This window comes from Protopterus annectens, chromosome 4.part0 (assembly GCF_019279795.1).
Source record: "Protopterus annectens isolate FY-2018-M chromosome 4.part0, PAN1.0, whole genome shotgun sequence".
Lineage (NCBI taxonomy): Eukaryota > Metazoa > Chordata > Ceratodontiformes > Protopteridae > Protopterus > Protopterus annectens.
This window is the reverse complement of record NC_056733.1, coordinates 1,787,711,176-1,787,783,264: the sequence shown is the minus strand read 5'-3', so window position 1 is coordinate 1,787,783,264 and position 72,089 is coordinate 1,787,711,176. Positions and strand designations below refer to the sequence as shown.

Genomic DNA, 72,089 nt, shown 5'->3' with positions numbered 1-72,089 from the left:
CAAGTGTATCAGGTGTGTTGTTTAGCCTTAAGGGCTGTGACTGTTTGGCACACTGACTCCCTGATATGTGCATCATCAGTGGCTTCCCTTGTTACTGCACTCCTATGTCAACTATCAATTTAAAAGGCAAGAGTTCAAATCCATTGGCATTTATCCTTCTTCTTCAAACACTGCCTTCCTACTCAAAAATTATTTCCTCACATTCGGTTGTACCCTCTCCCCACTGCCCTTTCTCATCTCTGTCCTATACCCATTCAAACCTTTAATCTTGTCTAAAATACATTACCACACCACACTGTCCCAAACAGGGATATAAAAGAACAAAATAAAATGTATGTGGCCATGCATAAAAGAAAGGTCATACAGAGCAATGGAGATGCCCATACATAAACAAAGAGACATAACACTTCTTGTCTAATGGCAAAAATTAAAAAAGAAAGATCCATATCATGGACTGATTACTTACTATGCAAATATGAAATGCCTAGTACTTGTATGTAACATCTTCTAGGCACAGTGGACTCATATGCAGTAATGCATACATTGTCAGTACAATGAGGGGAAGATTTTACTCCCCTAATTGTGGCACATTGTTTTGCAATGATCAATTTTAACTTTTGACACTGTTCCAACATTTCTTGAAATGTGTATTTTCTGAAAGCTTCATTGTAAGTTTTACTATGGTTTGATTTGCTGATGCACTGCTATAGCAAATATCAGTTTGAAGTATAGGAGTACAAATCCATTGGCATAGCTGTGCTAATAACTTATCATTGCTCCTGTAAATGAGCTGATAGTCAATGAGCATTACCATGCAAATATGAATTAACTTAAACTTAATTTGTATATTCTAGCAACCTTCCTAGCTCAGTGTACTCATGCAGTGAAGTTAACATTGTCAACATGCTAGTTAGAGCATTATAATCTCCTAATATGTTGTTTTACAGTGTTCAGTTTTTAATCAATATGTTTTTTAGCAAATGTCCTTATGAATATATCTGTGGCATGCCATGCTAATGCAGTGGTGTAGAGAATTTCAATGATGAAGGCAAGGGTTCAAATCCATTCAGCTTAATTTCTCTTGTTCTTGCAATTATGAATTCCTGTCACCTAAAATGTGTTTTCCAGCAAGCTATCCTGTGAGTGCATCCATAGTATGATTTGATTCTACACTAGTCTAGAGACAAAGGTAGGGGTCCAAATGCATTGCTATCATGAGTTCTATTCCTCTGAAATGTGTTTTTAGCAAACGTTCTTATGAGCACTTACATGTCTTGCCTTGAGAACGTACTGGTCTAAAGAATATCAATGACAATGAAGTCATAGGTTCAAATGCATTCAGGCGTATTTCTCTTTTCTTGCTATAGCATTCCGTTTCTATGAAATTAAACATTTCCTTCATCAAACTGTGGAACTTTCTTAGCAAATTTATTCATGGATGTGTCTATCATTGTAGATCTAAGATGTTGAGAAATATATTCCTACCCCACCTCCACCTTGCTCATTTGCTCAGCTTGTGTTGCACACTTTGCTTACTTTCCATTTCATACCTGTCTTCTACTTAATTTCCAACATATAATATCATCAGGAGTACATAGACACAACATAAATGTGTCCAGAAACAGCTTACAAAAATTTGTAAAAAATTATTTCTGTGGTCCTACATTATGTGACAATAGGAGAGAGCAACATCAATGGCCATATCCAATCCAGGGGAATGCAGTCCTTCTCCTTTAGCAAAAATGAAGACAGATCCTTGCATTAATGAGTTACACAGATGAGCTAAGCTTTATTGTGAATATAAATGTTTATTAAAAAAAGTACAGTTAATGCCTTTGTCCTAACCCTTTTTTGGCACAATGCATTGTTTGGAGAGGTTTAAATCTCATGGGGGTTGTATGTCATTTTGCAATGTTTGGCTTCTACCCTGCACATGTGCTACATTTCCCAGATATGCATGTGTTATGAGTGCTTTTACTCTGGCAGCTTCAGTGTCTCCCCTTGCTGATGCACAGGTATGGAGAATTTCAGTAGGAAAGTCACAGGCTCAGTTCCATTAGGGCTTGCCTTTCTTTTCTTTGCATCATTCTGCACATGTGCTTCATTTCCCTGATATACTTGCTTTATCACCAGATTTACTCTGAATTCCGCAGTGGTTCCCCTTTGTAAAAAAACTGTGGATACACTGGTATATGGTCTAAAGTATAGGTTCACTCCCCAGAGGGTATAATATTCCTCTGATGTTGTCAAGCCTGGAGCAAGTGAGAGCATTCTGTTACTATATTAAATCTGACCTGTCTTGTCAAGATTTCACATTATCCTACATTCAAATGACGTCATACCACCTTATCCATTCCGCTTGCTCAACTTCCCTTGCAATTTTTATGTCCATTTCTGTGGATTCTTTTGCTATAATATAACAAGTACTCCACCCTCAGCTATCGGTGCTAGTCTCCCTTTCATTGGACATTTCACCTATAAACATACACACACACACACACACACACACACACACACATACATACATCTCTCTCTCTCTCTCTCTATATATATATATATATATATATATATATATATATATGTGTGTGTGTGTGTGTGTGTGCAAAACCATACAGTAAATGAACACTGACAAACTGAGCAGATGGAATTGCATTTGACTACAGAAGTGCTGGTGCACCTGTATACCTGTGCTGCTCATATTTAACTCTGCCTGTGAGGTGATCTAACACTATGTGCCCAAGGGGACGTGCTGCAAGCATGAAGACAAGATGTTTCCCATGCAGAATAGACTGGTCACATGCATTATGGCTCATCACACACGTACTGTAAATAGCGCTGGCTTGGCCATAGTCATGGACACAGAATTTCTAAATTCCTGAGTTAGACTTGTTTGATGCCACAGTATTTCATTCTTCACTTGTAGAAGTTCTTTTAAAGGATGAATGGCATCAGTCCATATACCCACTGCCTTGAATTAAGTTGGTATTTTATACATTAAAATCAGTTTATTCCAGAGTGTTGGATTCTTGTACCCTAAGAAAGAAAGTGGTGTTCTGTCTGGCTAGTGTGTATTTTCTTGTTTGTGTCTGCATGTATGAAAAGTGTAAGGCAAGTTCACCAATGTCATAGCTAAATGTCATGTGGTATAAACAATATGACATGAGGTCTCTCCTGAAAAGAGACCACTAGCAAATTGAGACTACCTCAGTCAAAAGAGATAATTAAAATAAAAAATATGTGCATGTATGCATGTTTCAACAAATATAATAGTTCTTTTGTGTTTATCGAGTTAATAAATAACTATAATGGTGATTTTAATTGACTCAAAGAGCCAAAGATGACTTGTTTGTTTTACGCCTAGCAACAGCAAGTATTTAATAAACTCCCAAACATATTTTCTCGTGAAAAAAAAACTAAGACCTTCTAAGTATTTATATGGAGACATTCTATACATTGCCATAAGTGCAGAATATAACACACACACACACACACACACACACACACACACACACACACACACACACACACACACACACACACACACACACACACACACACACACACACACACACACACACACACACACACACACACACATGCATGTAAGCAAGTTTATATCAATAATGTTGATGCTGATAACCACTAAAGCACTTAAAAAACAAAAGGTGTACATCACAATTAATGGATATTGAAAACAAACAAAATCACAAACCTGCAATGATTCAATAATGAAAACAAATACTTTCCATTTCTAAAACCCAGCAGGACCATTCGGCATAGTCTGTATGAATAGTGTTACTATTAGGGAAAAGGTTTTTCATACTGTACTGTATAGCATCGGGATTAGGGTCAGTGGCAGTGCTGGGCTTAAGGATTGCACACCTGAGTAAGGTGAGATAGTACACACACTCTACCTCACCTTACTCTTATGCTAATCCAAACCCAAACCATGCCACTACTACTAACTTCAAACCTACACAGTACATTATGAAGGACTCTTTCCTTAACAGTAACATTGCACTAGATGAAAGGACCCAATACTTTGAAATAACATCACCTTACCTGGCCTTGTCTCTAATCTTTACCAGCAAACACTCACTCACATACCCACTCCTATCACTAATGTTGAAACTTTCAAAAAGTTTTGGCATTGGTTAACAGCCCCACTTACCTGCAGTCAAGCAAACCCTATGTACAGCATTGTTGACATTACGTGATTTGGCAAAGTAAACCGTAACGATATGCACACACACACACACACACACACACACACACACACACACACACACACACACACACACACACACACACACACAGATAACACACCTTACAGCACTGTCGGTTTCTACAGACAATATGAGATTACATCCTGCTGTTTTAATCAGGAGCAACAGTGCAGAAATGTCTGACTCCAAGTATGCTGTTGATATTCACTTTATCACATGCAGATTTAGTATAACTTCAGATACCAAAGTATTTCTCTCTGGACTGACACAGGACCCCCGTTTATGAAAGAAATGACTGCATAAACTAACACACATATCATTATTCCCTGAGCACTAGTGCTGAGTGCTACACGAGTTCAGTAAAGCCAGATGAAATCCATAACTACTGGCTAAACACAGGCCAGAAACCTGATTGGAGCTATTGATTTACTTTCCAGGCCATTTTGATCCTAATGGCAGTGAAAAACTGAAGTGCTGTTTACTTTTCTGCCAGAATCGACCAAACAACCAGTTCATCTTTAACAGGCCTTTGATTGATTTTGCTTTAAGGAATTAAAGGTGATTTATTTTTTAAGCTAAAAAGTGACTCGTAAATATATTCAGCAGTTTGGACTCAATACTTAACTTTAAGCAGAAGAAGCAAGAGATGAGTAGCGGCTTCAGATTAGCTTTGTGCCTTGTCTGCAGCACCTGTGAACTTTATTTTAGCTTATTTTATCTTTTAGCGAATGGCAGTATTCAGATGTCATTGTTGATTACTGACAGCAAGTTTTCAACCTTTACTTGTCACCTAAGTGTTGCTGAACCTGCAGTGAATGAAATATATTCCATTTGCTTGGGATGCTTATGTGAAAAGATATAATCAGGCTCTGCTGATTACTTTTTACACATTACACAGTGAAATTAAACATGATGGTAATTTCAAGTTAATGGTATTGAAGTATACATATGACAAGTCTTTGTGTGGGGATGCGTGTATATAGTTAGTGCACGCACAAGGCTATTTTTGTGCACATAATTTCAAAGCAGAGCCTTAAAAGTCTCACCACAGGCTTAAGTTTTCTGACTTTGTACAATATGTAACCTCCTCCCATAAATGTATGTCTTCTCCAAAACAGCGCATCTCTCTGGACTGTATGAATTTTCAGTACTGAAAAAGAAATGTATTAAGTCTAAAAAAAAAAAAAAAAAAAAAAAATCTATTTAACAAAATATATGACTATAAACTGTAGGAAATATGCCAGGACTTTTTAAATGTAATTCCTATCATGTCTTATTGTCTTATTGCACAAAATTAAAGCATGCATAATGTAGCATACATTGTTTATGTCTGGCTATAGGCTTTTTTGCAATGTGAAAATCAAAACAGATGAAATACATAAAATATTCTGGTAAGAACTTTCTTGTTCCCCTTCATAGTCCCAAATTTCAGCAATCCAAAGCAACAAGTAGTTGATCACAACTGGTTGACTGGTCAGATTTGGCAAAAACACAGATATGATATATTTACATGGGTTGGAGCATATGTGTGTGTGGGGGAGGCAGGACTTCACCTTCTACAACTCCACTTACATATGTACATGAATTCTGCTGTAGTGCGACCACAAATAAAATGTAGGCACCCAAAAAGGTTAACAACACTTTTGACAGCAATATCATTGTCTCTGCCCTATTAAAATTTTAAGAAACTTTGTTGAAATGTTAATTGAGACATGTTTAGAGGTGATAAACAGGAAACAAGCCCAGGGGCTTTTTAGCTATGCTTCCCTAGTGTAAGAATCAAACCCTGTAATGTGTGTCTACAAAGTGTACAATGTAACCATCACTCCAATAAGCTTTTATGTCAATGAGCTGCTTCTTAAGGCCATTTTAGGAATCATAAAACTGGCAAGTTGTACCCCCATGAGTTCTTGATAATTAGGTTACATTTTATAGGCCTGTAGGAAAATGGCTCCTTTTTTAGCAGTATACATCTAAAATATTCGCCTGCATATTGTGTACTCGCCTGAATAAAAAGATAAAATGTGTTAATCATTTGATTTTCTTTGTTGTGAAATCTGTTGACATGAATATTGAGGACACCTATTAAGGATTTAAATTCACTGTAAATTTTCCTAGGTTGCAAACTGGTAAAAGGGCTTCTTCGTCCTTGTGAAATTTAACCATGTTCGACTCAATTTTATATCTTATGCCTTCAGGTTTAGCAAAACTTTTCTTTTTTTAAATTTAATAATCTATTAACATGGTATATGCTCTCATAAGTTTGAGCATTTTTCAGACCTAGCCCTTACCAGTTGAGGAAAGGTCATAACATGGGTTTTTTACAGTAGCCAATCATCCAAAGCAGCATATCCTAAGCAGGCAGGATAAAACAGTACTCTGACTTATGATAACAGCATACAAATTCCACAGATTTAGAAAATAAAACTTTGTAGTCATTAGAAGGTAGGCAAGTGCCTAACAGTGAAAGACAGAGGTAGAGAGATCAAGGCTCACTTTAACATTTTCAGTGCTAGTGGAGGTAGAGGGCCAGACTGACAATACACCAATTTCATTTTTTCTAGTTACTATGCCATTTTCAAAACATATCAGGCAAAAGTGGGCATTTAACTACATGTTTCACAGCCTTAGTGGATTTTATGTTTTTGTCAGAGAAAGACAAGTGGGCATTTAACTGTAGGTTTCACAGCCTTAGTGGATTATATGTTTTTGTCAGAGAAAGATGTGCTTCACCCATATATATAAACTATGAAGTAACATCACTTAAATTTAAATTACACTGGGCTTAGTGTCGATGCATGAAGCACATTTTTCATCAGTGCCTAAAATCTGTGATGGAATGTAGAAACCAGTTTTAAGAAGTCTGGCTATTAATATCATTACACATTTTTGTAATAAATGCAGTTATTTTAGACATTAGGGCCAGTATTCGTAATCAAGTTATGGAAATGCATTAAGGCATACATGATGATGCAAGGTGACGTCAAATGTATTTATGCAAATGTGAAAATAATGAGATGAAAATTAGAAGTGATGTCAATCTTCATATGCTAATGAAGTATGTTATACACCTTTTGAAATTTAAATCAATTTTTCCCACTTTTCCTTACTGGCTGCAGTTGCACGATATAAAAAGAAGCATAGCCAAATCTATCAGAGTTGCAATCAGCAAATGCTATATGGACCTCTCAGGACCAAGCCAGGACTATACATGCCTTTAGATTGCAACCATGTTGCAATTTAGAAAGGACTACCATTCCATGAACTGCCAGGTAGTGTGTGATATGTTGCAGTGCATCACCGTCTCTTCCAGGCATCCTGGCAGTGCACATGATTCCCACATCTGGCACACAAGCTCACTCTCCTGCCTCTTCCTGCATGGTAGGATGCCCAGTAGTCATCTTCTTTGTAAGTGGAAAAATCATTTTTATATGGTATTTAAGTAGTTTTTCATGGTAAAATATATCACTATGTAGTAGTATCTCTTTTCATGTTTTGTTCACCCCCCTTTTTTTTTCTCACTCTCTATTTGATATCCACTGGAGTCATGGCTCATGACTCCAGTGAGAAATCCTTCTGGATCTACAGAGGAGACATGTAACACATCCCTATCCCAGGCCAGTATTGTCATTGAGAGGGTCTTTTGCTTCCTGAAGTGCCATTTCAGGTAGCTGGATGAGTCTGTGGGTTACCTTTTCATTATGACCTAGCTACTGCATATAGGATGTTTACTGCCTGTTGTATTCTGCATAATATAATCATGTGCCAGTCTGGTGGTATAGTGACCCATGCTGTCACTGCAGCTCCCCTGTCCTGTCCCACTCTAACTAATGATGATTAGCTGGCAGTAATAGTGAGTGATCCCATGCAGAAGGCTCATACATGGCATACAGCTGCACAGGTAGAGAGGTGGTGTCTAGTCCAGAACTACAGACCATAACATTCAAGTTAGGGTTTCTTTTATGTAAAAAACACATGGAGTATAATCAATGTATGAGGAGATATCTGTGGGCTATGCTGTGTGTTGCATGGTCTGCTGTCATTGTTCATCTGACATTATCTTTCATCTTAATTTTTTTATTATTACCTGTTTGAACAATATTGTTGACATGCCTGACTGCTCACTGATTCTTGTTCATTGATGTTGAAAGACATCAGATAAAAAAGTAACTCATAATTTTATCTGCTGTAATGAATAACTTTTGTTTTAACATTTTTTAACTATGCAATGCACCTAATACTATCAACAATGAAATACTTCATGAGGTAATGCACTGCAAATCTATATAATTCTTTTAGTTATTTATGCCATTTCTTTTTACTTAACTATGTTGTACTGCATATCACATTGTGCTTATAGTATTATACAAAATAAATGCTGACTTCAGAAACTGTCAACACTTGTGCAAGGAGGAGGGTATAGTGGCAGCACATAAGTTTACATGGCAGGATGCTTATTTTAATGTGGAATTTACTTATGATATATTTTGCCTGAAAACGTGTGTTCATTCTGTTTTAAAGTTTTAGGTGAAGAAACAGTAACCCGTGTAGCATTGCTTTTTGTCCATTGTTCATACATGGTGTATATAACATCTTTATAGGGATGAAGTGAATATATAAATATAAATATAATAAAAAATAAATAAAATATATATATATATATATATATATATATATATATATATATATATATATTTACAAACTTCCCCCACTCAAACCCCATTCCAACTAAACAGAAAACTCTGTCAATTAATCTAATTTACAATAGTTCAAGATGAAATGAGGCTTACACATCACCTATTGATGGGCCTGGTGATGGTGTAACTGACTTGGAGGATAGTCTACTATGAGAACTGTAAGGTGTGTTAGTCTGATGTTGTAACCTACTTAATAAGGCGATCCTGCTGCCACTGACCTGACACTGGTGCATGACTGTGATCATGCCTTGTCACATGAGGATCTTCTAGGTGTAGATGACCAATGACATGGCCTGTGTGAAATGAGTTGTGACTGTTCACTGTGATTACAAAAATTACTGTCTTGAGAAGTGTAGGTAGTATCATGTGATTTTCCCTCACATGTCAAGACAGTACCCCTGTCCCTTGTCTCTCATAAGACTGAGTCCAACGTGACTCTGGTTTGTCCTAACTAGTGTATGAATGAAGATGGCAAATGATGCTTGGTGTGCCACCATACTATAAATCAGTGTTACCATGGTATTATCCCTGGTCTCTGCCATTTCAAAGTAGTGCTGGAAATCATCACACATCCCTGGAGGATTCTAACCATTTCCAGCTGCCTCTCTCTATCAATGCTCTTAGCCCTAAAAATGTCATGGCACATTTCTTGTTGGGCAGCCATTGCTTTACATGTTTCCTGTGGTAGTTGCAAATAATCCCTGCATCTGGCTCCTCTTTTTAACAGTGTCAGTATGGACACTGTGGCCTCAGAATGTTGGCCATTCATACTCTTCTTCTGTGTTCTTCTGTGTGTGGAGATACTGGTGTACAGGTGCAGGGGTGTTCATCTGCTACAGTTGTGAATGCTATGTCAAGTTCAGTTTGACTTTTACTTGTGCTGTCACTTTCTGCAGAGTTACTAATTTGTTGTAAGGTGAGAGAACCTGCCACTGAGTTTGGGGACTCCCTGTGACTTTCCTCAAGCTACCTCATAAATATAACTATGTTATCATCATTAGCAGTAGCAGCAGCACCCATTCTGCTGCTGACATCATCCATATTCAATGGTATAGTTGAATTGTTTGTTTCTAATGATGATTTAGTTGTTTGTTTCTAATGCAGACTCTGTGAAAAGAAAGTATTACAAAATGTACTTATGTATTATCGCAACCACTTTCCAAACAAGTCAATAATAATCAAGTGCCAATGTTTTTTACTGTATATTTTCCCGACAGAGGAGTGGAACAGTACAGTACAGTACAGAATAGCCTACTTTAAGTTGCTCTTCCATTTTTCTAACAAACCTTGTCAGGTATTTGCCAGCAGCTTCACAGAGTAAAAATATCTAAATGCCAGAATCATAGCATAAAAAGACACACCACAGCTGCAGTCATTTTTTAGCATTCATTTACCCAAACAGTAAAAGGATCTGGAAATGTTTTAAAAGAAGAAAATAAAAAATGTATCCCTTTATGATCATGTACACTGCATAAGGATGGTACTGTTCTTTTCACAACTACAATATACAAAAGATAGTGGATGCTCTGACCTTTTTTACTGTTTCAGCAACTGCAGAATGTTTTGCCTTATTTTGATCAGACTGTTTGCACTGTAAGAGCTTAATTGTGGATGATATATTATTATTTGAATGTGTCCATACTGCACAGTTTAGGATGCAGAATGCTTAAATCGTTACTGTTTCAGCCCAATGCTGTACAAGCATAAGTAAGGCTACTTAGGTATTATCGGCTTGGAAAGTGGTTGCGATGATACGTAAGTACCTTACAAAACATTAATAACAAGTGAGTGGGACACTTACCATGTACACTGCCTTCATTTTCATTATTTCCTGATGTAATAAATAATTGTGATGTGTTTAATGACATCATTCTTTGTCAGGATATAATTCTGTCCATAAAATGTATACATTTTAAACCAACCTTCATAAGCAGATTAATGTAATTGCTGCTACAGACATTGGTTAGATGGAACAGTGTCCATGCCACCTCTAATTATATTGTTGTGCCCTCTTCTATATCATAGTCTTCCCTATGGATCGACAGAAGGTCTTCATTATCTGGCGTTTCAGAGCCCCCCCCCGTAGTGGTAGATGAAGTTGTATTCGGCCTGGTCTTGTTTCTACCATGTGCTACCATATTATTTGCCCTTTTCTTACACTGTGCTAGCGCTCTGTTTCTGCCTCCAGCTACACTACTTAACACTAGGCCTTGTTCTTCTGAGCCTGTCTGGGCCTCTCTTTATCAAAAAGAAGTTTCCCTTATGTCTTAAGTGCTGCCATGAGGACACAATTTTCCAAATGGCTGAAGTATTACTTTCTGTGGTTCGATCTTTTGTTCTTCATCAGTACGCTGTGAAAAAAAAAAAAAAGAAAAACTAGGGGCTACAGTCAGACATTGTGAAAGTAATGCTTGGATTTCATCAGTGGTTAGAGTACAAACCACTGGCTCGCTATTCATGCTACCCACAGTAACTGTTAGTTAAGGCAAACAAATATGAATAACTAAAGATACCTCAATATGTCCATACAAACTTAATCTTAAATGCAGCTCATTCAATCACAGTAGCCAACCAAGAAACATCTTGCCATATCCTTTGCCATAGTCATGCATGCTCCTCACTTTCAGTATCAAAACATCAGATTCATCACACATGCCTACGCCTGTCCTTTGCACTCTGAAATCTCTGTAATACTTATTCCATGTATGCACAATCAGTAGACTACACTTCTATACTGTTCATTTGGTATAACCACTACTGAATTCCACAGCTGATTTGAAATGTGACTTCAGAATGACAAAGAAAATTAACACTTAGGCAATGGTATCAACACATTCACAGTATACATCAAAAATCATTGCAGGTCACTTTTAAAGCAATATTAAAAGTTTACAAATGTCTCTTATAAAATAATAATTTTTAAGTATTTTCTTGCTTTACGGTATCTGTCGTATCCTAATACATTTGCAGCCTATCTTGGCTATTCAAGAATTAGTATGGCAATGCTCAACCTAATGGCAAAAATTCAGGGCCATTTACTCATGTTATATCCAAATTAGGCTAATTTATATGCATGTTTATGAATCATAGCTTTATGCAAACATGTCCCAAGGTATACTGGCGAAATTCGGCATTTCACCAATTGTGAATACAAGCTCATTGCTACATAAGCTTATTTCAAATAGCCATGGATGCACTGCAGACATTTCTACAATCTACAACATTCTGCAGCTATCCCAAGCTTTCCATGGAAATGTGCAGGTGACCCTAGACTAGCCAAAATTAGAATGTACTTTAATAAATGCTCTGAGGTGTGGCAAGCTCTTCAACAGGATATTAAATGTATAACAGCTACGAATAAATTAATTAAAGAACTTAAATTTCAAGGTAAAGTTTTGTTATCAAATTATTGGGAAGAGAAAATATTATTGATAGATGAAAGTAATATGCTAAAGTAAATTGAATTGACTATTAAATCAACTTCTCTTCAAAAACTGTTATATACACAGCTGATGATTTGGAATAATGCATATTATACACACCTTGCCCTGCATAAATTTAATTCAAAAAACTCTGCAACATGTCCATACTGCAACACTCAACCGGCTGATCTTCTTCATATGTTCTGGAGCTGTAAGTGTGTATACAAACTGTGGAATTCCCTTAAAATTCAACTTCAGAAAGTGGGCTACGAAAGTACAACATTGTCTTGGAAATTTATGATTTTGCATATTCCCCCGAAGGAACTTACCAGATCACAGAGTATAGTTCATATTAATATTTTCTTACTAATGAAGCTTTATATAGCTTCAAATTGGCTAGACCCAACTAAAACATCATGGCAAAATTTCTGAGTGTTGGCAACAAAACATATACTAGCTCATAAATTACTTTTAAATTCACATAGTAAGGGTATTAATAATCCAAAAATTTGGAAACAGATATTTAATATTATATTAGCATAAAACGTTTGAATTGAAGATAGTAATAATCATTGCTATATTTGGAGAGAAATGTCTAATCAAACTGTTCAATATTGGAAACTTACTAATTATTCCTGTGTTTTCTTATATTTCTAATGTCTTATATAGAAGCATTCTTGTAAATATTGTATATTGTTTGGTGTGATTGTTACAGTGTTAGTTAGTAGTTTGTATTTTATAATTTTGTATGAAAAGTATATAACAATAAAGATTTATTATAGAAAAAAAAGAATGTACTTTAAAAAATCAAAATGGAGTCACTTGAATATCAGCCTTACAGTAATCTGAAGATTAATCCCTGCCTATCCAGCATTGTCTGTCACACCCTAGCAACTCAAACATATCATAAAGTCACAAAAGTAAAAAAAATCACATTCACATTTACTTTTAACACCCCAACCCCAAAAAAACAAAGTAACATTTCTACTGTACTGTATGACACATGTTGATGTTAGGGTATAAAACAAATAACTTTTATCAATAAGCATTAATTATGCAAGCCATTAATCATATATTTTAAAAAGTTATGATACATGGAAAGGACATGAAAGTGCTTTTCCTTTAAGAAAAATCAATATGTGACAAAGCAGTTTTGATTACACGAAATGGGCCAGTAGTATCAAAACCTGCTATAATGAGCATGCTAACAAAAAGTACTTCACCAAGGTGATGTCACACCATACAAGGAGTGCTTTTAACCCTACTTAATACATATCTCACCATACTTTTTAGTTGTTGTTCTGGCTCATTCAAATATGACAACTCTTGTGAAAGCATGAGTCTGTACTCCTAGCAGGTCTGATAAAGAGACCTTGAACATGTTTTACCTTTTTGCATGATTCATACCCGGAGAAAACTGAGATGTGCACAAGACATAGTATGTGGATAAAGATCAATATTTGGCAAGAGTTGAGTGACCACCTGACAAGTATAACCCACTCTGGTCAACAAACAAATCATGAGCATGAAGACTTGCAAAAGCGTAAGGCTGAGCAGCTGAGCAGCTAGCCAAGTGAGTAGAGGTTATGGCAAATAGGTCAGAGTAAAATGTGTGTGTGTGTGTGTGTGTGTGTGTGTGTGTGTGTGTGTGTGTGTGTGTGTGTGTGTATATGTGTGTGTGTGTGTGTGTGTGTGTGTGTGTGTGTGTGTGTGTGTGTGTGTGTGTGTGTGTGTATGTGTGTGTGTGTGTGTGTGTGTATGTGTGTATGTGTGTGTGTGTGTATTAATATACATTTTCTAAAATAAAATAAAACTCCTTTCTGGTTCTGTCACTCTCCTTGTCAGACAGCTGAAAAAAAATGTGAGCTTCTCATTGGCATTTTTCCCAGCTGATTGCCTTCTTACTATGTTTGTGAAGGAACATGACAAAACCACAAAGGGATGCATATTTTAATTTAAAACTAAAAAGGAATAAAGTAAAATAGAAATAAAATAGATTGTTTTAATGCTTTTTACCGAGTCGATCTAAAAAGTAAAAAATAAGGAAGAAGAAGAGTGAAAACTATGTGAAAGAAACAGAGACAAGCTGACTTCAGAAAAGCATTTGAGGTTTTGTTTTGATGATTCCTGGTACCTCTTTTGCTACCTCATTTACACAATCAGCAAAACCAACCTTGAATGCTTTTCTGAAATCAGCCAGTTTGTGTTTCTTTCACAAAGTTTTTATTCTTCTTCCTTTTTTTTTTACTCTTTAGAGTGGCTTAATAAAACAGCATACTATTAACTAACATTTCTAGTTATTATTATAATATTTTAAAACAGTACAAATATTCCTCTTTGTTCATAAGATGCACAAATGATTTAAACATGCTCCTGATTTCCAATGCATTTTTTTAATAGCAGTACAGCTAATATTATCAGGTGCAGATATCTGTCTTTGCAAATACAGGTATTTATGCAAATTTGTATATATCTCTACCTATATATATATATATATATATATATATATATATATATATATATACATATATATATATATATATATATGTATATATATGGATCCCTATCACATGGTCGACAGGCCATATGATCGACTTTCATTTGGTTGACAGTTCATTTGGTCGACAAGCAGTTTTCGCTTCCCACACCCCCCAATGTGGGGGGCTGTGCCCCCCACACTCCCCCTAACTATATATATCAACTCCAGGGTTGCACAACATAGGGGAGGGGGGAAAATCTGCCTGTTGACCAAATGAACTGTCGACCAAATGAAAGTCGATCAAATGGCTTGTCGATCATCTCAGGTAGACCCATTTATATATATATATATATATATATATATATATATATATATATATATATATATATATATACATACATATATGTCATTTTCTGAAATCAGTAATATTTTACAAGTGTCCCTGATCGGCAATTCACATTATAAAAGTTCTTTAAAATCCTGTACAAAATCACAACAAAATAATTCAGCATAGGAAAGGAAATCAGTTGTAAACCCTTGCTTGAAAAATATATATTTTGAGCTGGCTCATGTATTCCTTTAAAAATTGCATAGATTCTTAATTATTGCTAGTGGTTTTATTATTCTTATCAGATAATTAACATGATCTGACTACAACAAGCACCAGCTTATTGATGAAGCTTTAATACTTATGAGTTATAAAACGAATACATAAGATGAAACAGGAATACGCATTCCTGTTTTAAAGGCAGTAAAGACAGTAAGTACATATCACTTGAAGCACTGAAGTATCTGTCTGCTGTAGTACTGTGATGTCTAAGGCATTGTTCTTCCTTTAGAAGAAAGCCAACAAGTTCATATGATTAGTTTTATTCTGTCATGATTAAATATATGTTCCAGTTGTTAATCGTGAAAGATGGCATTCAGTTGGGCACCCATAATTCTTTCATGGTGGGAATGACCATCATAGGACTTGATATTCTCTATGGGGATTTCACAGTGGGGTGCAACGGCAGAGAAGAGTGACTCATAACTCTGATCTTCCACAAGACTGGCTGCAGGAGAATGCATGGTAAAGGCATCATTCTTATCATATTCAGTGGAAGGCTCATGTTTAAAGAAAGTTCCCACTGATAATCAAAGGTGGGCTTAAGAGTCCATCAAAGGAAGGGCTAGTGCAGTCACTAAGAGCACTTTCAAAGAATGGCTCCAATGCTCTTGAGTACGAGTGTGGTTTGATGTGAAATATGTGGGAGCTGTCCATAGTACCATACGGTTGGCTAGGAAGACCAGGAGACTGATAAGAATAGTGATGGATTGGGAAGGAAGTGCTGGCTTGCATATGTGGTGACATATACATGTTCTGCACTAGAAGGAAAGTTATAAGGTTTAAGTAAAGTCAGCTTGCCATAAAGTTGGTGGTAGTTTGGAATAAACCCTTGCAAAGTGTTTGTACAAAAGATTCCAAATCAGGGCTTTTGCCAGATTGCAAAATCTCAGAAAGAGCCCAGATGTAATTTTTTGCAAATCTCAATGTTTCTATTTTTTGATAGCGTTTGAGTCTTACAGTAACATGGCACAACTTTTCACAAATTGTCCAGAGCTACATAAAATCAATGCATTCTGTTTTCAGTGGTGCATTTTGGACGAGCCTTGCTACTGTGCATCCAGGGGATACTATAGTACAATATAATACTGTGTATGTGTTTGTGTGTGTGTGTGTGTGTATGTGTGTGTGTGTGTGTGTGTGTGTGTGTGTGTGTGTGTGTGTGTGTGTGTAAGAAATGATGCAGGGAAATGTAAGAGAGAGTGTGTGTACGTGTTGTAGGAAATGATGCAGGGAGATGCGAGAGAGAGTGTGTGTTTGTGTGTGTGTGTGTGTGTGTGTGTGTGTGTGTGTGTGTGTGTGTGTGTGTGTGTGCGTGCGTGCGTGCGTGCGTGCGTGTGTGTGTGTGTGTGTGTGTGTGTGTGTGTGTGTGTAAAGCCCACTCATAGTACAGAGCATCCCACTCTCTTCCTTTGTTGTTCTGTCAAATCTTTGTGAGTGTGTCCCTTACTGACTCAGCATTTTTTCAGCTATTTTGAGAGAGTGTGACATAACCACACAAAGCCATTTTCAATAAAAAGCATTCTAATAATAGAAATCTGTGCATGTAACTGTCTAAATTATGTACTTATTTATAGATATCAGTAATGGTGACTGGATATATAAAGTTATGAAATAAGAATTGCATTTACAGATTCTTATCTCATTATTGCAGGGAAAAAGATTTTGGCCACCTAACCTGGACCGAAGCACTAAAGGCGGAGGCGTGTCCATATTCATTAAGGATATCCACACATCCAGGCTAGTTGCTCAGCATAATGCATCTGAGATTATCCAAGTGCAACTAACTCTGGGCAAGACAGCAATGCAAATTGTAGCTTGCTACAGATCCCCCACCATGCCCCAGGATTCCCACTCCTCATTTCTTGATACACTGGAAAATATTAGGGTACAACCTAACACCCTAATAATGTGCAATTTCAACTATCCCACCATTAACTGGGAAAACTACTCATGTACCAACTCTTGTGCTCAACGTTTTCTGGAATTCATAAATTCCAATGCCTTGGATCAACTTATCCACACCCCCACCAGGGGCAGCAATATCCTAGATCTGGTCATTACCAACGTGAACAACCGGTGTTCCACACCAGAGGTCAATTCCTCATTGGTCAGATCCAAACACAAGCAAATCAGCCTACACATCCACATACCACCCCCACCCCCCATTAGGGAAACCACTGTAAAAAATTTCTCCAAAGCCAACTTCACGGTCCTTAAGACAGAAGTGGCAAACTTCATGACACCAATGCTGATGGACAATAGAGATATAACTGCAGAATCCTATAAAATTGCACTTTACAAGCACTTACACGAGTGCATGGATTGTGCAATCCCTAAAAGAACCAAGATGCTATCCTCCAAAAAAAGGAAGCCAATCTGGTGGTCCCCTGCTATAAACAAACTCTACAACAGAAGAAAGAAACTGTTGCAAAAAAGAGTAAAATCCCATGATTGGAGGATCTCCATGGTCAGCCTCAGTAAGAAGCTGAGATCCCTCATAAAATCCTCCAAAGCTAGTTACAAAAACAAAATTGCCACTGATTCTAAAAACAACCACAAAGCATTCTATAGCTATGTCAAGAATCTCAATGGCAACACTCATATCTGCTCTGAGTTACAGCACAATGGCACTAAATATACAGAACCAACTGATATTGCCAACATCCTGGCAGATAGGTTCAGTGATAACTTTACCCCTCTCTCACCCCCTAAAGGGCCCATCTCTATACCGGAAGAATGCAAAGTTCCTGTAATCACGGCTGCACTGGTAAAAAACACACTATCTAAAGCCAAGAACACAGCATCCATGGGACTTGACAACATCCCAGGCTGCGTTCTACATGAACTTTACAAGCACTTACACGAGTGCATGGATTGTGCAATCCCTAAAAGAAACAAGATGCTATCCTCCAAAAAAGGAAGCCAATCTGGTGGTCCCCTGCTATAAACAAACTCTACAACAGAAGAAAGAAACTGTTGCAAAAAAGAGTAAAATCCCATGATTGGAGGATCTCCATGGTCAGCCTCAGTAAGAAGCTGAGATCCCTCATAAAATCCTCCAAAGCTAGTTACAAAACAAAATTGCCACTGATTCTAAAACAACCACAAAGCATTCTATAGCTATGTCAAGAATCTCAATGGCAACACTCATATCTGCTCTGAGTTACAGCACAATGGCACTAAATATACAGAACCAACTGATATTGCCAACATCCTGGCAGATAGGTTCAGTGATAACTTTACCCTCTCTCACCCCTAAAGGGCCCATCTCTATACGGAAGAATGCAAAGTTCCTGTAATCACGGCTGCACTGGTAAAAACACACTATCTAAAGCCAAGAACACAGCATCCATGGGACCTGACAACATCCCAGGCTGCGTTCTACATGAACTTTACAAGCACTTACACGAAAGTGCATGGATTGTGCAATCCCTAACAGAACCAAGATGCTATTCCCCCAAAAAAGGATGCCAATCTGGTGGTTCCCTGCCATAAACAAACTCTACAACAGAAGAAAGAAACTGTTGCAAAAAGAGTAAAATTCCATGATTGGAGTAACTCCCTGGTCAGCCTCAGTAAGAAGCTGAGATCCCTCATAAAATCCTCCAAAGCTAGTTACAAAAACAAAATTACTACTGATTCTAAAACAACCACAAAGCATTCTATGGCCATGTCAAGAATCTCAATGGCAAGCACTCAGATCTGCTCTGAGTTACTGCATAATGGCACTAAATATACAGAACCAAGTGATATTGCCAACATCCTGGCAGATAGGTTCAGTGCTAACTTTATCCCCCTCTCACCCCGTAAAGGGCCCATCTCTATACCGGAAGAATGCAAAGTTCCTGTAATCACAGCTGCACTGGTAAAAAACACACTATCTAAAGCCAAGAACACAGCATCCATGGGACCTGACAACATCCCAGGCTGCGTTCTACATGAACTTTACAAGCACTTACACGAGTGCATGGATTGTGCAATCCCTAAAAGAAACAAGATGCTATCCTCCAAAAAAGGAAGCCAATCTGGTGGTCCCCTGCTATAAACAAACTCTACAACAGAAGAAAGAAACTGTTGCAAAAAAGAGTAAAATCCCATGATTGGAGGATCTCCATGGTCAGCCTCAGTAAGAAGCTGAGATCCCTCATAAAATCCTCCAAAGCTAGTTACAAAAACAAAATTGCCACTGATTCTAAAAACAACCACAAAGCATTCTATAGCTATGTCAAGAATCTCAATGGCAACACTCATATCTGCTCTGAGTTACAGCACAATGGCACTAAATATACAGAACCAACTGATATTGCCAACATCCTGGCAGATAGGTTCAGTGATAACTTTACCCCTCTCTCACCCCCTAAAGGGCCCATCTCTATACCGGAAGAATGCAAAGTTCCTGTAATCACGGCTGCACTGGTAAAAAACACACTATCTAAAGCCAAGAACACAGCATCCATGGGACCTGACAACATCCCAGGCTGCGTTCTACATGAACTTTACAAGCACTTACACGAGTGCATGGATTGTGCAATCCCTAAAAGAAACAAGATGCTATCCTCCAAAAAAGGAAGCCAATCTGGTGGTCCCCTGCTATAAACAAACTCTACAACAGAAGAAAGAAACTGTTGCAAAAAAGAGTAAAATCCCATGATTGGAGGATCTCCATGGTCAGCCTCAGTAAGAAGCTGAGATCCCTCATAAAATCCTCCAAAGCTAGTTACAAAAACAAAATTGCCACTGATTCTAAAAACAACCACAAAGCATTCTATAGCTATGTCAAGAATCTCAATGGCAACACTCATATCTGCTCTGAGTTACAGCACAATGGCACTAAATATACAGAACCAACTGATATTGCCAACATCCTGGCAGATAGGTTCAGTGATAATCTCTCACCCCCTAAAGGGCCCATCTCTATACCGGAAGAATGCAAAGTTCCTGTAATCACGGCTGCACTGGTAAAAAACACACTATCTAAAGCCAAGAACACAGCATCCATGGGACCTGACAACATCCCAGGCTGCGTTCTACATGAACTTTACAAGCACTTACACGAGTGCATGGATTGTGCAATCCCTAAAAGAAACAAGATGCTATCCTCCAAAAAAGGAAGCCAATCTGGTGGTCCCCTGCTATAAACAAACTCTACAACAGAAGAAAGAAACTGTTGCAAAAAAGAGTAAAATCCCATGATTGGAGGATCTCCATGGTCAGCCTCAGTAAGAAGCTGAGATCCCTCATAAAATCCTCCAAAGCTAGTTACAAAAACAAAATTGCCACTGATTCTAAAAACAACCACAAAGCATTCTATAGCTATGTCAAGAATCTCAATGGCAACACTCATATCTGCTCTGAGTTACAGCACAATGGCACTAAATATACAGAACCAACTGATATTGCCAACATCCTGGCAGATAGGTTCAGTGATAACTTTACCCCTCTCTCACCCCCTAAAGGGCCCATCTCTATACCGGAAGAATGCAAAGTTCCTGTAATCACGGCTGCACTGGTAAAAAACACACTATCTAAAGCCAAGAACACAGCATCCATGGGACCTGACAACATCCCAGGCTGCGTTCTACATGAACTTTACAAGCACTTACGAGTGCATGGATTGTGCAATCCCTAAAGAAACAAGATGCTATCCTCCAAAAAGAAGCCAATCTGGTGGTCCCCTGCTATTAACCAACTCTACATCAGTAGAAAGTAACTGTTGCAACAAAGAGTAATAATCCACGATTGGTGGATCTCCATGGTCAGCCTCAGTAAGAAGCTGAGATCCCTCATAAAATCCTCCAAAGCTAGTTACAAAAACAAAATTACTACTGATTCTAAAACAACCACAAAGCATTCTATGGCCATGTCAAGAATCTCAATGGCAACACTCATATCTGCTCTGAGTTACAGCACAATGGCACTAAATATACAGAACCAACTGATATTGCCAACATCCTGGCAGATAGGTTCAGTGATAACTTTACCCCTCTCTCACCCCCTAAAGGGCCCATCTCTATACCGGAAGAATGCAAAGTTCCTGTAATCACGGCTGCACTGGTAAAAAACACACTATCTAAAGCCAAGAACACAGCATCCATGGGACCTGACAACATCCCAGGCTGCGTTCTACATGAACTACAGAACGAACTGGCACCTCACCTAAGTACCATGTTTAATCATAGCCTCACCTCAGGCTTTGTGCCCACTGAATGGCGCACAGCAACGGTTATCCCACTCCACAAAGGGGAGCCACCATGGACCCTGGGAACTACTGCCCCATTAACCTGATGAGCCTGGTCTGCAAGGCTATGGAGCGTATCATCATGGAACTTATAAACAATGACATTGGTAATCTCCAAACTCTGGACCATACCCAGATCAGGTTTGTAAAAGGCAGATCATGTCTCCTAAATCTGATAGACTTGTTTGAAGAGGTCACCAAAGTCGTAGATGAGGGTAAGGTGGTTTACACAGCCTATCTAGATCTCGCCAAGGCTTTCAACACCATCCCCCACTCTGGAATTATAGACAAACTCAATAAACTAGGTATAAATCCCTATGTCACAAGATGGGTTGCCAACTGGCTCACTGACAGAACCCACACTATGAAAGTAGCAGACTCTACATCCATCTTCAGACCAGTGGCAAGTGGAGTACCACAGGCTTCAGTCCTAGGTCCTCTCCTGTTTGGTATCTACTTCTTTGAAGTACTGGCTAACACTGAAGGTCTTTGGCTAACAAAGTTCGCAGATGACTGCAAACTAGGAGCCATAATCAAAACTCCTAACGATGTGGACAGCCTACAAAAAGGCCTTACTGAGACAGATGCCTGGTGTCAAAGCCATAGCCTCAAGCTCAATGCCAAAAAGTGCATTGTCATCCATTCTGGTAAAAACTCTGTACCCATGAACTACCACATAGGTGGTAGTCTACTTAACACCGAAAGTGTGATAAGAGACCTTGGGACACAGGTGGACAGTAGTCTCTCCTTTGATAATCACATCACCACAGTAGTCAGGAAATCCTTCTACGTGACGCACCTCATCACAAAAGGTTTCTCATCCAGGAAAAAAGAGGTAATTGTTCCCCTCTACTCATCACTCATCAGACCCATTATAGAGTACAACACCCCTTTTGGTATGTACCTCACAAGACATCTACAACAACTGGAAAGGCCACAGAAATACCTCACAAAGAGGATTACTGGCCTCAAACAGATGCCCTACGCAGACCGTCTCAAATAACTCCAGCTTTACTCTGTCGCATATCGCCTACTCAGAGACAAACTCTGCCTAACATACAAAGCTATGTCAAACCCAGAGCTGTTGGACATGCTCCACATAAAGAAATCCCAATCCCTCTGAGCTACATGCTCTAGGGACCTAAACCTTGTCACCACAATAAACAGAACATGCTGGAGAGATAGATTCCTGTCCCAGAGACTTCCCATACTCTGGAACAAACTACCTATCTATAACAAACAAAGCTCTTCATTAGCACTCTTCAAGAAAAATCTTGATGATTGGATGGGAGATAGGAAATTCACCCCGGGGATCACTTCTGGGGCTCTGCTTGATAGGGGCACAGGAAAATAATTTTCTTGGGTGGCAAAAGCCAGGGTAAAATCCGTTTGGCTAGACTTATATAGGCTCTAGGGCCAATAGCCTAGTCCCTACCTATGAACCTATAAGATGTAATAGATAACAATACATGAAGCCAGTTTTGTGTAGGCCACACAAATATAACTAAAACAGTTGCTTAAGACAGCTGTTTGTTCAGAAGTGTTTTTAGCTGCATATGCAACATGGCTGAAATCTCACTTACCACACACAGCTTAGACTGCAGGTTAGAGGAAGGGGTTTGGAGTGACTGTGGTAAGTGAATGACCAGCACAACATTTTCTGGAATGTACTGTTTTACTTCAGTATTATTTAATAAATCAGACAAAGTTCTGCAGAAAAGGGAATGTACACTTCCACGAATTGATACATTTCAGCATTTGTACTTTAGCTATACAGTAGAAAGTATCATATGCATTTTGAAAATAACATTCAAGACACCATTCATATTTTAATATTATCCTCTTGAATGAAAGGGAATGTTAGCACAGTATTCTACTAATTCATACAAGTATTCATATGTGAGTGAAAAAATAAAAGTTTGAACAGTATTACAGACATATTTATATTTATACGGAGAAGAAATTCAAATACAAGTAAACAAGTTTGGCCTTCCCTCTTTTAATCATAGCTGAGGAAGAAATTGGATACAACAGCCAGCAGCAAAAGAGAAGATTAAAGTGACTGGTTGAATCTGATTAAAGAGACTGGTTGAATCTGATTAAAGTGACTGGTTGAATCTGATTAAAGTGACTGGTTGAATCTTCTGGAAAGTATAACGAGTGTTCAAGAGAATATTTTTTCTTACTATGTCATACTATGTATAAGAAATCATTGCACTACTTTAACAGTAATAGGAAAAGTGAAAATGTTTTTTAGAATTTCTGTATTACTCCTAAGGAAAATATTGTTATAGCTTCGCAGGTTAAAGAAATGCAACTGAAGACTTAACAGATCAAGAAAATGTTTAGCAACCTGACTTTTGAATTGATTAAGTACAATAACTAGTGAATTTTTTTCTTTTGGGTAATATATTTTCTATATTGAGAGCACATAATTTGAGAGAAACACACACCCCTTAAAAAGTCACAAGGCCCTGCCATTTCAGTTCATCACAAGTATGTATAAGCCCTAATCTTATCATTCTTACCAAGTACATAAGCACATCCCAAATCACTACCCCCACCATATCCATAAGCAATTCCCATCCACAAGTTTCAGTTCAATAAAGATTTTACTGCAGTATTTCAGTGCTGTATTAAACTGCATGCAAACAGTGTTGTGTGCATTTATTGTGCTTTTCATTTTTGTCTCTCCCCACCCTTTTTTTCTCTTTTTTTTTTTCTTATTTTGCCTATTTATTCCTTTCTCCTTTTCTTTTGTTTTTTGTTTTGCTTCCCTCCCATTTATTTTCTTTGTCTTTTTTCCAGGTTCAAATCCCTCAGGCACAGACCAGACACATACCTCCCAGGGTAGGGAATGCACACCCTCTGCCCATCCGGGGACATCCTCAAGGGGTCAGAACAGAGCTTGGCGAGTCGCACAGAAAGTATTGAGGATGTTCTGGTACAGGCAGTGGTTAGGAGAATTCAGCCAGTTGAAGTCTCTCTTCAGTATGTAGAAGACACACTCTACCAGTTGGTGCTGACTACAGTACCAGCGCAGGCCCCTACCCCCTCAACATCAGCGTCTTGCACTACAACACCATCTGGCAATAGATGTGTTTGAGGCTCTATTGACTGAGATCCGACTATCACTTCTTCAGCCCTTCTTCCCTTACCCTTTCTCCTTCACCCTCTTCCCTATTTTCCAACCACACTATAATCTTATAAAAAACAAAAACTGAAAAAATATGGGGTCTATCTCCCGAAAAAAACATAGTGGCATTCTCTCCCACCTTCTCTTGCATAAGCCCTCTTGATGTTTCTCCTTTGTGTTCCCCTCTTTATCTAGTCTCCCCTTTTTCAATCTTTCATATCACCCTTTTTCTAAGTCTTTAATAAAACCATCAGGGTGTCCATAAAAAGGATACCCTCTATAAGAAATTATAAACTCCTTTCCTTTTTGAAACCATCAGTCTTAGCTGCTACGCAGCCCACAGCTTTCCTAAAATGCTTTGAGCATGATTGCACTTAGCCACACTTGTCTGTGATATGCAAAAAAACCCAAAAGTAACAAATTATGATTTTGCGAAGTAATTTGCAAGTTTGTAATGCCGAACTACATACAACTTAGTCTTTTGCAAAAAGTGGACATGCTTCTCCTTATTCATTGCAAATACCTTTCATTGACCTTATTTTCATATCTGTGCTGCACCGCTATTCGTACATAACAGTAACACATTTGCAATGTCCCAGACTATGAATAACAGCCTAGGTTTTAAGATATGGCAATGCAAATAATGTCATTTAATTTTATATTTAGTCAAATCATGACAGTATCCCTATATTTGTTACCTATTATAATTTCCAATGCATGTTTCAGTGAGAATCTGTCCATAGCACCAAAGCAGACAAGATGCCAATATTAAAAGTCAAGCTATCTGTTTTTGATTGAAGTATGAAACCATAAAAACAATAGCATCTATAAGCACCTCAGAAGTCTAGCTGCAAGTCCATTGCAAACTTCAGCAATCTTTCCTCCTATTTGTCTTTACATTCTTCTAAACACCAATGCTGTTACTGCCTTTCTTAGTCTTAAAATTCTCTGTTAAGTTTGACATAACTACCAATGAAAGCAGATAATTCAGCTATCTGCCCCTTCTGCACATTGCCCAACTTTTAGTCAAGGCACTCAGAAGTAAATGCAGTAATTTAGTACTCAACGTATATGTTTTTTTTTTTTTTTTTTTATTCTTGTTAAGCTGGAAGATCTCATTAAACCTAAATGTGTTTTGCACAGATGAGCGTGAGCATCTTTCATACTGGCTACAGGACCATGTGTCCACGACAGTGAGGAAACAATATTGACAGAGTTTTGATGATATTGTTTATCAGGGTAGGTAAGACACTTGTGCTCATATATATGGAGATAGGTGAGTTTCAGGTCACATTTCTGTGCAGCAACACTTTTCTGACTTATTGGAGGCCCTAGATCTAAAACAGGTGCTATCAGACTCTTGCTTGTCACTAATTTGTCACTGGATTGGATTGCTGGTATGAGAACTAGGTGCTTTGGAGATAACTGTTTTTATCCAGAGAGGAATCTGGGAGTCACTGTTGACTGCAGATGAGTTCTTGTCATTTGAGCAGATTACCAAATGTTATAGCACCCGCGGTGGTGGTGCTGCGGTAGCGTTGTCGCCTCACAGTAAGACGCTGTCCGGTTCGATTCTCAGCTAGAGCGTCTTCTGTGTGGAGACATGCATGAATGGGCGTACCTTCGTTGAAGGTTGTGCATCAAGCGTGGCAAGCCGGTATGTAAAAATCAACTGCCAATCATTAGTGGACCGGAGTTCCACTGTGGTAACCCCTAACTGGGAAAAGCCGAAAGACACAAGACAAGACCAAATGTTATAGCAAAGAGATGAAAAACAACTCATGATGGCAACTGGCTATTGATTGGCTGGAATTAGAGGGTGCTCATATTAAGGAAGAAGATAATTGGATGGTGGTTGTGTCACCATCAGGTTATAGTTTCTTTAAAGTTGAACTATTCTGATGTTACATGCTTCCTTTTTTTTTTTTTAAGTAAATGGTAAACCTCATTAGGTGAATGTGCTTTTGTTCATAGGCAACCTAGGAACAGTGTTGAGTTAAGCAATTTCTCTGTGGTACAATGTAGGCAATAGAGACTGATAGTATCAAACCCAAGACTACAGTGTGAAGACATTTAGGAGGTGTGAAATTTGCCAGCTGATTACTTTTTTCTGTAGCACTTTGAGAACAACAGTCAAACCCCGCAGGTCAGTCTATTGCATTGTGCTTGCCATACAAAGGACATCCTGAATTACCCATAACAATTATTATTTCTGGCATTTGTTGCATTCTAAAGATAAAAAAGGTATTATAAACTATTACACATTCATAGCAAGTCAGTGCAGAGCAGTTCACAGAATTTGGTATTGCTGGAGAAAGACATACACTGATCTAATTAATTGATAGGCTAAAAAAAGATGTGCTTTACTTTTATCTCTTATGCAGCTCCAAAACACTGAGGAAGGATTCACTTTTTTTTCCAACAATTTGACACATTAAGAATCTGGCTTCAAGGTTACAACCACATTGTCATTTGCATTCTGCAATGGAGAGCTTGTGCAGTAGTTTGGTGAATACAGAAAGGGTAGAAGGTAGTTATGTAGTTATTATAGTTTGTGGAGATAATGCACATTTATTCCATGTTTACAGGTTCATAGTTTAATAAGTGTATACTAGGCTAATGACTACAAAAGCCTTTTTAAGCATAGACATGCATCCCAAATGTCTGACAAGTTCTGTTACTCTTGCTAAGTGTAAGGAGGGGTTTGGGAGATGAAACTTTTACAAGCAGGGCCCTGGGAGATGAACCATTTACAGGCTGCTTGTGTCCATTGGAGACATTGGTGCCAAACCAGGGATGAATTTCCTGTTGCCATCCAATTGTACTAGTTACACCTGAGTTGGATCAGGGAGGATCTTTGCTTTACATGGAAGGGGACCTTGTTCCAGAGATTGGGTCGTCTCTGGGATACATACCTGTGTCTCCAGCAGGTCCTATTTATATCACAGGCAAGGTTTAAGTCTTTAAAACAGTTAATTTGGATGCTGTTTGTTTTGCAGATATGCAGGAGGTCCATCAGAGTGGGGTCTGACAATGCTTTTATACGAAGCATAGATCTCCCTTCAGCAGCCTGGAGACAGAATACAGGGATAGGGTCTTAAAGAAGTCTGCATATGACATGTTACTTGCTCCCTAAACACTTTTATTGAGGAATACCTGTGAACATTCTAATTGTTGGATATGCCTGGTTAGGCACATACCAAAGGGGGCATTGTACTCAATGAAAGGTCTGAAGAATGACAAATACAGTGGAATAATGACTTCCTTGGACTTAGATGCCATACCTTTGTTTATAAGTTGCAAAGCAGAGAATGGTTTACTCACCACTGTAGACACATAATGGTCAAAGGCTAGAAACACAAGCAACCTCCACCCCGCAACACAACCCAAATGACACATAGCCCACAAACTCAGTGTGCCACTCAACCACAGCCCATAAGGCATAACAACGTACCCAACACTCTAGTCATAGGTGACTCTATAGTCAGGCACACTGATGTTCCACTCACCAGGCTAAACAAGGAGAAAGTTACTGTCAGCTGCCTGTCAGGTGCCAGGATCTGCCACATAACACTTGCACTCAGGTCACTCCACAACAAGTACAAATATGACACTGTCATTGTCCATGTTGGTGTGAATGACCTGAGACGTACCTCCTTGGACTACATGAAAAGGGACATGGAGAAGCTGTCCGATCTTGTAGCCCAGGCAGGTATGACCCTAGCACTGAGTAGCATCCTGCCATCCTTTAGAATGATACCACAGTACAAGGACAAAATGATTGACTTCAACAATTGGCTAAGCTTCTGGTGTCATTCTAAGGGGGTCCAGTATCTGTCTGCCTGTGATGACATGATCGACAAGCCACGATGCTTTGCCAGAGATGGACTGCACCTGTCGTCCCTGGGATTCTGGATACTGGCTAAGGCTCTAGCCACCCCTATAGTGCCTTTTTTAGGCAAGGTTTAAATGACAAATTCACCACCCTAACAGGTACAGGCAAGAAGAATGTGAGGGTATTGCTACTCAATGCTAGAAGTCTAAACCTCAAAATGCACTCTCTCGAGGCACTCCTTAAAATGGAGAACATCGACATCTGTGCAGTGACAGAGACCTGGTTCAAGGCTCCAGAGAGTACCCCTGCATTACCAGGCTATAATTCATACCACACCTTTCGGCCACCTAACCTGGACCAAAACACTAAAGGCGGAGGCGTGTCCATATTCATTAAGGATATCTACACCTCCAGGCTAGTTGCTCAGCATAATGCATATGAAATTATCTAAGTGCCACTAAGTCTGGGCAAAACCGCAGTCCAAACTGTAGCTTGCTACAGATCCCCCACCATGCCCCAGGATTCTCACTCCTCATTTCTTAATACACTGGAAAATTAAGTACAACCTAACTCCCTAATAATGGGTGATTTCAACTACCCTACCATTAACCGGGAAAACTACTCATGTACCAACTCTTGTGCTCAACGTTTTCTGGAATTCATAAATTCCAATGCATGGATCAACTTATCCACACCCCCACCAAGGGCAGCAATATCCTAGACCTGGTTAATACCAACATGGGCAACCGGTGCTCCACACCAGAGGTCAATTCCTCGTTGGTCGGATCTAACCCACAAGCTAATTACCCTAGACATCCACATCCCTCCCCCACCCCCCATTAGGGAAACCACAGTAAAAAATGTCTCCAGAGCCAACTTCACACTTCTTAAGACAGAAGTGTCAAACTTCACGACACCCATGCTGACAGACAATAGAGGTATGACTGCTGAATCCTACACAAATGCACTTTATAAGCATTTACACGAGTGCATGGATCGTGCAATCCCTAACAGAACCAAGATGCTATCCTCCAAAAAAAGGAAGCCAATCTGGTGGTCCCCTGCCATAAACAAACTCTACAACAGAAGAAAGAAACTGTTGCAAAAAAGAGTAAAATCCCATGATTGGAGAAACTCCCTGATCAGCCTCAGTAAGAAGCTGAGATCCCTCATAAAATACTCCAAAGCTAGTTATGAAAACAAAATCACCACTGACTCTAAAGACAACCACAAAGCATTCTATAGCCATGTCAAGAATCTCAATGGCAACACTCAGATCTGCTCTGAGTTACAGCACAATGGCACTAAATATACAGAACCAACTGATATTGCCAACATCCTGCAGATAGGTTCAGTGCTAACTTTACCCCTATGTCATCCCCTAAAGGGCCCATCTCTATACCAGAAGAATGCAAAGTTCCTGTAATCACGGCTGCACAGGTAAAAAAACACACTATCCAAAGCCAAGAACACAGCATCCATGGAACCTGACAACATCCCAGGCTGTATTCTACATGAACTACAGAACGAACTGGCACCCCACCTAAGTACCATGTTCAGTCATAGCCTCACCTCAGGCTATGTGCCCACTGAATGGGCACAGCAACAGCTATCCCCTCCACAAAGGGGGAGCCACCACAGATCCCGGAAACTACCGCCCCATTAGCATATCGAGCCTGGTCTGCACCGCTATGGAGCGTATCATCATGGAACTTATAAACAATGACATTGGTAAACTCCAAACTCAAGACCCCACCCAGTTCGGGTTTTTAAAAGGCAGATCATGTCTCCTAAACCTGATAGACTTGTTTGAAGCAGTCACCAAAGCCGTAGATGAGGGTAAGGTGGTTCACACAACCTATCTAGATCTCGCCAAGGCTTTCAACACCATCCCCCACTCAGGAATTATAGATAAACTCACTAAACTAGGTATAAATCCCTATGTCACAAGATGGGTTGCCAACTGGCTCACTGACAGAACCCACACTGTGAAAGTAGCAGACTCCAAATCCAACTTCAGGCCAGTGACAAGTGAAGTACCACAGGGTTCAGTCCTGGGTCCTCTCCTGTTTGGTATCTACTTCTCTAAAGTACAGGCCAACACTGAAGGTCTTTGGCTAATGAAGTTCGCAGATGACTGCAAACTAGGAGCCATAATCAAAACTCCAAAAGATGTGGACATCATACAAAAGGGCCTCGCTTAGACAGATGCCTGATATCAAAGCCATGGCCTCAAGCTCAATGCCAAAAAGTGCATTGTCATCACTTTTGGTAAAAACTCAGTACCCATGAACTACCACATAGGTGGTAGTCTACTTAACACCGAAAGTGTGATAAGAGACTTTGGGACACAGGTGGACAGTAATCTCTCTTTTGATAATCACATTGCAACAGTAGTCAGAAAATCCTTCTATGTGGCACACCTCATCACAAAAGGTTTCTCATCCAGGGAAAAAGAGGCCATTGTTCCCCTCTACTCATCACTCATTAGACCCATTATAGAGTACAATGCTCCTTTTGGTATGTACCTCACAAGACATCTACAAAAACTGAAAAGGCCACAGAAATACCTCACAAAGAGGATTACTGGCCTCAAAGAGATGCCCTATGCAGACCGTCTCAAAAAACTGCAGCTTTACTCTGTTGCATATCACCTACTCAGAGGGGATCTCTGCCTAACACACAAAGCTATGTCAAACCCAGAGCTTTTAGACATGCTCCACTTAAAGAAATCCCAATCCCTACGAGCTACATGCTCTAGGGACCTAAACCTCATCACCACAATAAACAGAACATGCTGGAGGGATAGATTCCTGTCCCAGAGACTTCCCATACTCTGGAACAAACTACCTGTCTATATCAAACAAAGCTCCTCATTAGCACTCTTCAAGAAAAATCTTGATTACTGGATGGGAGATAGGAAATTCACCCCGGGGATCACTTCTGTGGCTCTGCTCGACAGTGGCACAGGAAAATAATTTTCTTAGGTGGCGAAAGCCTGGGTACATTTGGCTAAGCTTATATAGGACCTAGGGCCAATAGCCTAGTACCTACCTATGAACCTATGAACCTATGAAATCCTTGACTACTGGGTCAACTCTAAGTGGTGTATTGTCAATATGATAGCTACCAGGGATGGATGACTTCCCAAAGAATACTATTATGCATTTCTTGGCATTTAGATTTAGTCCATGGCTTTGACACCAGTTGTTTGTTTGTTTGTGTCAGCCCTTCCTGGATAACATTTGTGTTGGTGGGGTATTCAATGACAGCTCCTAATTTGAAATTATCTGCAAATTTAATCAGCTGGAGGCCACTGACATTGACCTTTACTTCAAAGAAGCAATTGCCAAAAAGGAGTGGTCCCAAGACCAATCTCTGTAGTAGCTGGTCTAAATGTGTGGAAGGCATTGTAACCTGGCACTGTCAGTGTGCTCTCTGCAGCTTTGAACCATATTTCAGTGATGGCACGGATGTCAGCATTCTCTCGGATGAAGAGAGCTTCTAGGGAGTGTTTTCTTTCTTTTTTTTTTTTTTAGACCTGCTAGCATTGAGTAGAAGCACCATTAGATTTTCTTAATATTGACTTGTTATGTTGGAAGTACTTTCAGTCTGGCTTTGTTTAAAATGGTGCTATGGATGTTTTAGTTAATATTTGAAAACCTAGAGGGGAGAGGTGCAGATCATCCCTGGCAAAGCAGTGTGAGCTTAAGGCTTAAGTACAACTGCATTGACTTAGTCATACCCAACAGAACTAAAACCTGCTCCTCAAGGAAACAGAAACCCTGTCTGGTAGACATCCTCTATCAACAGGCTTTATAACAAAAGGAAGAAACTGTTGTCCAGTGGTAAAAAGGAACAAATTCCAAATCAGAAAATCTCTCTCCTCTACCTCAACAAGCAAATTAGATCACTAGTGAAAAACTCCAAAGCCAATTATGAATTGAAACTAGCTTCTGAAAAAAGGGAAACCACAAGTCCTTCTTCAGTTACAGTAGGAACTTCCATGATATAGCCCAGGTTTATTCCAAATTAGTATTTAATGGTACCACTTACACTGATCATGCTGACTTAGCCAACCTATTAGCTGATAGGTTCAGCACAAACTTCACCCCCTTATCACCCCCCAAAGGCCCAGTCAGCATCCCCGATACTTGTCCTACACCTCACATCTCCATAGATCAAGTGTTAAAGGCCCTATCCAAGGCAAAGAACACAGCTTTCATGGGACCTGATAATATCCCAGTCTGTATTCTACACCATCTCCAACAAGAACTAGCTTCACCACTGAGCAGCCAATTCAACCACAGCCTAATTACAGGCTTCATTCCAGCAGAGTGGAGAACTGCCACTGTCTTCCCCTTGCACAAAGGTGGTGCCACTACTGACCCAGGAAACTATTGCCCCATTAGCTTGACAAGTCCGATCTGTAAAGCCATGGAGTGTATTATTATGGATCTCATAAACAAGAATATAGGCAATCTCCAAACACTCAACCCCACCTAATTCGGATTTGTCAGGGGCAGATCATGCCTATTGAACCTAGCTGACTTCTTTGAGACTGTCACAAAGGCTCTGGATGAGGGGAAAGTCATTACATACAGCTTACCTTGACCTGGCCAAGGCCTTTGACACAATCCCTAACTTGGGTATAATTGAAAAGCTAACACAACTTGGTGTTAATCCCTGTCTCATCAGATGGGTGGCCAGCTGGCTCACAGATAGAATCCAAAAGGTCAAAATATCTGCCACCACCTCCGACAGCAGACCTGTTACTAGTGGTGTTCCCCAGGGATCTGCCCTGGGACACCTACTGTTTGGCATCTACTTCTAAGAGGTCCAGACAAAGACCAAGAGCCTGTGGCTGACCAAGTTTGTGGATGACTGTAAGTTGGGTGCTGTAAATGACTCTGCAAATGACATTAACATACTGCAAGAGGGTCTCACAGCTACAAATAACTGGTGCCAAACTCATGGTCTTAAGTTAAATGCAAAAAAAAAAATGTATTATCGTACAATTCAGCAAAAACATGCCCCCTACTGATTACCACATCAATGACAACCCCCTAAACACACATCCCATGGTGAGAGACCTGTGTACTCAGGTTGACAACAATTCACATTCGACCATCATGTTGCAGTAGTGGTCAGAAAAGCCTTTGACTTCATTCATCTCATAAGTAAAGGGATTGCATCCAGAAAAAAGGAGGTTATTACCTCTCTGTACTCCTCCCTTATTAGCCCAATAACTGAGTATAATGCGTAGTTTGGTATGTACCTCTCCAAACAACTGCACCAACTGGAAAGGCCATAGAAATACCTCACAAAGAGAATCCATGGCCTCCAACACCTGTATTACGTGGACAGGCTCAAATCACTATCACTTTACTTGGTGTCATACAGATTGCTCAGAGGTGATCTGTGCCTCTCCTACAAGGCAATATCCGACCCTGCCCTACTAGAGATGTTCCATATCCATACGCCTAACTCCTCATGCATTACCCTCTTGAGAGGCCTAAATCTAATATGCAACATCAGCAAAACCTGCTGTAGAGACAGGTTTGTCTCCCAGAGGCTGCCCAATCTCTGGAATAGACTTCCCATACATGTCAAACAGAGTACCCCGCTGATCCTCTTCAAGTGCAGACTTGATGAGTGGATGGAAAACCACAAATTTGTCCTAGGGGTTCCACCTTTGTCCTTCATTGACAGGGGTGACAGGTGCTGACTGAGGTTTCAGGGATTGTAAAAGCCCCAGGGCCATTAGCTTAGTAACTTCCTATGATCCTATGGTCTGTTTACCATCTATTTTTGCATGCTGACAAATATTGCACCCTCTTAGAATGACAACAGAAAATAAGCCAATTATTAAACTCAGTCATCTTTTGTTCATACTGTGGCATCATCCTAGAAGAAGATAAAATACTGCTCAATGCTAGGCTCATACCAGCCTGGGACACATATTCCAAGAGCTCTGTGATGTCTCTCTTCGTATTGTCAAGGAAGTACTTTGATTTTATTAATTTATCCAAAGATATGTTGGTAATATTCTGTCCTGGGTAACCAAAACATCATTACAAGTTTGGTGCAATTCTTTAAGTGGTGGGTATAATAACCAGGCATATTGTTTCTATGAGATGTTTAATCAGATTTTTGACTTTTGTCCACTTAATTAAGGATCTTGCTAAGGCTTCCTTTATATTAGCCTGAGTCTTACTCTAAGAAGCAGTGATTGGCTGCAGGTTAAGATCTCATGTGCTGAAGGCTTTGTGTATGATGTCTGTTGCTGATTGTGTGGGTTCTGTCATGGAGCTGCAGGCCACTCCTACTTGTACTGGAAGACAATTCTGGACAACTGTTAGGTGGTGAGTAAGAAAGGAAAGAGTTCTCTGATTTAATGAGTCATCTTTTGATGTGCCAGTCATACTGTTTAAGGCAGAATTTGAAGGATGGTCCTCAGTAATAACTATGTAATATGGACTATATATATAGAATCCATGGATGAATATGGGCACCTATGACCCTCATGAATATGTTATAGGGTAGAGTACAATTGGTATAGCAATTAAAAGACAAGAATACAGAGTATGGAGGCAGCTAGGACAAGAGGATGTTAAAACTTACCATTAAGTTTGACAGAGAAAAGCAATCCTGATTACTTATGACAAGTTAGAAGTATTTTTCTGTGGGATAATTGAAGGGAGTATAGTGAAGTTGACTGTTTGTGCTCAGTATAAATAAAAAGCATTTCTGAGACTGCTCTTGAAACCTGGATTTTTATTCAAAAGTTACAATGTTGGCACATCACAGTTATAGTATCTTAATGGATGTTATGGTGAAGGTGGTGATTACAGAGAAGTCCAAACAAATACCTTATTCATGGCAGACGTTAACTACCCTCTATAGATTGGGAAACATACACTGCCTCTAACTCAGAGGCACAATGTTTCCTGGACATTAACAACACAAGCACCTCGGACCACATAGTGCACAATCCAACCAGAGGATCAAACATACTGGACCTAGTGCTCACCAAGAAGGGTGAGATTTGCACCCCCCCACCTTTGTCATGTCCTCATTTGTGAAGTTGGACCACATAGCTGTGTCTCTTGGAATAAAAATCTACCCAGAAAACCAACTAAACCCGTAACAGTTAGAAACTATTCTAAAGCAAACTACATCATATTAAGTAACAGTTTGTCAAAATGTATGGCTCCCCAAAACCTTTTGAATGTAACTACCTATGCAGAATTATTTACAGAAACACCTTCCAAACAGAAAAATGGCTGTACTGAGTTGGCCATACTTACCAGAATTAATCCCAGATATAACACCATAAACAATCCCCGCTGGAATAATCCTGACCTTAGCAGGGTATATAATAAAAGAAAAAAAATGTCAAGGCCAAAATCAGAAAGAACAACTCATAAAGAGACAAGAGGTCTCTGATTCAACTAAACAAAAAACTAATATGCTTAATAAAGTCCATCAAGGTCAATTATGAGGTCAGTGTAGCCTCCCAGACTATGGCTCATCACAAGGTCTTCTTCAGCTATGTCAGGAATCTTACAGGTTCATAGATTCATAGGTTGGTACTAGGCTATCGGCCTAGGGCCTATACAAGCCTAGCCATAACAATTCCCTGGATATTTCTTTCCACAATATTTAATTCTCTGGACCCCTGTCTAGCAGGGCTACTGACATGATCCCCGGGGTGAATTTCCTATCTCCCATCCAATCGTCAAGGTTCCTTTTGAAGAGGGCCAAGGAGGCACTCTGCTTGACATGTATGGACAGTCCAGTCCAGAGTATGGGGGGTCTCTGGGTCAGGAACCTATCCCTCCAGCATGTTTTGTTCATTGTGATGACAAGGTTTAGATCTCTGGAGCATGTGGCTCTGAGGGATTGGGATTTCTTTAAGTGGAGCATGTAGAACAGCTCAGGGTTTGACATGGCCTTGTATGTTAAGCAGAGATCGTCTCTGAGTAGACGATATGCCACAGAGTATAGCTGGAGTTTTTTTAGATGGTCAGCATAGGGCATCTGCTTTAGGCCTGTGATTCTTTTAATGAGGTATTTCTGCAGCCTTTACAGCTGTTACAGATGTCTTGTGAGGTATATACTAAACGGGGCGTTGTACTCTATAATGGATCTAATAAGGGATGAGTACAGTGGGACAATGACCTCCTTTTTTCTGGATGAGAAACCCTTAGTGATGAGGTATGCCACATAGAAGGATTTCCTGACTGTTGTGGCGATGTAGTTATTGAAGGTGAGACCACTGTCCACCTGTGTCCCTAAGTCTCTCATCACACTTTCGGTGTTTAGTGTACTGGCACCTATGTGGTAATTCATGGGTATATGTTTTTCCCAAAGGGGATAACTATACATTTCTTGGCATTAAGCTTGAGCCCATGGCTCTGACACCAAGCATCTGTTTCTGTAAGGCCCTTTTGTAGAATATCTACATCATTTGGGGATTCAATAATGGCTCCCAGTTTGCAGTCATCTGCAAACTTTGTTAGCCAGAGTACCTTAGTGTTGGCCTGTACTTCAGAGAAGTAGATGCGAAACAAGAGCAGTCCTAGGACTGAACCCTGAGGTACTCCACTTGTCACTTGTCTGGAGCTGGATTTGGAGTCGGCTACTTTTACAGTGTGGGTTCTGTCAGTAAGCCAATTGGCAACCTATCGAGTGACATAGAGATTTATGCCCAGCTTAGTAAGTTTATCTATGATTCCAGAGTGGGGGATGGTGTTGAAGGCTTTGGTGAGGGCCAGAAAGGCTGTGTGGACTGCCTTACCCTCATCCACAGCTCTGGAGACTGATTCAAAGAAGTCAATCTGGTTCAGGAGATAGGATCGGCCCTTCACGAACCCAAACTGGGTGGGGTCCAGTGTTTGAAGGTTGCCAATGTCTTTGTTTATAAGTTCCATGATAATGCTTTCCATGCCCTTGCAGATCCGGCTCATCAGACTGATGGGATGGTAGTTCCCGGGATCCAAGGTGGATCTCCCCTTGTGGAGTGGGATAACTGTAGCTGTGCACCACTCAGTGGGCATGAAGCCTGAGGTGAGGCTATTATTAAACATGACACTTAGGTGAGGTGCCAGTTCATTTTTGTAGTTCATGTATTACACAGCCTGGGATATCATCTGGTCCCATGGGTACTGTATTCTTAGCTTTGTAGAGTGCTGTTTCTACATGTGTGGCCGTTATTACCAGAATTTGGCAATCTTTTGGTATTGAGATGGGCCCTTTATGGGGTGAGAGGGGGGTGAAGTTGGCACTAAATTGATCTGCCAGGATATTGGCAATATCCTTGGGATCAGTATATTTAATGCCATTCTATTGTAGCTCAGAGCATATCTGAGCTTTGCCATTTAGATTCTTGACATAACTATAGAATGCCTTGTGGTTGTCTTTGGAATCTTTGGCAATTTTATTTTTTAACTAGCTTTGGAGGATTTTATGAGGCATTTCAGCTTCTTACTGAGGCTGGTAAGGGAGTTTTTGCATCCTGGGATTTTCCTCTTTTATGCAACAGTTTCTTCCTTCTGTTATGTAGTTTGTTTATGGCAGGGGACCACCAGATTGACTTCCCTTTTTTGGAGGAGAGTATCTTGGTTCTATTTGGGATGGCACGATTCATGCAGGAGTGGATGTGCTCGTACAATGCCTCAGTGTAGGATTCAGCAGTCAAACTTTCAGATCCCATCTGCATGGGTGTCATTTCTGACTTGAGTAGCATGAAATTGGCTTTAGAGAAATTTTTTACGGATGTTTCCTTACTGGGGGGTGGGAGTGGGATAGGATGTCAAGGGTGATTTGCTTATGGTCAGACCTGACCAATGAGGAGGTGTCCACTGGTGTGGAGCATCTGTCTCCCATGTTGGTAATGACCAGGTCTAGGATACTGGATCCACTGGTGGGACAATGGATTAGTTGACCCAGGGCGTTGGAATTTATGAATTTCAAGAACTGTTGGTTAAAGGTGTTGGTACCCGAGTAGTTTTCCCAGTTAATGGCAGGGTAGTTGAAATCACCTAGTATTATGGTGATTGGTTGTATCTTAATATTTTCCAGTATGTTTAGAAAGGTGTAGTGAGAATCTTGGTGCATGGTGTGGGATCTGTAGAAAGCTATAATTTGGATTGCAGTCTTACCTAGTGTTAGTTGCACCTGGATAATTTCAGAAGCATTGTGTTGGGCAACTAGCCTGGAGGTGTGAATTTCCTTGGTGAATATGGATACTCCTCCACCTTTAGTGTATCAGTCTTGTATGGATGGCTGAAAAGTGTGGTAAGAGTTATAGCCTGGTATTGCAGGGGTGCTCTCTGGAGCCTTGAACCAGGTCTCAGTTACTGCACAGATATCGATGTTCACCATTTTTAGGAGTGCCTCGAGAGAGTGCATTTTGAGGTTTAGACTTCTAGGATTGAGTAGCATTACCTTCAGATTTTGCATGCTTGTGTCTGTTATGGTGGTGGTTTTGTCCTTTGAACCTTGCCTAAAAAAGGCACTATAGGGGTGGCAAGAGCTTTAGTCAGTAACCTGAATCCCAGGGGTGACAGGTGCAAACCATCTCTGGCAACATTCAGCGGTGTGCTGAACTTATGGTAAATGGTGCAACCTTCACTGACCAGGATGATATAGCAAATCTACTGGTTGATAAATTTATCTCTAACTTCACCCACCCACCCACTACCCCATGTGAATTCTCTTCTAGCATATCCCCCAGCTATCAACAGGGACTAAGCCCTTGCTGCTCTTGCTAAGGCCAAAAACACTGTTTCAGTGGGCCTCGACAATATCCCCGGTTGCCTGATAAATAGCCTAAAACATGACCTATCAAGTCCACTTGAGGCACTGTTCAACTACAGCTTCAAAAGAAGTTACATTCCTGGTGAATGGAAGGCCGCAATGGTCATCCCTCTTCATAATGATGGACCATCAACCCACCACCAGATACTGCAGACCCATCAGTCTGACAAGTCTAATATGCAAAGCCATGGAATGAATTGTCATAGAAATGATTAACAAGGACATTAGAAATCTACAGACACTGGACCCATCCCAGTTTGGCTTTGTTAATAGAAGGTCTTGTCTGCTCAACCATGTAGATTTATTTGAGAGGGTAACCAAGGTTATGGATAAGGGGAAAATGGTGCATATCACCTACATGGCCAAGGCATTCAGTAAATTATGCCACTCGGGTATTGTTGACATACTCTGAATAGTAGACATTAATCCCTACATAATTCACTGAATTGCTGGTTGGCTCACAGATAGGACCCAAAAAGTCAGGATTGGCGAGACTACTTCCACTAGAAAATCGGTCAGCAGTGGAGTACCCCAGGGATCCATGCTGGGCCTCTCCTATTTGGCATCTACTTCTCAGAAGTTAAATCAAATTCAAATGACATTGGCTTACCAAGTTCACAGATTATTGTAAATTGGGGGCTATCATAGATCCCCCCCCACAACACCAACATCCACCAAGAGTGTCTAACACTCTAACACTAACACACAGCTGCTGCCAAAGTCACAGATTAAAACTTAACATGAAGAAATGCATTATAGTACCTTTTGCGAACCTGAATATCCATGGTAATTATTCTATCAAATAAATACCCCTAAGAATTGATCTGATAGGCTCTGTGAACATATATAGACAATAATTTGGCCTTCAACCAACTTGCAGCCGAGATGGTAGGAAAACCATTCTATGTCACCCAACCCATAGCATATAGGTCCAAGAAAGTTATAGTACCACTCTACTCTACCCCTACCATCATTAAGTACAATGCCTCCTTTGACATGTACCTAACCAGGCACTAATAACAGTTGGAATGTCCTCAAAGGTTCCTCACCAGAAGAATCCAGGGTTTGAATACTGTGTCCTACACAGATTCCTTTCAGGCTATATCTTTCTACTCAGTGTCCTACAGGTTACTGAGAGGTGATCTATGTCTGGCATATAAGGCATCCTTAGATCAAGGTTTGACGAATCTCTTGCACATCTGCAAAACAAACTGCACTAGAAACACTAGATCCAAGGTCCTGAACTTTGTCTGTGAGATAAATAAAACATGCTAGAAAGACCAATATGTGTCCCAAAGTATCCCTGCTCTGTGGAATAAGCTCCCCATCAAAGTGAAGCAGAGTTCATACCTGATAAAATCCAAATGAAACCTTGATCATTAAATAAGAAATTGCAAATTTATCCTAGGTCTGGCCCCCATGTCTCTGATGGACAAGGGTCAACAGTTAGTAAATTAATCCCCAGCTAACATACCCCCCCCCCACACACACACACAACTCTTACCTACCTCCTTACTAACATATCCCACAATTCAGGCATGTAAGAAACATGGACACAAAAGTGGTTTGGGTTGCATGGCAAGGCTTGTAAAGACCCCTGTGGTCATTAGCCTAGTAAACACCTATCAACCTATGAACCTGTTAACCTATTTGCCACATTTCTGGCCTTAGTAGTGACTATAGCAGTCTTTGAGACAGCGGTTATGCATCCCCTGTGCTTAGAGATTAGTTGACACATTACAGAGAATTCATACATGCTGCATAATCAATAGGATTTGGTCAAATTCTTGATACATTATAGCCAGTTAGACATTACTGCATCTGTGGTTTGATTTATGGAATTTGAATGGGGGGATGAAATGGTTTTGAGAAGATGGTAAAAGAGAAATATTGGTGGAAGTGATTTCATTTGTTTCTTTTCTGAAAAGCAGTAGTTGGGGACTGTGGTACTAGTGTGGTATATGTTTGTGTGTGTGTGCGTGTGTGTGTGTGTGTGTGTGTGTGTGTGTGTGTGTGTGTGTGTGTGTGAGAGTATATATATATATATATATATATATATATATATATATATATATATATATATGGATTTCTGTCAGATTATCACGTTTTTGGAAACTCAAACATCATATGGTCAAGACCATATATTCAGTTTTACGAAAACTCAAATGAAACAAACTAACCAAAATCTACATTTCTTCAGCAGGGCAACCCCCTCTGCACCCCTTGTAAATTATATATAACAACTCCAATATTGCAATACAATGTGGAAAAGGGTAAATTCCTTGATCCCCACTGTACCGCAATCTCCATACAAATAGCTTGAATTTCTGTAAAATCAAACGTAAGGTATATGAAGTCTGAGTTTCTCCTCTAACATAAACCCTTATACATCAGATATTATGAGCAATTTCCATTCACATTTATTGATAATACACATTTTTAATCAGGTGGTTTCTCGTTGTAGGATATCATGGTTGCTCAGTTTTTTGAATGTTATGATCTGATAACTTTGTTTTTTATTTTGAGATAGTTAGGCCCTTATTGTCTTCTTATGGTTAACTATATCGTTGGGTGCTATGTCTTCTTTTCATTTACTTTTCAAATGATCTTATGTTATTAGGACTCTATATATTTTTAGATTTTTATGATTGTTTTAGGTATTCGTTGTTAATGGGAACATTGCAAGACATGTTCAGTAAGAACTTTGGCTGCATTAAATCATATGGCTTGTAATCATATGGCTTGTACTTTATGAATGGCTATCACTTCAGTGGGTGTGTATGTTCTTTGTATTGTGATTGTTTTTTTTTATTTTTTAAATTTGTGTTTTCATTAGAGTTGTAACAAATATCTGAAGAAGGCCACTTATCCTTTCACAATAATGTTTATCTCTGTTTTAGCTGTGGTGACCTTGATTTTTTTTTTTTACTTATTTTATACATTTAAGTACTTGGCCTTGGTGACCCCATCCCTAGTCTTGCTACATTTTCACACACACACACACACACACACACACACACACACACACACACACACACATATCTATCTATCTTCTAGATGGTGGAGACAGATAAGTTATACAGGTTTCACTTCATAATCTCGAATTACTGAAATCCCAAATTTCAGTAACCAGAGACTACAAAGTCGAACCATTCACAATACTGAAATCCACAATCCCGAATCACACAATCACGAACATACATACACCATGTACCACATAACACACACACCATTCCACCCACAGCACACAAACCACACAACCCTACACTACATATTAGCAGGGGGGCAAGCCTTCCTGCACCACCCCACACCCCCCTACTTATATATACCAACTCCGAGGTCGCACATAACATAAAAAAAAAAACTCACACCACTCCATCCTTCATTCGCTCGCACACAAATACATGTCACACATACATAAACATCAACAAATCCAACACTCACACTTACACGCCCATACCCTTACCCACACATACAACATACAAAAACACACACAAGCACTCACCCACCTGCAATCTCAGGCACCATAACACTATACGTGACATACCGGAAATGCATAAGCAAGGATTTGAGGTATTCAAATTCGCTCTTATGCACTTTTGGCATTCTGGTTTTCGCCTTCATGGTCTCAAGTTACTGAAATTCGGGATTTCAGAAATTCAAGATTATGAAGTGTAACCGTTATACAACATTGTTTTCTGTGACAGGCTAAAAATCAACAGCAGCTTGTGAATTTTTACACATATGTGGTTAGCAACACTGATATGGGCTTGTCTGAAAGGCATGCATGTTTATTTGCGGAGACAGGTGAAATCTTTTAATTCAAGGAAGGAATGTGGGGTTCAATGGAATGAGTCATCAATCACTTCTTTTTTTGCAAACCTGCAGAGAAAGGAATTCTGTTGATGGTAAAGCTATTATGAACCTATGTCATATGAAAGCCATGTTATAGCTGATGAGAAATCACAGGGGTTTTTGCTATTAGAATGCAAAATTTTTGTTTGAGATGTGTAACATTTTTAGAAAAAGCACTTTCCTCACATGTAAGATTACAGGAGAAAGTTTATAAGTGACTGATAAAGTAAAGTTTACTAAAGTCCAAACACATTGCTGAAATGCATAATGAGAAAAGAGTTATGAGGATACCTAGCAGCAAAATTTAAGCATATATGAAACAAGCCATTATGATGTGAGGATATGAAAAAAAACTCCTGCCATCATATATGGTGATAATCATTTATTATTTGTGTTCAATGTACATGAAAAGTGACCCTTGATGACTGGCGGATGCCTCATGAAGAAGTATCTGTTATTGTCAGGTCTCATTGTTATCATCTGATGAATATGTAGGTTTAATTTCTCCAAGTCTTTGGGGTTTCTAATGCCTTGAGGGAAACGGAGCCCATTCCTATGTCAGAGTATGATTAAAGTTCATGAAATCAGTATAGTTTCAATCTCTGATTTTAGACACAAGTGTTCTTCGCAGCATCTGCAATGTGCCCAGAACTGTTTTCCTCTGAAATTCATGTAGTGTTAGGTATAATAAAGTACCTGATACCATCTGACCATTTGCTTGTGGTAGTTTATGTCTTGGGCACTTCCTTTCTTAACTAATTCAGTACCATTTAAATAAAGCTGCCCAGTAATGAATCTGACAGGTTGGAAATGTTTAGAGTGCTTTGGCCCATTTACTTGCTAGAGTTTTCAGACAGTCTGATATTATGCCAGTTCTCCTATCTCTGCATTGGTTTCTGGTAAAATAATGTGCCATCTTGAAGGCTCCTCAGTTGGTTTTATATCGTCTGCTGGCATCCCTCATGATTAAAATGAAAACATCAGTGATGTATTTTTCTCAGTAGGCTTTGGACTTGTGGGGAATACAATTGTGGCAGTTTCAGGCATGTATCACCATAAAGAGTTTTATGGGGTATCCTATAATGTACCCTTTCACTGCTTATGGTGACCTTTTTCTAGCTTGACCTTTTAATTTAATTAGTCGCAAGGAATGTAATAAATTAACAATTATGTTAGTAATAAACTGACATGAAAATCAGAATATGCAAAGTCTTAACATTCAAAATATTCTTCTACCATATGAAAAGTATAACACCAACCAGAAATCACCTATTCAAGAGATTTCTGCTACCAACAAAATATATAGTTCAGTCAATGTTTTGATATCAGCATAGGTGAAGAAATCAACTTTGCGAATTTAAACTTTCACTAACTGGAATCCCCACTTTTGCAGGCAGTCATACTAACAAGATACTATTATCTTGCAGGGTCTTACATATATTATGATATTCTCCTATATCATTTCAGGTCAAAATATTGAAAAACATTCCCTCACATGAGGGGGGGGGGTCTAGCTCTACAGTGTACTTGTGTTTTTAAAACACAGAACTATTTAACCTATCAACTTCAACATTAATGGACACAATTCTACAGGTGCAGAAGTAGAAGCTGCCATTGTCCATGTCATTCTCTAGTTATTAAAATAGTTGCATTTGATAACATAGAACCAGCATTTTGAAATCTATTTACATGTATCCTGCATGTTAACTATTTTAGTGAGACAACATTTGCAAACATCCTACACCCTTTTAAATATTAAATAATGGGAAGTATATTAGTAATCTCAGCAGTAACTCAGCACATTTTTTACTTCGTAACAATGTGTCATTATTTTTCCTGTTCTCATTATATAGTCTATTGGGCATGAGGTACTTAGACAGTAAAGGTCGTTCTAAATAAATTCCTATTCCTGAACAGAAAAGAGTAATTTCTCTTTATTTTCCTATCTCTTTTGCAAATGAGTTTATAGATCCACTCCTTTCCTCTCCCATAAACCTTTGTAACTGCTGCTGGCTCTTGCTTTGATAATACATTGCCATTTCTCCCATGGGGTAGTATTCCTAGACACTTTGACCTTTTGTTGACACTCCTTCTGTATATCCATCAATGGTTTGCAAACAAACCATTGGTCTACTGGGATACCATATTCTTAATTAATGCTGTCAACCATTTCTGAAATCTAGAGGTCTGTTTCCAGTAATACACTCTGTGTGACTCCCAAAGTGTCTGCATCTATAAAGGTATAATCTTCCTCGTTGGTGAGTTAAACCATATTATCTTCCTTGGCCACATTTCTTACATAGTCCTCAACACACCCATGACCTATAGATTGTACTAAACTAAATGTTATTGTATATATGGAACATGTCAATATTTACCCTCCAGCAAGCACAGGTATCAATCTCTGTCCTCCGACAGGCATATGTAGAGATAGCTTGGAAAAAGAAATATGCGTACCATGTGGTCAAATTATTATGCTGACAAACAATACTTTAACTTAATATATACCATGGTGGTCACTACTCCAGGGTAAATTCCTAACTGCATACAAAGTGTGGGCATTACTATAACCTTAGACATGTATTCTGTCAATGATGGACATAAATTTGAAAAAACTGCCTTTATATTGGTTCTTAATTTCTTCTTCTTCTGGTCCCATAAGATTAATTGTATGTATGTTTTCCAGGTACTCATCACATGTAAACCTAGATACTTAGGATATAATGCTTGCTTAATTCATTTTGCAGGTTCGGTCAATTTCCTGCACACTGGCTCAGTAATGTTATGTTTTGATTTCTCTCCAGCCCTACCCTGTGAAGTGATCTTTAGGAAAGCTGGCAGAGATGGTAATCTTTAATTTACCTGGGAGGCTTGTGACTGAGCTGCCCCAGGCACTTACAGAAAACAGAATATAAAAGGGAAAGAAATTAAAAGAAGGCAAAAAAAAAGAGAAAGAGCAAGAGAGAGAGAGAGAGAGAGATTGGAACAACAAAAGGACTCACAGGTGTTAAATTCTTAACTCTTTTATTTAAATGACTCAAAAATGAGAGCAGTAGCACTGTATTCTTAAATACAAGACTGTCAAAAGCCAATTATATGTTTCACAATTACTTATTCATCCATCCATGACCCCTTTTCCCATTTTTGCACATGGGGTCAGGGTGTCAGTTCCGCAGTGACAATCAACTAGACCAATACTTGTTGAGCTTCAGGTATACATTTATTGGCATCACTGCATTTGCTGAGATATGACTGAATAAATACATTTGTTGAGATTTCTGTGAGTTCATGGTAGAAAATCAGCGAAGTAGAAGGAAATCTACTATATGAAATGCCATAAACCATCTACAATTAAGTAGTGTAGCAGTAAATACTGACAAGTACTGCTTGGGGGTGAAGTACGTAGAAAATATCCATAGTACATTTCCTTCCACTTCATTGATTTTCTATAATAATCCCACAAATTTCAACAAATGTACTTATTGACTACTTACTGATGCTGTAAGTATAACAACCTGACAAACTGAAATCTGTTATGTAATTATGAAATGCTATTTTATTTTTGGGTCTATATTATAACCTTGAAGGTTTAATACTTTGAATGCATAAAGATCGAACTTTATGCATCGAAGTCTTAAACCATTGAACGGTTATAAAAAAACTAAAACAAAAAAAATTAAACTAAAGTGTTTATGCAGGGGTCAAGCCCCCCTGCACCCCCAAACCCCCCGCTACTTAAATATACCAACTCCGAGATCTCACAACATTGAAGTAAATGGAAATCTCCCCTTACAGAGATTTCCGTTTAAACATTCGATGCTGTGCGCTTTCGGTAATCTTGTGTTGACAATATCATGTTCGATATTGTCAGACTTCGAGATTTTGATATAGACCTTTATTTTTATGCTATACACATAGTTATTTCCATACTTACAAGGTCATGAAACCAGTCAAGCCACTGTCCACTGAAACTGGTCTTTATCTTGAGCCACTTCCTCAGGAGCTGTGGAGATAGGAGAAAAATAGAAGAGGAAGAGAGTTGGTTACTGATCACGATTGTGTGCCTTGTGCCTTAAAGGACTGCAGGTTTTCATATTTCTACTAGGTTTGCTAATAAAGCTTAAAGTGTAATGCTCATGTTCTAAAGCAAATGCAAATAACAAACTTTTGGAGCTGCATATAGCTTCTTTGCCATATACAATACCAAATTGCACCATTTTTGATGCAAAATGTATATTGTTTTTGTATTTCTGTTTTGCTATTAGGAACAGCCTCCTGAATATTTTTTGTCAGAGCAGAAAATCCCATGTATGACATAATGAAAGACTGAAGTCACAGTGCCTCCCTACCTCAATAAATGCATAGACTGACTTATTCTATGTTAAATATATCAGAAGCAGATTTTTCCTAGAAAGACTATTTGCCAGCTAGTTCTTGCAGATACATCTCACACTGAAAATTAACACATAATGTCGTAGTGAAACCACAATGTGAGTAAAAAGCTGCTCCTATAAAGAGGTAAGTTGGTTTAGGTTACCAACAGTGCTATGCAGGCGTATGTTAATCATTGCTCAGTACCCACCATGACATAATTTTGTGGGTGTGGCTATAGAAAAAAAACTGAGGAAACAGTGAAACTAAAAAAAAAAAAAAAAAAAAAATCAAACAGCACACTATAATCATTTTTTTTTTTTTGCAAAATTATTAGCATTTTTGCCTTGAGGTGTACAACTGGAAATGAAATTAATTGGAAATCCATGATGCTTCCAAATATGATTAATACACTTTAAGGTGTGACAGCACCTCCCCCCATTCCTTCATGTTATCATGTACTCCATTTTTGTTGTAAATGCAGCATGGATCTCTGTAAGTGCATGCAGAGTGAACCATAAAGAAATAGTGATATAAAAATTATGGCTGTAAAACTGAGAAAGTATACATTCTGTAAAAACTGATTTTTCTGCATGCCTTTAGTGCAATGAGGAAATTCTGCATGACTTACAGGCACTGAACATTCCCAAGTTGATACATTCAGAGGCACCAAGTAAATTTGCTGAGAGAAGGACCTGTATAGACATTTACCTATTGATGAAACATTTGCTACCATGGCTACCTCAGCAGATAGTCATTTTTATGAGGGCAGAGTCTTACAGGTGTTACTTTGGTTGCAAATAACTTCCAAGTGTGCAGTCTAAGTTGCAAGGAATTATTGCAATTAATGTCCATCTTCTATGATATTGCAATGATGTCATTATTATTTATTAACTATTTCATTAGTCATGGCCTAAAACATTGCAATTTTAGCTAAGACAAAACAAATTAATAATATGTATTCCAATAGCCTCTCCTCATCTCCTTCCCTCCTCATGCTATGAAGTGGGATGCCTCTGCATGTAGCATTTGCATAACCTGAAAGTTCTGAAAATCCTTAATACTTAAAATAACAGTTCACATCTCTCAGAGAAAGGTGCTGGACTTGGGTTTTGCAGAAACATATCGGTCCGCCTTCAAAGGAGCTTTGGAGATATGAGAAAAACAGGAGAAAATGAGAGTAGGTTACTGATCATGGTTGTGTGCATTGTGTCTTAAAGACCTGCAACTTTTCATGAGACAAACTAGGTTGTGAGCATATTAATCCAGCACAAGTGATAGCAATAATAGGATACAACACTCTGATTGAACTGCAATGTGAAACAAATGCAGCAAGTGAAAAGTTTTCCATCAATTAATTTAAATCTGAATATGATATGGCAGCACTCCCAAACTTTCACAATAGCTATAACCCTGAATCAGTCTCACTGACAGTTATATAATTTTTCTTGTTTGCTGAATCTAAGAAGATCTAATAGTTTGCAATATATATAAATACACATATATGTGCAGGTGTGTGTGTGTGTGTGTGTGTGTGTGTGTGTGTGTGTGTGTGTGTGTGTGTGTGTGTGCTGATGTCATGAAACATGTAAAAACTCAAAATATCTAAAAAACTGAAATCACAAAACACTGAAACTTATACTATTGAATAACAAGATATTGAATAATTGTATCTAACAAAAAAATCCCCCATATTATGCACCCTAACTACAAAACCAAGATCAGGTGTTGTCTTGGAAGTAGTACTATTAGGGAGATGGTTTAGTAATCTAATGACATGGATTATGGGCAGGGGTAGGGTTAGGATTAGCACACATGAGTAAGGTGGACAGGGGAGCACAATCATGTACTTTAATGTATTCCATTGCCTTAAGGCCCAGGTTCAGAATGAGGTTTAGAAGTATGAAGCAGAGACTACTAGGGTGTGATATCAATGATCCTAGCCCCTTACACCTTGCACAGACACAGGCTGGATGTAGAACAGCATAGGAATGCACAGACCAAATGGCATATTCAGCAGCATCGCTTACTGAGCCTGATGCTCACACAGTGAGTATAAGCATGCATGAGCAAAGGGTAGCTCATCTGCAGCAGTATGTAGGCAGCTATGCTGATAATAGTGGAGTTTAGTGTGGCAGGTTCACGATTAGCCTCTAATGTACTGATAAGGCAGAAAATATTACAATATTTGCATGCTTCTATCTGTAAAGTTTTGAGATGTGTTGGTACTGTATTCAGTGCTGCCTATTTTATAATTACATGTGCAGTGGCTTACTGTAGATACTGGTCTCTGGCAAATAATAAAAAAGCCAACACTACAGGCAACCTTCCTGTAACTGAGGAATGGAATACATGGCAATTTAATTAATAAACACTTTACCACATCTTTACAGCAAACACTATATATGCCTACATTTTACTTTGCACAGTCTTACATATAGTACAGGAGATAAATGCATAAGACAGACTGTACTACAAGGGAAAGACAAACCCATAAATCTTAATTAATTCTTTGTTGTGCTTGTGCTTTTTAATTAATTAATGAAATGCATGACCTGGAATTGACCGAAGTTACACAGATGGTGGAGGTGTAATTCCTTGCTGACATATACTTGCAGGTTAAAAACATTTTTGCAGAAGGAAGCAAAATACAGGTGAGACCATTTCAGCACTGAGGAGAATCACATCCTCATGAATGCACTAACAGCATATGAAATGTCATTTTGGAAAACAAGGACCAAAACAAGCAGAGAGAGAAAGAGAGACAGAGAGAGAGAGAGAGAGAGAGAGAGAGAGAGAGAGAGCTAAGGTGCAGAATCAAGTAGTGACTGTCATAAATAATATCAGTGGATAGAACCACACCTTGTCACAGTGTGTAATGTGTCAGAACTAAGTCTAGGCAGAATTCAATTGTCTGTTGCAGCACTATTGCTGGACCTTCCACAGTCCAGTCTTTAACACTGGATGAGATGTACCTTCTCTATGTAAAAGACACTGACATTGACACAAATGAGGATGCTGAAGGACACCTACAACATCCACTGTCAGACAATGTAGTGAAGGTTAGTGTTTAGATGGACTTGCTAAAGTCAGGACAGGTGTACTTGGTATGGTACCTTGTACATATAACTTTTACCTGTCTCATTTTCAGGTGCTAATAACAGTAACTGCATCATCGTCTACAGCCATTCTGCAATCAACATCAGCCTGCTGTGATGCAATGCAACATGCAGATGTTTCTGGTGCTGGTTTTGTGAAGCAATATGTCAAGATGTGGTTAATGTGACCTGAGACAGTTAAATATGACACTGCATGGTAAGTCTGACACTTTGACTATCTCAGGTCACATTAACCACATCTTGACATATTGCTTCACAGAACCAGCACCAGAAACAGCTGCATGCTGTATTGCACCACAGCAGGCTGATGTTGATATGTGACTGGCTGTAGATGATTATGCCACTCTCATTCTCATGACACATCCTCTGGTCAGAGGCACTTAGTCTAAAGTGCAGTGGCAGGGCCCTTCTATCCTGCAGTAGGTAAATAACTCAGTAGGCAGCGATAAAGACCCACACCCTGTGCATAATGAAGAAATGACATTATAACAAGGGCGGCATGATGTAGCTTAATACATTCTTCTTCTGCACAGCCTGAACCCCATGATGAAAAGTCTACCCTTTCAGAAGTAGCAGTACCCACTTTCATAGTTGTGCGCAGGTGTGCCAGGCAAAGACTTATTTCACAATTAGCTCCAGAGACATGCAAGGCTTGTCTGCCAAGCAGCAGATGTGCCATGACATAATTTAGGCTCAGTCTACTTTCACTGAAAATCAGGTAGAGTTGGTTAGAGGGCTACAGGGTACACATAAGGAAATTCACCAATATGTGGGACTGTTGGATGATCTTTATGTGCAGTACGGTTACACACATGATATCCATGTACGCTTCTATGCGCACCCTAGTAAGGACTTACCAGTTACACATTGTGGACATATCTGGACATGGACAAGGGAGTGTCTGCATATAAAGTGAATGAGTGGACTTTATAAAGCATGTGTCACAAAAAGGGCTGCAGGCATTCATGTGGTATCCCTGAAGAAGAAGAAAACAAAGGCAGTCCTCCAACCTCATCACACTTTCACAGTTCATGATAGAACCCCTCAGACAAGGTCTTGCTTCCACAGCACTAAGTAAATATCAGGATGTTTCCCTACATATAGATCAACTTATCATCAAGCACACATGTCAGTACTTGCTTACAGTCTATGGGATCATCATCCACTCTGTTATTGGGCGACATTGTGTACGACTTCTTCCGACTGTATAAAACTTCAAAGGTGCCTATATGAGCAAGTAGCTGCTGGTGGTTGGTGGGAGCTTCAGGTTGATCTTAGAGAGTTTTATTGGATTATTAGATTAAATGCCACTGCTGAACCAGGGTTTAACGACCATATTTCCCTGGTTCCTGTTCTAAGAAAAAGAGCTTTAAACATCTGAATTTTTATTGTATTTCGTATAATATATTATTTTTAATAATGTAAAATTCAACATTTTCTAAAGTTTTTTGTGTGTATATTTAAAGTACAAAGGTTTTTAGTGTTTTAGTGTCTATGTCTTTAAAATTGTGGGAGAATAATTGATTAATTGATTGTTTCATTGTATATAAAGGGTGTTGACTTGGAGTAATGTAATTTCTTCTGTTTCTTGTTCTGAGGAAGTCCCCGAGGTGTATACTGGGGAAGAAAGCACTTAACAATAAAGAGACTGGAGTAACATACTCTTTGTGAGCATTTTGTTTCATGTGTTGGGCTTATGGTGCAGCTACTTGCTCATATTGGCACCTTTGAAGTTTTATTAGTAGTTTTTTGGTGCCTTATCAAACGGATTTGTTGTTGTTATTGGTGTTTGAACTTCCGACTGGATGTTAAATTTTGGTCATATGTAACACGGAACTTACTCAACCAAAAGGCACTTTCCAGACAGGGCAATTGCTGCAGTTATTCTTTGTACCTGAAAAAGAGTAAATAGAGAATATCTGTAAAAAGATAATAATAAAAATAAAATAAAACGGCAGCAATCACACATTTAATTACTGAAAGCCACTGCCTGTCAGTAAGAAACTCTGCAGTAAAGTAGTCACAGGATAGCCCTAAACTTCTTTCATGACACCTGCTGTTGCAATGTTACTGCCATCAATTGACTACTGTCACTGTCATCACTAGTGGGACTATGGGACAAAAGACTGAGGCAACTGTACGGGCATTACCGGCGACTGGCTGTTTCAGCTGTGTACTTGAACAATGCATGGTCTTGTTGTGCAGACTACACCATCTTGCATGCATTAGCAGGCACATACTGAAAGCCCCCTGACTCATCCAGCTAACAGAAATGGACTTTAAACAGGCCAAACAGTCTCTCAATGACTATCCATGTATGGGACAGGGTGGTGTTAAATCTCTCCTCAGTAACATCTGAGGTTACTGGCTACTGTCGTTAGTCAAGGCTAGAGTAGGTAACTTGCATTTTGCCTACCAACTGGATGACCATAAGGAATCCTACCATGCAAGAAGAGGCAGTACAGTGAGCATGTGCTAAATGTGAGAATCAATGGTACTGCCAGCATGCTAAGCTGACACACTGGCGATGCACCCTTAAGCATCACATACTACCTTGCATTTGAAAGAAATGTAGGCCCTCCTGTTCTGATAACACTTCTCAGTGTGATTGATGTGGCCCTTCTAGCAACATGGGTGCAGTCCTTCACACTAAGTACCTCAGGAAAGCATGCCATTCCATAGAATGCACACATGGCACCGGCTTTGTCCTATGGTGAAATTGGTAAATAATAATATTGTTCCATGTGTGTAAAGGGTATGTTAAGAAACTGATGAAGTACTGAGCTAAAGGTATAGGAAGGCCACACTTCCCCCATTTTCTGTCAGTGGCCATGCAAGCTCACCAAAGCTTTTAATGTATTTGCATCCACTCTAAACATGGTCCAGTAATTCCTGTTCAGGAAAGTTGAGGTGAGTAATCCTTTGCCTATATTTTCTTCCTTCTAGACTGGTGAGAGCAGGTTTGGTGTGGCCAAAATGAGAAACTTGTAGCAAGATATAACTAGACTTCAGTGAAAGCAAGAATGTTTGTAGGAAATGCAATGAATAGAAACAATGCAGATTTACTTTTTATAATCCGTCTGCACAAAGAGCACTTGTGCATCAGAAAGTGCATCAGGAATTTACTATGAATCACATAAACAATCACATAAAGAAAGAAATGCTACTTATTTGCATAAAATATTCTTATATTTTTCACAAATTCCTCTCTTATATCTCATTAATCTCTCATTTGCATACACCTTTTTCAAACTGGTTCAAAACAGCTGCACCTAAGCACAGTTACCATCTCTGAATGGCAACTAAGCTGTGATTGTTCGTGGAACACCCACAACAAAGCTGAACTTATGTGTAATGACTACAATCATCATGCACTGCCTTAATTAGTACCTTCCACGAAAATACAGTAGTTTTTTTTTAAACAAAGAAATACACATATTTATATAGAAGTATACTTTAACTTCCACCAGCAGTGTAAATGAAAGGAGAAGAAAAGAAAAAAGTCACCTAACCACCTTGCATTACAAAACAGTCCCTATTGATCAAGCACGTCATTGATTCGCACATTATGTTGCTGTCAAGCTCATTAAATGTTTTAAAGAATGAGCATCCCTTTGTGATTAGAAAGAAACAGTGGCATAATCTGAGTTATTGTTCAGATCTTATGAAATGAAATAGTCAATATTCAGAGATATGCTTTTTTAATGAATAAGTACAGGTTGATAAGCCGATCCATTATAGTGACAAGTAGGTTAGTAGCATGGATAAAATTAATTTTCTTTTCTTCTTCAGATAGAAATGAAGCTACTAGAGCTGCAGGTAGTCATATTTTATTTAATCAGACCTTTTTCCATTGCTGGAAGCAGTTTAATATTCAGTAAAGTACATTAAACTTTTGTGAACTATGATATTGCTATGCCAACATTTAACTAGTTTTCATAACTGTAAAAATGTATTCTCCTTGAAGGGGATATTTTGTTTCCACCCATTTATTGCACTTTGCTGTAGGACATAGTAGATAGTGCCGATCAAAGAATGGCTAACATTGGAAAATAAAGCACAGTTTCACAACAACATACCATTTTTATTTTATTGGTACAGATACATTTATTATATTTGAAAACGTATCAATTTACTTTGAAATTATTCACAGATATATTGCCTCTAACAATAAGACCTGCTAATTAGAAAACTCATTTCAAATGTAATGTGCATCTTTTCAAATATCTATTACAATAATTAGGAACAATCACTAATTTGCTTTGATCTCAGATTTGTTACTTTTATATCATTCTCATATTGGCTTTGTTTAAGTCATGACCACTATTATGTAACAGAAGACTGCATGTATAGAACTTTTTGAAGCATTTCACTTGCATTAAACAACTGATAATTAAAAATGTGTGATCTTAACACAGAGTATGCAGATGTGAATAAAAACAGTGCTGGTCAATAATTAAAGCCAACTATTAGAGTATGTATCTGTGTCAAAACCCCAACAATGGTGCCTCCAGCTGTAGTCATCAGCTCAAATACTCAATAGATATGTCTTGAAAGAAATAACAACCTCTTCAACTGTTGCAGGCTCACTTTGGATCAGTCAATCGCTTTGTAAACACTGTCCCGAAATAACAAAATGAAAAATTTCACCTTCATTTCCAGCACTGTTTTAAACATATGAACAAATTTTATATTAAAGAAATATGCAGGTACACTGCTAAGTTTCATTAATATGCTCTTGAATGGTTTCAGCAAGGTAGGAGAACTATGCACTTTGACTGAAGGCAGTGTCACTAGAGGGAAGGAAAGCTTTGAGGAACTTATAAACATACTGGATGTGCAATGCTGTCAGATGATTAAAAAAAACATCCTGTCACAGCTAGTAAGACTCAGTCAGTTTAAGAAGAAGAGATTATCATTACAATTAAGCACTTCTAATGTCACAAAGCTGCGAGAGCAGATGAGAATCAGCTGGAAAGTGCTACACAGAGGTTGCATTTGAAGAGTAATGTGCCTTTCCATTGTTGACTGGGGGGGGGGTCAGTACACCTGGATTTACACACTAAGCTGGAGGACTCAACTCAGGTCTTGTCTGTCATTCAGGAGTTCCAATAAAAGTGAGCCTCAATGTAAATGTACAAACCAGGTCAATAAAATATAAGTAAATAAAACCGTAAAAAATATGCAGCTGAGGTGCTGTGCATACCAAGTAAGGGAACACAAGTGCTACATTTTTGTTATCTACAGATGATAGTGCTGGGATGCACTATAGTGTGTTATCTATAGATGATAGTGTTGGGATGCACTCTATTGTGTTATCTATAGATGATAGTGCTGGGATGCACTATAGTGTGTTATCTATAGATGATAGTGTTGGGATGCACTCTATTGTGTTATCTATAGATGATAGTGTTGGGATGCACTCTATTGTGTTATCTACAGATGATAGTGTTGGGATGCACTCTATTGTGTTATCTATAGATGATAGTGCTGGGATGCACTCTCTTTTGTTATCTACAGATGATAGTGCTGGGATGCACTATAGTGTGTTATCTATAGATGATAGTGTTGGGATGCACTCTATTGTGTTATCTATAGATGATAGTGTCGGCATGCACTCTATTGTGTTATCTATAGATGATAGTGTTGGGATGCACTCTATTGTGTTATCTATAGATGATAGTGCTGGGATGCACTATATTGTGTTACCTATAGATGATAGTGCTGGGATGCAGTCTATTGTGATATCTGTAGATGATAGTGCTGGGATGCACTCTATTGTGTTATCTATAGATGATAGTGTTGGGATGCACTCTATTGTGTTATCTCTAGATAATAGTGTTGGGATGCACTCTATTGTGTTATCTATAGATGATAGTGTTGTGATGCACTCTATTGTGTTATCTATAGATGGTAGTGTTGGGATGCACTCTATTGTGTTATCTATAGATGATAGTGTTGGGATGCACTCTATTGTGTTATCTATAGATTATAGTGTAGGGATGCACTCTATTGTGTTATCTATAGATGATAGTGCTGGGATGCACTCTCTTTTGTTATCTACAGATGATAGTGCTGGGATGCACTCTATTGTGATATCTATAGATGATAGTGCTGGGATGCACTCTCTTGTGTTATCTATAGATGATAGTGCTGGGATGCACTCTATTGTGTTATCTATAGAAGATAGTGCTGGGATGCACTCTATTGTGTTATCTATAGATGATAGTGTTGGGATGCACTCTATTGTGTTATCTACAGATGATAGTGCTGGGATGCACTCTGTTGTGATATCTATAGATGATAGTGCTGGGATGCACTCTATTGTGTTATCTATAGATGATAGTGTTGGGATGCACTCTATTGTGTTATCTATAGATGATAGTGTTGGGATGCACTCTATTGTGTTATCTATAGATGATAGTGTTGGGATGCACTCTATTGTGTTATCTATAGATGATAGTGTTGGGATGCACTCTATTGTGTTATCTATAGATGATAGTGTTGGGATGCACTCTATTGTGTTATCTATAGATGATAGTGTTGGGATGCATTCTATTGTGTTATCTATAGATGATAGTGCTGGGATGCACTCTATTGTGTTATCTATAGATGATAGTGTTGGGATGCACTCTATTGTGTTATCTATAGATGATAGTGCTGGGATGCATTCTATTGTGTTATCTATCGATGATAGTGCTGGGATGCTCTCTATTGTGTTATCTATAGATGATAGTGCTGGGATGCACTCTATTGTGTTATCTATAGATGATAGTGCTGGGATGCACTCTATTGTGTTATCTATAGATGGTAGTGCTGGGATGCACTCTATTGTGTTATCTATAGATGATAGTGCTGGGATGCACTCTATTGTGTTATCTATAGATGATACTGTTGGGATGCACTCTATTGTGTTATCTATAGATGATAGTGCTGGGATGCACTCTATTGTGTTATCTATAGAAGATAGTGCTGGGATGCACTCTATTGTGTTATCTATAGATGATAGTGCTGGGATGCACTCTATTGTGTTATCTATAGATGATAGTGTTGGGATGCACTCTATTGTGTTATCTATAGATGATAGTGCTGGGATGCACTCTATTGTGTTATCTATAGATGATAGTGCTGGGATGCACTCCATTGTGTTATCTATAGATGATAGTGTTGGGATGCACTCTATTGTGTTATCTATAGATGATAGTGCTGGGATGCACTCTATTGTGTTATCTATAGATGATAGTGTTGGGATGCACTCGATTGTGTTATCTATAGATGATAGTGCTGGGATGCACTCTATTGTGTTATCTATAGATGATAGTGTTGGGATGCACTCTATTATGTTATCTATAGATGATAGTGCTGGGATGCACTCTATTGTATTATCTATAGATGATAGTGTTGGGATGCACTCTATTGTGTTATCTATAGATGATAGTGCTGGGATGCACTCTATTGTGTTATCTACAGATGATAGTGTTGGGATGCACTCTATTGTGTTATCTATAGATGATACTGTTGGGATGCACTCTATTGTCTTATCTATAGATGATAGTGTTGGGATACACTCTATTGTGTTATCTACAGACGATACTGTTGGGATGCACTCTATTGTCTTATCTATAGATGATAGTGTTGGAATGCACTCTATTATCTTATCTACAGACGATAGTGTTGGGATGCACTCTATTGTCTTATCTATAGATGATAGTGTTGGGATGCACTCTATTGTCTTATCTACAGATGATAGTGTTGGGATGCACTCTATTGTCTTATCTATAGATGATAGTGTTGGGATACACTCTATTGTCTTATCTACAGATGATAGTGTTGGGATGCACTCTATTGTGTTATCTATAGATGATAGTGTTGGGATGCACTCTATTCTGTTATCTACAGATGATAGTGTTGGGATGCACTCTATTGTGTTATCAATAGATGATAGTTTTGGGATGCACTCTATTGTGTTATCTATAGATGATATTGTCATGATGGACTTTAGTGTTTATGATCTACAGCAAGCACTAGGGTGTCTTCCTGGTGAGTGTGAATTAACTGATACTAATCAGCACTTCTGTGTCAGAAGTCATGCCTCTCTTGATGAAAAGAGATGACTACCCTTGTTAAGTAGCATGATGAGGGTGGATTCAATACCAAGTGAAGGAATTTAAACATTTTGCAATCTTTTTCACAAGTTAGAATGAAAGGGAATATAAGGTTAACTGCAGAGTGACTTTGGTGATAGCAATAATGATGCACACATTCTGCTGGAGTGTGGTGATGCATTGTGAACTGAGTCACATGATAATCTTTTTAGTTTTCTGGTCACTCAGTGTCCTTGTCCTAAAAATGGTTGCAAGCTTTTGCATGATGGCCAAAAGGAAGGCACACAAATGCATTGATTCATGGGGTTGCTGGACTTACTTTCCATGTCACAGTACTGTGTTTGGCAATCCAGGAGGACGTCCATATAGAGTCACTGGATATCTAGGATATAAAGTAGATTTTGAGTTGGTCTGGGTACCTAGTGAGGATGCCCCCTGAGTGCATTCCATGGTAAGTATTCAGGACATGATATTCTGAAGATGTGCATTAACCAACCTATAACATACTGGCAAGATTATAATTCTTCAACAGGTGAGAAGAGCATAAAGATTGCACAAGAAGAATTGGTGTCTGAAACTGTTGATGGATACAGAGAGCTAGAATCTGTCCTGTGGTCTACACAGAATATAAAATAATGCACTCTACAGAACATGAAAGAACAGCTAGGCACATGGTAAATGTTTTATTGTGTGCCTACCTATTCTTATCTACAATTTCTGTCTACAGCCATGTCTACATTTTTAAAGAGAAGCAATAGCCCTTGCAGAGAAGTAATACTATGGCTCTCTATTGAAATACTGGTACTCAAAACACCAGAAAAAGCAGGAGAAGAGGAAATCTTGAACTTCGCTCTTCTATTTTAAATTTCAATTTTGCAGGGGCAAGCCCCCCTGCAACCCATGTGCGGGGTAAGCCCCCATACCCCCAAACCTCCAACAAGGCAATACCTCAGACAAAAGGCAATTTTCAGAGAAATGTCCATCTCAGACTTAATGTATGTAAGTCCATTTTTCAGCCATTCAGACTCTGCATTTTGGGTCTTGCTATAGAGGTTCAATTTCAAATAGTTACCCAGTGGTGTACAATAGAAGATATAAATACTTATTTGTTTATTTAGTTGAAGTTTTTTATTGGGGTAGAGCACTTATCAAATTTGACCAATTTCACTCTTAGCCTGTTGTCAAAAACTGACCAGACATACAAAATAGACAAGATTAAATAATACATAAATGGCAGTAAAATAGTTCAATGGGAGAGTAATGACTTGCATTATTTATTGATTTGCTAACTGGATATGTGGACTGATCTATTGACCTTTTTCAGTCATGACCTAAGTTCAAAGATTAGAAAATACATTATGGTCTTTCTAATTAACAATGTTATTTCCAGACTGAGTACAAATCAAAATTAGAACATAATGTTAAGATTAAATGCAGTTAGGAGAAGATTGAAAGCTCCAGTTAGAGTGCAGTGAGAGAAAAACAAAGACAATATACACAAAATGCAAGCAAGTATATGCATAAATCATACATATAATATATAGACTCCTACATGCATGCAAAATATATGTTTGTATGATTCTACATTGAGACTGAGAAACGTTTTTAAACATATTCTGTTACTCATGATATGGGATAGTATATTAGCAAACCATTGTCATGGTTGCAGTTTCAGGTAGATTGAGCAAAGATATTCTCTATAAGTGAAACTTTGGAACTTTTAATAATCTCTAGACTGATGGTGTCAGTAGGTGGGTGTTTTCATGTAGCAAGTCCCAGTCTAGAGAAGACTGTCTTGCCTACAGCATTTTTAAACAGAGAGTGTATAAGAGACAGAAATCATTGTCCTGTGTGCTCCTGAATACAGTACATAAGGGCTGTCTTGTAAAATTCATTTCACTCTTAAGAGGCATACTGACCACATTTTAGAACCTTGTAAGTTAGAGTACGTAGAAGAAATGTGCCCTATGAGGCATTAAAAGCCAGATGGAATTTTTTAGCAAACAGCAATGGTACATCTGGGGGTCTGCAGATTTTATTTTCAGCAGTCTGTATTCTGTGGGTGTCATGAGCTGAAACTGTAATGAGAAAAGAAAAGCCATATTCAAGTTTGAGTATTAAAATATTTTTAGTAATGGACCTGTGAGCAGTGGGTGAAATTAAGTAATTGATCCTGTAACATAAATGTAATTGAGCAAGGACTTAATTAATTACAAAATCTGTGTGTGTATGTGTGTGTGTGTGGGGGGGGGGTAAAGAAAATGGTTGGGTCAAATATTAGGCTTAGGTACCTCTGGTCAGTGACATTAGGTATTATGTTCCCATTAAGATCTATTAAGAGAATAGGAGGGATAGTTGATAATTTCTTTGCTGAGGTAAAGACTATGACATTGGTTTTCTTAGGGTTAATGAGTAGTTTGTTAAAAGTGGACCAGGTACATAACTGTGTGAAACTGTCCTGTGAGTTGGTTAGTGAATCAAAGTGGCTTGTACTGGACTGCATGAACATATCATCTGCACATATTATTAATTTAAGATTTCGTAGTTCTATGCTGAGATCATTAACAAATAGAGATAAGAGAAGAGGATGTACCACAGACCCTTGCATTTCACCTATGTTAAGTTTACAGTAGAAAATAAGGCATTGTTATGGATTTGTATGGTTATGTCTTTCAGAGAGCTGCAAAACTAGCAGATAGTGTTATTCCAAAGTTGTGTCTTTTGTGTTTGTTGAGAATATGGATATGGTTGGCTGTTTCAAAATCCATTTTCATGTTAACAAAGAGACTTTCCATAATACTTCCCTCATACAGGCTGCAATAAATGGCTTCAATGACCATAAACAGGGCAGTGAAAGTATTGAAGGCAATGCAAAACCCATGCTGTGCATAAAAAGTCCATAATTGTTAATATGCTTAAGTAGTTGAGTTTTTCATATAATTGTGTAATTGTGCACTGGGTAGAAATGCAATGTATTACTTTACAATATGTGAAAATATTTCAAAACATTTGAGAAATTAGTGTAAAATAAATTATAGATGTGAAAATGAGCAAAGGAACTTAGTGGCTGAGCAAGAGTGGAAAATAGTCAAAGTAGGCTTAAATGATGTGACTGGATGAGTAATAGATGCATTTAGCTTGATTAAATGTATATGGTTTTAATAGAGAAAGGAATTTGGAATAAGAGGATTAGTCTTTAAACTTAAGTGGGATGGACTTCCTCAGTTTGGGCTAGAGAACTGAGAATTCAAGGTCAGGATTATGTAGCTTGGAAAGGAGGATTTGTATGTTAGGGCCTGAGTGGTTCAAGTTTCTTAGATTGTATGTGGTGGTATGTCTCATCAGTTTGGAGGTTAAAGAACAGACAGTGTTTTCGTATAGGAGTTTGAAGAGTTATGTTCTAAGAGCAGCCAATGTGTTAGAGTGTTATTAAAGAGTATTGTTTATTTAATTTTTGTGGACTTGGTTCATTTGGCTTAGTGTTTTTTATTATTTTTTGGATTTGTGTGGTGTTTTGTGATCTAAGAGCAGGTCTGTTGTTTGGTTAACTGGGAGCCAGTTGCCTTTATCTTCCAACATGGCAAAAAGAAAAAAAAAACATCCAATATGTGAAGCAGATGCATAGCTGGCTCAACAGGCTCCCTGTGCTGGTACAGAAACTAGTATCCCCAAAGCTCTTCAAGTAAAGGGCAAAAAATAAAAGGTCTACTCCTCCTGACAAACCAACCAGGCAGTTGAATGCACACACATGCCTCTCTCCCTCCTGCACCAGCCAATCAAGTACGATTTCTACACCTTGCTCCCAACTCTACTTCCTCTTATTTTAATTAAAAAAAAAAAATCTTTTAAACTGTAGGAAGCAGTTACTACAGTTATTACCCTACATGACTGTTACAATGTTTTTGTTAAAAAAAAAACAATATAGCAAACAGTTACTACAGTTTATACCCTGCATAGAACAATATGATGCTCAGGTTTTAGTTAAATTTTTTTTTTTTCTTTTAAACAGTTACTGCAGTTTATACTTTACACAGAATGCTACAATGCTCAGGTTTCAGATAAAAACAAAATATTTTATTTTTTACTTTTAAACTATAGCAAACTGCTTGCAGGAAAGTGCTAATAGTTGTTACAGTTTACACCACACAGAGAGCTTTGCAGTACTTATGTTTTGTCCCAAAAGCAATACAAGCTATCAAAAGCCAGAGTGCATTAAATAGCAATCAGGATCATCTGATCACACCTCCCCAAAAATTTTGCACCTGGGGCAATTGCTCCCTTTGTACAACCCTAGCTATGCTACTGATGGGAAGAAGTCATGGTCATTGTTACTGTAAAAACTTTTGAGCTTGATGTATAACATGATGAGTGTCAAATTTGCCAAAAGCATCTTCATTAAAAACAAACAAAAAAGACTCACTTGTAAGGCTGTGTATCACACAAAAGTGTTCCAATATATAGTTAACCTCAAGTGAATAAATTATAAAATGCCTAATATCTTACACCAAACTTTAAATTAAACTAACAACTAAATAAAGCATCAAAATGCTTACTGGAGTGCAAACTGGTGTCCTTTGATTTAAAGTAAACATACTATCCCACTCAGATGCTTGTACATATACACTACTTCCACCAGCTGCTACTGCTAACTTTTCCTAGCACACAGAAGCACAAAACGCAGAGGAACACCTGACAAAACAATCCCCCGGATTCACAAATCCTCTGTCTAAGACTAAATAAGTTTTAATCGGAAACTGCAGTTGAACGGTATGATGTCAGCGTGCCATGCATATTCATGAGGGCACGCTGACTCCACTCCATGTCTAACATGGACTGTGCAGGAAGGCAGGGGACGTGTCTGACTGCCAAGCAGTCCAAAGGTCCATGCCCCTGCAAGTGTCTGAATTGTGAAATGTCAACACACATGAGCGAGTCTGCTGAAATGTCTACGTACCCAACATTACACTCCCTGACATTGTAAACCCCCAGTACAGTTATAAAAAGTAAAACTTTAGTTTTTTTTCTAATTCCTGATATAGCTGCCCGTATTTGCGCGTGTTTGCACGGGTGTGCCCATTGCTTAGCTGTAGTTAGCAATCTCGACATTGAAGAGATAATAAGGAATGTTTATGCAAATTAAGCCAAACAGCAAGAGCGTAGTGGTAGAGCCTTCGCACAAAGAGGAGGCATTCACGGTTCGAGTCCCACCACCCCCCTTTCTATTTTATGTTTTAAATTAGTATATGAAATAATTCCTGACATATATGATTAAACTTTTACTAAAAAGCATTGAAATGGCCTATGTATCAGTGTACAAAATGTTTATTTGTAAAGGATCCTGACATATAATTGCCCATAGTTAAGCAATGCTTTATCCAGCACAATATAGTTGCCCATAGCTAAATAGCGCTTTACCCAGTGCAATCAGTTTGCACGGAGATGCATGCCACACCAACCAGCGCACGTCAAGCAATGTGGAGCAACATAGAGCAAAGTTGCCTAAACACAGCCACACCCCCTTGCCTGTCTGGACAGTAGTAAAATAAAAAGCAATGACAAGGTTCGAACCCAGGACACTGTGCACCATAATCAAAGTACTGAACGATTAAGCCATGACAGCTAGAATAAACAGCCACTGTTAACAAACATATACTTATAAATGCTAGATTAACCATCGCTAAGCAGGTCTGCAGTTAGCCGAGAATTTTCAAAAATGGCCAGTCATAGAAAAGTGCAGGAAATGCGGCATATTTAAGCTGCATAGGCGGGAATACTTGCCATAACTGATTGTAGCTCCCATCTGCAGTCAGAATGGCTGGTGCTGGAGAGGGTACATGCCTTTGAGCGCAATGCTGGGGCATCGAGGAGTCAAAATACATGGTTTACAAGCAAAAACAAAGACAGTATGTTCACCAAAGATAGTGGCTCCAGATATAACAAATCCATGAGCTGTTAAAATCCAAAATCAAACTTCCTTTAATGAACTGATAGCAAAATAAAAAAAAGAAACAAAATAAAAAGTCCCATAAAATCCACACGATAAGCGCTTTCGGCAAGTGTCTTCCTCAGATCGTAATGCAGAAGATGGGACCAGCACTGATCTTTAAAATGAAGGCTTTTAATTTTCTGACCAATCCAAGCACAGGTTGAAAAGCTATCAGCCAATCCATGTGGGTATTTCACCTCCTTATTTGCATACAAGAGCACAATCACTTCGGTTTCCCGTCTTTTTGAAAACACAGCCTAATATGCAAATTAAGCGGTGTAATCAACCAATCAGATGCATATGCACTAGTGATTGGTGGAAGATCGTACTTTGTGTTTAATCACAACCCTTGTTTAGTAGATTGCCTTTGCATGACATAACCTGATAGTAAGCCAGTGATCTTTAAAATAAGCTGTATATAAAAAACAGCTTAGAAACAGTCATTATATAACTAATCAACAAAATACGTGAAACCAAGCATTCCAGTGTGCATAACACAACCCTCTGCTGACAATTCATTAATTGTGCTTTGTTTATAAAACTCAAAAAATGATTTCATGAAATCTTAGAATTAGCTGTGTGGATGAACAGCCGATGACTCATCCATTAAACCTCTCTGTCAAATCATTTTACAATATTCAGACAGCTATCGCTATCATAGGAACTTATAAACCTATGTTCGCTAGTGCACACTAACATTTTATGTTTGCTTGTGGTGGTTTTGAGTATGTTTCTATAAGAATTGGGAGGCATCAATAGTGGTTAACAACATTGGCTACATAGACTTGAGTAAATGCATTCATATTTACTTTAAGCAGCTTCCTTACACCCAGTAACTTTGAAAACCTTTGAAAAACTTTGAAAGCTGAACAATGCCCCTCTGGTATGGTAGCCAAGAGTCATTTGTTATCATAATTAAAAATTTCTTTAAATTTCAAAGTGTCCTTGCTTTCTGTTATTATTCATCAATAATAGCCTATCTGATGCATACTTTTCTTACAGCAAAGTGTGGAAGCTTGAACGCACATCTAAGAGACTTCAATAAAAATCCCTTCAACATGAGTTTGAATAATTTAGGTACTAACTCCCTTAACATCACTTGTTATATAAACCTAATAAAAGTGCTTTAACACACAATTAGAGAACATCAAGAAAAGGTCATTTGTTTATGGATTTGATAAATAAGGGTGGTTCTTCCTTTACTATCAATTGCTCCATGTGCATAGATGTAACACATTCACCAAGGATGTTCATAACTATTTTAACTTGAGCCTCTTAATTTTCAGAACAGGTTTCAGAGGGACCATGCTATTTTGACCTGGGAGTTGATCAGCCCTCAAGTTAATTATCCATTTAATCTCCTTTAATTTAGTTAAATTATCAATGTCACCTCTCCTTGGTCCAACAAAATCATTTTCAATAACTTTGTACATAAATGTGTGACCACTGTTTGAATCAACATGACAGGCTAATGCATTGTGCAAATCCTTGTTGATGATATCCCTCTGATGTCTTTGTATTCTTTTTTTGAACAACTGGTTGGTTTTTCCTACATAAAATAACGTACAGTTCTTACAAGTTGCCAAGTAAACAACATTAGGCATTTTACAAGTCGACTTGAAATTAAAAATGTATTCCTTACCAGTAAGGGGATGTACAAACCGATTGCTATTCTCTATCAGTGAGCAAATTATTACAATTGCCACACATATAGGTGCCTATCCATCCCTTTATTGGGTTCTGGTTCTGTGAATTGGTGCATAAAACCCTTTTTATATTCTTTCTATTCTTTTAACAGAACTGCGGTCTTTCTCCAACAATGTCTTTTAGGTCCTGGGTCAAAACAGGCCAAAATTGATTGATCACTCTTATAATATGAGTATTATCAGAACTATAAGTCAAAGTAAATCTAGTGTTCGTGTTTGGCTGTTTGACTGTATTCCTGAGGATGCAAATCCTGCTCTTTATACCCTCTAGCTCTGAGGTTATCCTACAGAAATTTTACTTCTCGGCTTCTTGCTGATTCTTGTTTACATCGTTTGTAAATCCTGTTTGTTTCATTAGTCATGATATTTCTAGCTATATGTCTCGGATGCATGCTGCTTTTTTGCAAATAATGATTCCTCCAAATGCTCTTTCTATAAAGGTTAAAGTCCAAGGTGCCTGAATCATTGAAACTAACACTAACATCCAGAAAATTAATAATATGCCTCAAACATTCCGATGTGAAAGACAGATAGGAAGTAGTCATATCAAGATATTTATGAAAACTTCTAAATTGTTCTTCATCCCCTTTCAATAGGATAAACAAATCATCAACAAAGCGACCATAATATAGGATGTTTTTCTGCCAAGGATTGTTAATATTTAGTATGAATTGTTGTTCCCATTCAACAAGAACTAAATTGGAGTAACTATTAGCACAGGGGGTGCCCATGGCAACCCCCCCCATTTCTGTAAATAGATTTTTTTCTCCATATATAAAATAGTTATTCTCCAAGATCAGTTCTAATAAGTCACAGATGAGCCTGGTCTCAGCTGTGGTTTTCTTGGTTGACATCAACCGTCTAACAAAATCTATCCCAACATCATTTGGAATTGTGGTAAAAAGATTGTTGACATCCAAAGTTGTTAACAATAGATCCCCTTCATTCATTATGTCCTCCATGGACTTGGTTAATTTATCCAAAAAGTCATCCGTGTCTCTTAACACTGTAGTGTATAGACTTAGCACTTCTCTTAATTCTTTCTCCACATACAGCGATAAGTTCTCTGTGGCCCATCCTTGGCCTGACACAATAGGGCATAATGGAGGATCCTTGGTGTTTTTATGTATCTTCGGTAACCCATTGATGCATGGAATTGTGGGTTTAGAAACTTCCAAAAAATCATATAGGTCCATGTCAATGTGTCTTTGTAATACCATATCATTTAGGCAGGAATTAATGTTTTTCATGGCTCTAGTTATTTCTAAGGATGAAACTTCAATGTATGTTTTAGGGTCTTGTAACATTCCCTTCATCTTGTTCACATATCATAGTGTGTCCATCATCACAATGGCACCTCCTTTGTCAGCTGGCCTCAAGATAATATCATGGATTTGTTGCAAGTTAGAGATAGCCTTCTTTTCATTTAAAGTAATATTTTTATAATGCTTAACACTAGGGTCCATTCTCAGTTTGGCAACCTCATTAATGCAAAGTCTAGTAAATAGTTCCACAGCAGGATGGCTAACTGGAACAAAGGTACTAGGCTTCTTTGGTTTATTACTCTGTTCTTGTTTAGTACCAAAGATATTCTTTAATGTTACGTTCCGTCCAAAACATCTTAAATCAATTACAAATTCGTCCAGACCTGACCTAAATGATGGAATAAACGTCAACCCTTTTTTAATATTGAGAGTTCAGCTGATGTGATAACATGCTTGGAAATGTTTACTACAAATGATCTTGTAAGAATGTTTATGCAAATTAAGCCAAACAGCAATAGCATAGCGGTAGAGCCTTCGCGCAAAGAGGAGGCATTCACAGTTCGAGTCCCACCACTCCCCTTTCTATTTTTTTGTTTTAAATTAGTATATGAAATAATTCCTGACATATATGATTAAAATTTTACTAAAAAGCATTGAAATGGCCTATGTGTCAGTGTACAAAATGTATATTTGTAAAGGATCCTGACATATAATTGCCCATAGTTAAGCAACGCTTTACCCAGTGCAATATAGTTGCCCATAGCTAAGTAGCGCTTTACCCAGCGCAATATAGTTGCCCGTAGTTAAGCAATGCTTTACCCAGCACAATATAGTTGCCCATAGCTAAATAGCGCTTTACCCAGTGCAATCGGTTTGCACGGAGGTGCACGCCACACCAACCAGCGCACGTCAAGCAATGTGGAGCAACATAGAGCAAAGTTGCCTAAACACAGCCACACCCCCTAGCCTGTCTGGACAGTAGTAAAATAAAAAGCAATGACAAGGTTCGAACCTAGGACACTGTGCACCATAATCAAAGTACTGAACGATTAAGCCATGACAGCTTAGGATAAACAGCCACTGTTAACATACATATACTTATAAATGCTAGATTAACCATTGCTAAGCAGGTCTGCAGTTAGCCGAGAATTTTCAGAAATGGCCAATCATAGAAAAGTGCAGGAAATGCGGCATATTTAAGCTGCATAGGCGGGAATACTTGCCATAACTGATTGTAGCTCCCATCTGCAGTCAGAATGGCTGGTGCTGGAGAGGGTACATGCTTTTGAGTGCAATGCTGCGGCATTGAGGAGTCAAAATACATGGTTTGGCTCCTTGTCCACCGTCATGAGTCAAGACTCCTGCAGGGCCAGTTCCAAGGGATGGAGTACAAAGCAGAGGCTTGGAACCAGTTAGCTCATGATCTCACCAGTGCCACAGGCATCCCTTGGACTGGTGAGCAGGTCCTTCACCACCATGCAGACCTGAAGAGATGGAAGCAAGACCTACTGAACCGATGGATACAGGAGACCCATGGGATGCAAGATGCCCCACTACTGAGTAGGTAGCCATGGAATGTAGTATGTAAGACACGCTAATTTAGTTTATATAATGGATAGGTATTTCTCAATATCCCTTCATTTACTTCACAGCTGCAGGTGTCTGTGCTGCGAATCAGCAAGCCTATGCAGATAGGCTGCTAAGGTTGCGCCACCAGGCAGGTTAGTAATTATTCTGCATGTATTGTTATAGAAAATAGGTGAGAGAGCCTGAAAGAAAGTGTTGTAGCCCAATAATACAGCCATAAAATACCCTGAATAATTCCTCTGCATGTACTGTTATATAAAATAAGTCAGAGAGCCAGAAAAAGAGTGTAGTAACCTATTAAGAAAGGTAAAATAAGTCCGGAATAATATCTCTGCATGTACTGTCATATAAAATAAGTGAGCGAGCCTAAGAAAGAGTGTTGTAACCTATTAATAAAGGTATAATATGTCTTGAATATGTCTTCTGTATGCACTGTAATATCAAATAAAGGAGAGAGCCTGTAGAAAAGTGTTTAATGTAATTCATAGGTTCATAGGCTAGTACTAGGCTAACTGCCCTTGCAAGCCATTTTAAGCCTAGCCAGTTTTCCCTTGTGAGATTCAAACCCTGTGCCTTGTGTTTGTAAGGCAAACACCTTAACCATTAGGCCACCCACCCAACCCTAATTGATAAAGGTATAATACTTGGAGTGTGTCTGTGTCACTTACCTTGAAATGTTGTTGTACCCTTGCATTATACAAATAGTACTGCTGTAATAAGTGCTGTCAACCCACAGTTGGGCAGTCCCATATAAAGTGGATGATGGAAGTGCCAGTAGCTGTGAAGCATATATGCAGTCCTCAACAGTCAGTTAATGGCCGGCATGCATAAGTAAATCTGGCACACGAGTAGATTGTTAATGTGTTCCCCAGAAATGTGAGTGTTCTACACAAAATGTAGGGTTCTGTAGAAATTTAACTGAAAATGTCACATGAACACATCCAGATATGTAGATATGGAAATATAAATAAAATAAATAACTATGTAGCAGTAACATCTGCATCTTGGACAGTTAGTATGTCAGATATAGGTCAGGCATATAATGAACTAGCCACACCCATTACACAACCTAATGCATGTTGCCAGGTGTAATAATACATGTAGGGGATATACACCTGCAGTCAATAGGAATGTAGTGTAGACTAAAAGTACTTATAAGATGTTAATTGAGGTTTCTTTCTACACCCTCCTGTATGTGCATAAACAATGCAATTCCACACCTCAATGGGTATGTCTAATCTCAAAACATTTGTTGGGACATATGTCCTATTGTTCTATAAATATCTGCATTTACTTTGATGCATGTGCCCTGTTCAAAAACCACAATCTTTGTGGCCTGTTGCCACCAATCATCCCTGCATGCTGTTGGAATGTCCACTGTCATTCAGTATATGCATGTGTTATGCTTGCTGTTCAACTGTTGGATCCTTGGTGTGTTGGGTTAATGGGAATATTACTGCATGCTGTTACAACTAATTTGGAATGCTGTTGTTTATGCTGTAATTAAACACACCTAATCACAGTACCTATGGGAAGGCCGGTCCCAGTGGACCCACCTGTCCCTCCTCAGCTGGCGATTGCACCTGGCACCAGCAGGTCCAGTGCCCAGCCCGGGCTCCCCTCCTCTGCTGGTCCTGTGCCACCTTTGGGTGGAAGCACTGCAGGGGATGGGGCTCATCCCCCCCGTGCAAGCATGGGCAGAGAAGGGTCATCTCTCACCCTCTGAAGGGTCCGGGTTGTGGTGCATAGGGAGATCCAGTGTTCAGTTGCTGATCCCCTATGCCAGCTCGAGGCGAGAGTGGCGTGACTCATGGGTGAGCCTGCCCCTCCTACGCAGTCCCCAGCACAGCCACCCTCAGGGCTGTGAAGGTGCAGTGGTGACTGCCCATGGGTGGGGATCTCAGTTCCACTGTTACCATCTGTGGGCTCATGGGCTTGCGATTTCCAAACATCCATCCCCGTCAATTGTGTTCACCCACCCCATATGTCATACTCCAACCCTGTATGCATCTTGTTTGTCTTGTCTGTTTACCTCCCCAACCTACCTCCCCAAATATAACTACTTCCTCTACCTCACTTTCCACTCTCACCTGAAAAAAAAAAAAAAGGGCTATCTGTTCCCACAAAAAAATTATGCCCCATACATAGCTTCCCATTTCGCACACATGTCCGCTGGACATGTAAACTGATAATTATAATTGTCAGTACAACATACTTTGTTGTCCTCAACCCTTTGTCAGGGGTGGAAGGTTTCAAATTTCACTCCAAATGTATTGCATATGCACATCTGAGGCTGGTAAAGAAATGGCCAGCTATGGCCCTTCCCTACACCCATCCTGCATATCTCTAGCTATTTTCCCTACTGTCTTTCCCTCTTTGTGCCCCTTTTTTACCACTTTCCTATCTCCCCATTTTCTTTTCTTTCAAAGAAATTAGCGCGGGGGTTAGCGGGAGTAAGCACTTTTAAATGGTAGTTAGAGGGTTTAAGCGAGTGTGCGCATGTGTGCTCTTAGTTAAGTATTGCTAAGCATCACGCAAACCCACTCAAACCCGCTTACAACTGCATAAAAGTGCCTTAGTCACTCTGCATGGCAGGGCCCTTGTTCTGCTGAGCAGCAAAATAAAACA

General features: G+C 38.8%; 1 pseudogene; it reads right to left on the bottom strand.

Annotated features, from left to right (window-relative positions):
- Positions 1-15,727: 15,727 nt before the first annotated feature.
- LOC122800490 lies at positions 15,728-51,996 on the bottom strand (annotated as a pseudogene).
- Between the last annotated feature and the right edge of the window lie 20,093 nt (positions 51,997-72,089).